This window comes from Piliocolobus tephrosceles, chromosome 9, assembly GCF_002776525.5.
Source record: "Piliocolobus tephrosceles isolate RC106 chromosome 9, ASM277652v3, whole genome shotgun sequence".
Classification (NCBI taxonomy): domain Eukaryota; kingdom Metazoa; phylum Chordata; class Mammalia; order Primates; family Cercopithecidae; genus Piliocolobus; species Piliocolobus tephrosceles.
The window spans coordinates 102,547,869-102,619,957 of NC_045442.1; the positions used below are offsets into that span (position 1 = coordinate 102,547,869).

The 72,089-nt window shown below is 42.1% G+C and overlaps 1 non-coding gene and 1 pseudogene across 1 annotated transcript; one reads left to right on the forward strand and one right to left on the reverse strand.

Annotated features, from left to right (window-relative positions):
• Nucleotides 1–8,761: 8,761 nt before the first annotated feature.
• On the reverse strand, nucleotides 8,762–43,321 carry LOC111528026. Its single transcript, XR_004229142.1, has 5 exons — nucleotides 43,266–43,321; nucleotides 42,464–42,608; nucleotides 41,351–41,487; nucleotides 17,367–17,402; nucleotides 8,762–10,536 (listed from the first exon to the last, which is right to left on the reverse strand). It is a non-coding gene; the product is annotated as an uncharacterized LOC111528026 (transcript).
• LOC111528056 lies at nucleotides 16,130–16,250 on the forward strand (annotated as a pseudogene).
• Nucleotides 43,322–72,089: the final 28,768 nt, after the last annotated feature.

Sequence of the window (72,089 nt, forward strand, 5' to 3'; positions counted from 1 at the left end):
AAAAAAAAAAAAAAACCGACCTGATATAATATCCACATTTACTCAACACTGACCAAAAGAACCTGGATCTTCTTTTATGGCAACTGTTCTCCAATTTCTGACTCAGAAACTTAGGTCACCATAAGTAAAGTGGGGCAGCACTGGCCTTGAATGAGGTGATCTGCTTTCTAGTCCATCCTCAGGAGATTCATTTAATCACATAGTGACATGGTTTGGCTCTGTGTCCCCACCCAAATCTCATCTCCAACCGTAATCCCCACCTGTGGAGGGAAGGATCTGGTGGGGAGTGATTGGATCACGGAGGCACTTTCCCCTGGGCTGTTCTTGTGATACTACGTGAATTCTCATGAGATCTGATGGTTCTATAAGGGGCTCTTCCCACTTCACTCCTGTCTCTCCCGCTACCTTGTGAGGAAGGTGTTTGCTTCCTCACCTTCTGCCATGTTTGTAAGTTTCCTGAGGCCTCCCCAGCCATGTGCAACTGTGAGTCAATTGCACCTCTTTCCTTTATACGTTACCCAGTCTCAGGTAGTATCGTTAGAACAGTGTGAAAATGGACTAATACACACGGGTGTTTTAAATGTATATTAAATGACAGCTGAAAGAATGACCATCTCTCAAATTCTATGGCTCTCTAAAATAAATGACCAAATCTAAGATGCTAGAAAGTATTGTACATGGATTGACAAAGCCCTGAGGAAGAGGGATAAAAGCAAATGAAACTATCTTAATCACAACTGAGGACAAATGGCCAAATTTGCTACTTTATTAGTATTCCTGATCATTAAAGGAGTTAAAGATACCTAAGAAAGTCAAGGGCCTTAACAAGGAGTTCTAGACACCTGGAAGGGTAGGATGTTAACCTCTGCAGTTAACTCAGATCTACCATGTAAAGAAGCCTAGCTTATTCTTTGTAGTGATATAAGAAAAGTGTTTTAAAAACTACTTTAACAAAGGATTCAGCTGGGGGAAAATCGTTCATTGGATGAGAGAGAAAATTTTAGCAAAAGTTGAAAATATGGAGAATTTCTGGTGTGAAGCTATGGAGCTGATACCCATGATTTTCCATGGAAATGTGAACCCAGAGGAAGCCAAAGATCTAAATGTACATTTCAGTGAAATCACAGGTAGAGAAACCACTGATGCTGCTACTGAACTATTCACAAACTGGATGGGGAAGATGAAAAACCAGTTTTCTTAGCATAATGTAAAATATCTACAAGAGGGCCAGGCGTGGTGACTTGAGTCTGTAACACCAGCACTGAGGGAGGCCAAGGCAGCAGATCACTTGAGGTCAGGAGTTTGAGACCAGCCTGGGCAACACAGGGAGACCCCATATCTACAAAAATTACAAATATTTATATATTAGCCGAGCAGAGTGGCAAGCATCTGAAGTCCCAGCTCCTTGTGAGGCTAAGGTGGGAGGACTGCTTAAGTCTGAAAGTTCAAGGCTGCAGTGAGCCATGATCATACCACTGCTCTCTCTCTCTCTATATATATATATAGAGAGAGAGAAGTATATATATATAGAGAGAGAGATGACTGATCATACCACTGCTCTCTCTTTCTCTATATATATATACTCTCTATATATATAGAGAGAGAGATATACGATCTAGATATATGTAGATATATATGATCTAGATATATGATATATATGATATGTATCTAGATATATATGATCACAGAGTGAGACCCTGTCTCTATATATATATGGATCACACCACTATATAGATAGATAGATAGATAGATAGATATAGATATAGATATACCTATATCTATCGCACCACTATAGATAGACCACTAAATATATCTATATATAGTGGTATAATCTATATATAGAGAGAGCTATGTATCTATATAGAGACAGATATAGATATAATGGTATGATCTATCTATATGTGTGTGTATATATATATAAAGAGAGGGAGAGACAGGGTCTCTGTGTGTGTGTGTATGTCTGTGTGTGTGTGTGTCTGTGTGTGTGTGTGTGTGTGTGTATACATCCACAAGAAGCAATAGGATTTTTCTCTCCAGCTAAAATGGTTCACATAGGAGGAAGGTCACTGGCCAGTGTTCAGGGGCGACTAAAACTGGAGTATTAAAGGAAATTTCCTTCCCAGGTCATTTTTATTCTCAAAGCAAAAGAAACCAGTGAGCATTTTATCAAGGAAGAGGGACTTGCCCTCTCTGGGGTGATGTGACCTTACATTGGGCCAGATGCGCTGTATCCTCCAATAACCCCAGGACATTAAGGGGCAAGAAATTTTTTAAAAAATCAAACACCACCTGTACAGGCAATTTTCTTCTTTTTGTTCTGTTTTGTTTGTTTTGTTTTTGAGATGGAGTCTTGCTCTGTCACCCAGGCTGGAGTGCAGTGGTGCAATCTCAGCTCACCACAACCGCCACCCCACTGGATTCAAGTGATTCTCCTGCCTCAGCCTCCTGAGTAGCTGGGATTACAGGTGTGTGCCACCATGTCTGGCTAATTTTTTGCATTTTTAGTAGAGACAGGGTCTCACCGTGTTAGCCAGGATGGTCTTGATCTCCTGACCTTGCGATCGCCTGCCTTGGCCTCCCAAAGTGCTGGGATTACAGGTGTGAGCCAACATACCTGGCTTTGTATCGGCAATTTTCTAAAGTTCTAATTGTGTTTCGCTAATCTTGGAAGTTGAGAACGGGTGAAACAGATATCAGTCAGTTTGTATTACAAAAAATCTAATCACGATGGGACACTAGCAAGACCATTGACTATTATAGGGTACATCCGTAATATAGGATACCATGCAACCATTTTGAAAGAATAAAGCACAATCTTTGCATTAAACTGAAAAAAAATCTCTTAAATAAGTTGTTATACTTTTTAAAAACGTTAGTTACATATTAAAACATATGATATGATATGTTCCATATTTTTCAAATCTCACAGAAGGAAATCATGTTATTTATACACATACCACAAATGCATAAAAACAAAGATCTGGGAATCTCCTAAGAACTTTGGGAGATGACTGATATAAGATAGGGGAGTTAAGGGGGACATCAGCTGCATTTCTATTGCATGAACATTTTTCCAACTAGGATACATTGTGCATTACATATGATAAAAAATTGAGATCAGGAACTTTGATATAAGACTTGCGTTTTCAAATTTCAGTTTCACTGCTTAGTAACTGAGGCAAATGACTTACACTCTTGAAGCTTCACTTTCCTCATCAATAAAATGGAGAAAATAATAGTTCCCAACTCACACAGTTGTTATAAGAGTTAAAGGGCCAATGCACTTACTAGGTACCCACAAAGTTAAAAATTAAAAATTAGAAAAAAGATGACGGGTGTGGTGGCTCACACCTGTAATCCCAGCACTTTGGGAGGCTGAGGCGGCCAGATCATGAGGTCAGAAATTTGAGACCAACCTGGCCAATGTGGTGAAACCCCATCTCTACTGAAAATACAAAAATTAGCCAGACCGGGTGGAGAGCACCTGTAATCCCAGCTGTTAGGGAGGCTGAGGCAGGAGAATTGCTTGAACCAGGGAGGTGGAGGCTGCAGTGAGTTGAGATCACACCACTGCACTCCAGCCTGGGCAACAGAGCAAGACTCCGTCTCGAAAAAAAAAAAATTAAAAATTAGAAAAAAGAATTATATGACCATATGATATGCACTTAATACTATGTCACTTAACACAGATTAAATGCTTAATTAATGTTAGCTAGTATTATTATTGCTATTAGTACTTCTAAGATTATGCTTCACTCAGTACTGACCGGGAGAGCATGTCAACTGTGATCACACCCCCATTTTAGAAACTTACTGAAAATGAGCAAATGGGATATAAGTTCCCACTACTGAATTAACAGTTGCTAGAGGGGTGTCCCCTCTCCCCACAAGGAACAAGCTTACTCTCCATCAAAGCTAGAGGCTATGAGTGGAGAAACACACGGCCAAGAAATCACAAAGAAGGCAGAACCCCAGTCAAAGGGTAGGGCCACTTTGATGCATATCTTGAATGCTCAAATTAATTTCTAGAACCTAACTCACCCCTGAACATTTTTTTTCTTTTTCTTCTTCTTTTTCTTTTTTTTTTTTAAGAGTTGGAGTTGGGGTCTTACTCTGTCACCCAGGCTAGAGTGCAGTGGTACAATCACAGCTTACTGAGGCCTCAAACTCCTGGGCTCAAGGCATCCTCCCACCTCAGCCTCCAAAGTAGCTGGAACTACAGGCATATGCCACCATGCTCAGCTAAGTTGCTGGGATTTTTGTTGGTTTTGTTTTTCTTTTAGAGAAGGGATCCAAACAAAGGATTTAAAATGTGTGCTCGGGACAGACAATTCACAGCGCAAAGGGCACAGACACCTCAAGTGTCAAGTCCCTTCCATCCTGGGAAAGAAATGCTCAGGCCATAAGAATAGGGAGGGCTGGGAGATGGGGGTGAATCAGGATTTTTCCTTCTTTTTTTCTTATACATGGGCCTCACTTCTGTTTTAAGGAACCTGGAGTTCAGCATGCTTCATTAGGTTGCACAAATTAATCTTTAATATCTCAAACAAATCCAGAAGCTGTTACATAACAAAAGTCATTTATTTTAACTCGTTGATACACACACCCACACCGCACACAGAAGAATCACAATTTTTCCTAGCTATCAATTATAGCCATTAGAAACCAGAGAATTCAGAGCTAGTCCTTGATGCAAGCCAAGTGGTTTAAAGTCTATTTGGAGCTGCAATATACACTGTCATTACTTATAAAACAAACTTTTAGATTTTTTTTTTTTTTTTTTTTTTTTTTTTTGAGATAGAGTCTCACTCTGTCACCCAGGCTGGAGTGCAGTGGCACCATCTTGGCTCACTGCAACCTCCGCCTCCTGGGTTCAAGTGATTCTCCTGCCTCAGCCTCCTGAGAAGCTGGGATTACAGGCGCACACCACCACTCCTGGCTAATTTGTTTGTATTTTCAGTAGAGATGGGATTTCACCATGTTGGCCAGGCTGGTCTCCAACTCTTGAACTCAAGTGCCTTGGCATCCCAAAGTTCTGGGATTATAGACATGAGCCACTGTGCCCAGCCAAACTTTTAGGGTTTTTGTTTTTTGTTTTCAAAGCTCATGTGTGGCAGGCAGCACTCTTCCTAACTGGCTCAAGACTGACTTTAACCGGGCACAGTGGCTCACACCTATAATCCCAGCACTCTGGGAGACCAAGGTGGGAGGATTGCCTGGGCCCACAAGTTTGAGACTCGCCTGGGCTACATAGTGAGACCCCGACTCTACAAAACAAAAATACAAAAATCAGCCGAATGTGGTGGCGTGTGCCCATAGTCCCTGCTCCTCAGGAGGCTGAAGCAAGAGGATGGCTTGAGCTCTGGAGATACAGGCTACAGTGAGCCAGGATTGCGCCACTGCACTCCAGCTTGGGCTACAGAGCGAGACTTTGTCTCAAGAAAAAAAAAAAAAAAAAGAGGGAGAGAGAGAGACTGATTTGGTGCTATAGTAATGTTACTAAACTTAGATTATTGAAAGTCTTCAGACAGATCCTTGAGACAACCAGGGACCAAGGGCCTACTTGAGTCAAGGTGTTAAGTGTTAGAAGAGGTTCAAACTAAACACTTATTAACTAAATTGTTAACTTGGGGGATAAGATCCCACTTAAAGAGGCAGTACTTGGACTGTTTGAGCACCAACAAGGAAATGCTGTAATACTTTAGTCATATTTGCTATCTGGGAAAATAATAACTGAATATATGTTTACTGATAGAAGTAAGTTCTCTGAAGAATGACAGAGTGAGTGTCATTTTCTAAATATTAAACTCCTTCAGCCTGGGGGAGTATTTCTCATGACAAAAGACTTGCTGTTTGTTTTGTATTAGTATGTACTAATAATGAGCTTTCAAAGAGTGGAAGGGTTGAGGACTGTTTGACTAAACTCTTTCAGAGAGTTCAGCTTACACAAACTGTTCATTAACAAGAGCAGAAAGATCCCTGGAGGTAAAATTTGGATTTCAGAAATGTGATTTTTATTATATTTGGAGCCAAAGCACAGTAGGAACACATATCAGATTATAATAGAGAGATAAGATTTGAAATTCAATTACTTGCCATAAACAGTTCATGGGTACATGCTCCAAGGATCAATCTAATGAATAAAATGACGACAACTTGGAATCATGCTATTATCAGAACAGGATATCTGAGGAACGTTGCACTCTAACAGAGTGCTTCAATGGAAGATCAATTATTCTGAATATAAGTAATTCTAGAAATAGTGTTTAAAGAAAGCTGGGCCTATGGTGGAAGATGGCTTGTCATTCCCTACCACTCTGAATGTTTCTCAGACTCCCCTTTGTACAACAATGTAGCAAATACTGAAGAAATATGGCCAGGAAGTTTTATAATTTATACTCTCAAGGAGTCTGTGTTTTGTAATGGAAAACACAACAAACAGACATAGAAATGACACACCAATTAGTGATATACACAGAGAGACCTCACTGCCTGGAGCACAGCGAGGATGCCAAAATTATAACAATTCTCAAGAAACTTACAATCATGCTCAGAAAATAAAATATACATAGGCGATAACTAGTTTGCTAATAATCAAAGAACAATATACCAGAATCTCAGCATCTTAGAGGCAGATGAGAAATTAGAGTTGATAGACTAACTGTTTGATAGATGAAGAATAAAGATATGAAAAAATAAGGCAGAAACTAGTAATTAATGAGTGACTATGGGTAAGACAGACCCCAGACTCGTTCCCTTATACATTATCTCACGGAATACTCATGACAACTCTGTGAGGCATGGGGATTACCCTCCTTTGACAAAGGAAAGGACAAAGGATTTGAGAAATGAAGGAAAAATCACATGGCTAAGAAGATGGATCACGGAGCAGACCCGGGTTCATTTGTCTATGTCAGTGGTCTTTCCCCACACAGTGCAGGGGGGACTAAGTACCAGATCTAACACCTGGTAACAACATGAATATGTATGTTTGAACCCAGAGGAGGGAAATCTGGGAAACCTTCACAAGAAAGCTGGAATTGAACTAAGATGTAAAAAGAACATAAACCAGAAATGTCTAAAGAATAAATCAGCTGAGATGGTTTCTACCTCCAGTGCACATCTGTCTCATCCACAAAGGGGAAATCTTCGCCAGGGTTAGGCGTAGGTCTTACTCTTCATGGCATTTTCAGTGCCAACCCTCATATGTGGACCTCAGTACCCTGAACAAGTGTGTGATGAACTACTAAATGCAGAGAGACTTGGGGAGGATAGGGGTAACAGGCTGTGAATTGTGAATTCACAATTGTGAATAGGCTGAGGAACAGAGAGCAGACATTGCCTAAATGAACAGCAAATAAATTGGGAATATGAAAATTTAACAGATTTATCCAATTATGATGTCCCTTCTGCTGCCCTCCTGTCCCCCATGGGTAACTGACCTCTGACCTTGGCTAGAAGTGTTTTGAGAGTCACTGAGCAAGGGTCACATCATTAGCTCCAAAGTTGAGGATGATTTCTCCCTCCTAAGTCCTAAGAAAGTCAGTGTGAAGGTGGACCCAGAGTCTGAGTCCACACTAGCGGGCGGGAGCAGAAAAATACCCCAGACCCACCATTACCAACAAACCTGTCAATTGCAGAACTTTGGCTGGCAACATTCCTGGCTTGGTAAGGAGAGAGTTGGAAGGGACAGACAGAAAGGTGCCAGTGAATCAATTTTAGTGTTGGCAAACACTGGATGGAGACACATCGATAATGATAGGGCAGGAGATTAGTTAAGAAAAAACTTTAGGGCCGGGCGCGGTGGCTCAAGCCTGTAATCCCAGCAGTTTGGGAGGCCGAGACGGGCGGATCACGAGGTCAGGAGATCGAGACCATCCTGGCTAACACGGTGAAACCCCGTCTCTACTAAAAACACAAAAACTAGCCGGGCGAGGTGGCGGGCGCCTGTCGTCCCAGCTACTCTGGAGGCTGAGGCAGGAGAATGGCGTAAACCCGGGAGGCAGAGCTTGCAGTGAGCTGAGATCCGGCCACTGCACTCCAGTCTGGGCGACAGAGCGAGACTCCGCCTCAAAAAAAAAGAAAAAACTTTAAATGGAAAAGATAATCTATTATATCAGATAATCTGTTATAGCAGTGGCATGATCTTAGCTCACTGCAACCTCTGCCTCCCCGGTTCAGGCAATTCTCCTGCCTCAGCCTCCCAAGTAGCTGGGATTACAGGCACGTGCCACCATGCCCAGCTAATTTTTGTATTTTTACTAGAAATATTCATTTAGTGCATAAATGAGTATAAATGAAATGTATCAATAGAACAGTGCTGGATATCATCTAAGTTCCAGATTTTGCCCTTTTCTCTTTTTTTCTTAAACATGTTTAGTTGTGTAATATCACAGCAATTCAGAAAAAAATGAAAACAATGACAATGACCAAGGAGTTCATCCACTAAATCTAAGAAGTGTTACCCTTAACACAATCATTCCTTTAGTTACCTTTTTATTTTTTGAGAAAGAAAATATTTTAGTGTCAGCTAAAGCATCCCCATTTCATTGTTTACTCTCCATCACCAGAGATAGACAGTAATTAACTATATTTTTATATTTTAGAGACAAAACGGTAAGCAATATACAGTAACATTGAACATCTTTAAATGTACAGATGTGGTGAATTACATTAAAAAGATTTCCTAATGTAAACCATCCTGCAACAATAAGATAAACACTAACTGGTCAAAAATGTATTATTTAAATATTTTGATAGATTTGGTTTACTAATATTTTATTTAAGATCATTACACTCATGTTCATAATTAACAATGACCTATAATTTTGCTATACTCTACTTTACTTGTTCAGTTTTATTATCAAGGTTATGCATACAAAATGATGTGGGAAGTTGTCCTTTTCCTATTCTTTGAAAAAGTTTATACAAAGTAGTGCTTATCTGTTCTTTGAAGATTTTGTAAACTTGGTTGTGTCTGGCCTGTTTTTCGGAGGGGGAGGCATCCGGGGAAGGAAGGCTGTAGATTATTAACTTGATTCACTTCTTTTGTTGATTATAAGTATATTCCAGCTTTTTCTTTCATCAGTTTTTGTAATTAATATTTTTCTAGGAGATTGTCTGGTTTCTCTCTTTCCAAATGTACTGTCAGGAACTTGCCCATAGTATTCTCTTACAGGCTTTAAAATCTCCATGAGTGGCTATGCTCTGTTTCTTTTTCGTGCTTTTTCTTCTCTCGTCCTTGGTCAGTTTGCCAGAGATGGCTTTATCACTCTTTTCAAGGAACCGGCTTTTAGTTGGGTTGATTTTCTGCATTATTACTTTGTTTTCTAGCTCATTAATTGCTCTCCTTATCTTTATGGTTTCCTTCCTCCTTCTGCCTTCTTTCTGCTTGCTTTGCTGTTGTTTTTCTATTGTACTATGTCAAGCACCCGTAGCTGGCAAATTTTTCAGTCTTTCTCATTTTCTAATATATGTGACTGAGGCATAAATGATTATTTTAACCAGAAGTGTCCAGTCTTTCGGCTTCCCTGGGCCACATCAGAAGAAGAATTGTCTTGGGCCACATGTAAAATACACTAACACTAATGATAGCTGATGAGTTAAAAAAAACAAACAAACAAAAAAAAAACCTCACAGTGTTTTAAGAAAGTTTACGAATTTGTGTTGGGCCGTATTCAAATATGTCCTGGGCCGCATTGCGGGCTACAAGACATGGGTTGGATAAGCTTGATTTAAAGTATCATTTATTTAGGCTGCATCCTACAAGTTTTTTCTCTGCTTCATTTTAATTACTTCATAATCTGTATTATTATTTCTTTTGCTCTTACAGTTTTTCATTTTTATTATGGAGCATTTCAAACATACAAAAGCAAACACTGCTTCACGTGGAATCCTTCTGGAATGTTCCCAGTTCAACATCACTGCAAGTGAGCTTTCTAATATATGCTTTTGGGTAATAACATTCCCTCGTTATTTTTACTCTAGAAATCCATGTGTGTGTCTTATTTCTTCTCTTTGAAGACAAAACTATACCTTAAATAACCTCATGTCATACAATGCAAGGGCTTTGCAAAATCCAGCTGAATTAAATTTTTTTTAAATCCCACATGACCAGATTAAAAGCAGCCCATTTTGCCAAAATGTAGACTTGCTTCACAGACAGTTAAAAGTAATTTTTAAAACACAGTTCTCATTTTCATCACTACGGTTTCCAAGTTTGAACTTCTACAAAAGTTCAGGATAGTTGAACAAGCACCGTTTCTGGAACTGTAAACAAAGCAGTTGCCTATGGAACCCGGGCCCTGCTTTTTTTGCCTCTTTGCCTGCCACTGATCCTTGCCCTGCTGCTGCCTTTCCAAAGGGCTCAGTGTGTGCACTCCCAGGGAATGAGCCATCCAAGCCGCAATCCTGAGCCCAAGAAAAGCACCACCGAGCCTCCGCAGGAAAAATAAGTTGCTGCCACACGAAGGAAAAGATTCCAGACCCTTCAGACTCCACAGCCACTGGCTCAACTGTTTCTAAGAATAGCGTGAACTGTGGAAAAAAAAAAAAAAATACTGGCAGCAGATATTGGTCTTAATTGTCTCCAGGCATTAAAATAGAAACAAGCTGAAACGGAAGTGCCCCTGGAAACCCTCTCCCAGCCTCACTCAGTGTGGACCAGGAAGCGGGACGTGGATGCGGCTTCCAGAGACACGGACTCCAGAAGGCCAACCCTGCGCATGGCGTCACCACGGAGCATGTTTCCAGGACAGCATGGTCTCTCCCAAAGTCGAGGAAGGCCAGGGGCCAGAAGCAGTCTCCAGGGGCCCAGGCCTCACTCTCTCAGGCTTTCTAAAGATTCTCTCGAGGCCTCTGATTGGAGGCCCATGGGATGTGAGGGGTCCGGTCCCAAGAGCCAAAGTTGTTTATCAGAGTCTTCTCTTTCTGGTTCATTTTCATAATCTTAAACTTAGCTAATTGGTTCCTAAATCAAATTTCGCAAATAGTTTCTTGTCATAAAAAACATCAGCCTTATAACTGGGAGGCCCCTCAACATAAAGGGGTGTGTGCTGCTAGATCCTATATTCACAGGCTGGAGAGCCCCCCACATCCCCTACTCCACAGAGATGGGTAACACCACTCTTCAGTTCAGAAGGCACAAAATTGTGTTTTGTTTTGTTTAATGAAGATGTGACATTCTTCTGACTACTGGGTTTCATAACCTAAACAGATTTCCAAACTTTGAGGATCGATTCCAAATTTAAAAAAAAAAAAAAAAAAAAAGTGCTGCATACAGAAGATCAAGAAACCCACTTCTAGTCTCCACTCATTCAAATTTCTCTTGCCTAGTGCATTAATCATTTAATGAAAATAGATTTTTTCCCTGCAAAGTTTCTAGTATTTATGAAATTGCTCTTAGTTGGAAACATAAGATAAACCAACACTCAAGCTTTTCTCAATTCCTAGACAAACACACTAAATAAAAGAGGTGGTTAGGGCTAAGTTTTCCAGAAATCCAGTGCCAATTCCTGATGGGATTATTTCAGCTCTACTTTTTCTAACGTGGTTAATTGTTGACGAAGTATGGAAAAAAACTGAAAATAAAATGAAGCTCTTTTCTCTTATGTGCATAATATTCCATAATATATGGAAGTCAAAGCCTGCTTCACAGGTGGGGAACAGGGCTGGGGCAAAGGGAGATACACACATCAAGAGAATGCAACTTAATAATGCTGGCAGACCCCACGTGGCTCCAAACTCTACACAGCATGGCCCTCCCAACCCAAACTCCAGTTGAAGACCTCAGAAGGAATTGACAGGATTCTGTTTTAGAAATACATGAAACCAAAAAAATCTAGCGCCAGACGGAGACAGATATAAATGGACACAGCCCAATGAGATGGAACATTTACAACGTAGGTCTCCCAGAAGCCCTGTCTTTGGTTGCAACCATGCAGAAATGTGTCATTCCCCCATTCTACACCTTCCCCCACCACAGTGTTTACTGTGATTCTAATCTACCCAAACCAGATTACTCAAGCCAGAGCAGAGATCGACTCTCCTTGCCCAAGGTTGGCAATCAGCCATCAATTATACTTGCCACATGCTAGGCTGTTCCTAACTCAGAAATCTTAGAGCATTTAGTTGCACATAGAAAGGACTCCATAAATGTTTGTTGAATTGGATGGAATGATTGTGCTCAATTAATTGCCTTTGCTTAACTGTTTCCCAATATCCATTGGTCCTTAATACCAACTCTCATCACTTGGACCTTCTCTTGCCTGTGTTTGCCAACAAGGCTTATATTTCAGGATACCAGCCCAACTCACCTTCTAGACCCTGAACCTACCTATGTTCTCCACCACTACCTCACCCTCGTCTCCCCCTTAACTCAAGATTCACCTGTCTCCACTGTCTGACATCTCTTGATCTATTCACAGGTACCCGTACTCAGCTATAACATTTAGAAGTGGGATCAAGGAGGAGAAGGATGGTGAGGGAAGAGGAAAGAGTTTACATTTGCTTTTCACCCTGCTGTGTGCCAGGCACTGCATATATTATCTCTTGTAATTGTGTTTTTAAAGAATGCTGGAGACTAGGGAGATGATACTTCCACTGTCTGAGCCTTTGGGTCGGGAAACTAACTCAAACACCAAGATCCCAAATGCCTTCTACAATGGAGACATTAAACCTTTTTAAATTAGTGATTTTTAATTTATGACTTTAAATTCTGAGAATTGATGAACACCCATAATGAAATTTTCACCCACCCACTATAAAATGAAGTACTAAAATGTGATTCCCTAAGGCTGAAATATACTATTCAAAGAACTATCCTTTGTTCTGAGTCTATAGGGGAATCCTATCTTAGGAAGGAGTAAAATAATCTCTCATTGCAAAACTTCACATGCTCACACTTACTCTTCAAAATCCTTCAAGGAGGTACCAAAATCAAGTCCAATAAACCATTATTACTTCTCTTTTTTTTTTTGAGATGGAGTTTTGCTCTTGTTGCCTAGACTGGCATGCAATGGTGTGATTTTGGCTCACTGCACCCTTCACCTCCCGGGTTCCAGCAATTCTCCTACCTCAGCCTCCCGAGTAGCTGGGATTACAGGCATGTGCCACCACGCCCAGCTAATTTGGCATTTTTAGTAGAGATAGGGTTTCACTGTGTTGGCCAGGCTGGTCTCAAACTCCTGACCTCAGGTCATCTACCTGCCTCGGCCTCCCAAAGTGCTGGGATTACAGGCATGAGCTACTGTACCCAGCCCCAATAAACCATTATTACTTAACAAATTTAATCACAGCCTATTTTTCTTATAGCATTGGACAGGATCACTAGTTCTACAGCTGAGTGTACCTGGAGAAATATTTGGCTCACTTTAAGTGCCAGACTGTGAGAAAAAAAAAAAAAAACAAGCATAACAAAAACCTCCTCTTAAAGATTAGCATTGCATTTAGCTGAGGAACACGGAACTGTGTGGTAGTCACGTGGCTGTAAGCATACATATAAAAGTCATCACATTTTTTGCCTTAGATTTTTTTCACTTTACTATATTTAAATTTACCTCAGTAAAGTGTTATAAGAAAGTCTTACGGTGATTGTCAAATGACTATGCAGGGAATTCTCAAACAAGAATTCTCCCTTCTCTCACAAATGAATTCTAGTCAATGCACTTAAATCCTTAAGTTTTTGAGTTATAAGCTCCCTCCTTGGGAGGAAGTGTGGTACCTAAGGAACCTTCGTAATTCTTTCATATATTGAGTAAAGATGCCAAAGTCACTGATTAAAGCTCCCTAACCTCTTATTACCACAAAACCACCCTGGGGGCCAGGGATCCTGGGTTTTCACTGCCTTTTTTATGAAACTTTCTTTCATCTTAGCTGAAATAATAACTCAAAATCAGTATGTGAGTCAGTCAAAGCATTGTTAATCCAATAGCAAATGTCTTGACTTTTTAGATTACAGGCAACTAGGGAAATATTTATAATAGTTAAGGTTTTTCTAAAAACAAACAAACAAACAAATCTTCCATGAAGTCTATATGAATTTTTTTTGTTGCTTTACAGAGCAAAAATTGTCTTAAATCTTCTTGATTAAAAAAAAAAAGAAAATCAAAGTGACGCTTCCTTGTTAGCTTGCAAAACCCAGAAAATGATTTTGTAGGAAAACACTAGTCATTTAACTAGCTATTAAATAGACAACTTCCTTTCACATTCTCAATTCATAACTCCCATGGGAGAATTTATTAACCTTAGTGGCTAAGTTCACATTAATTAAGCCTAACTGCCCTTGACCAGTTAAATAACTAATCTGTAAAAATGCAGCTGCTTTTGGATGTGTGCGTGTATATTATTGAGAACTTTTTAATGTATTTTAGTTTTAGCTGCTTTACAAACATGCATCATTAGAGGATAAATCCGTAATGATAAAGTATTTCCATTCACACATGCGATCTTTCGCATCAGCCTTGTAAATGTCAGCATTGCCCCTGAACGGTGGGTATTTCTTCACGTGTTCTCCAAAGCTAAGTCTCTGGAATCCCTGACTTTAAACTGTTGAGTAAGTTCAAGTTGAGTTTCACGCTGGCAAAGAGAGTGCCTAACTACAAAGAAATATCCACTGTGTAATCGTCGTTTCATGTCCGCTTGGACTGCCCGTTCTGTTTCATTATTCCTCTTTCAGCCACCTCCAGGCCGAACACTCAGACAAAATCACTCTGGCAACTTGTGAATGCCTTCTGCTCATGTAGGATGATTGTTTTGCCCCCTGTGCTTTCTTTACTGAGCTGTTTAATAAACAGCACGGTAGCTGGGAATTTCTTGGAAGGAGCCGGGCAGGGAGAGGGCACCGTGGTGCCGACTTTCCAGGCTGACTCGCAGTTGCATTTGCAAACCTGGGACTCCCCAGCCACCCCCACAGAGCTTCTGAATAGGTTGCTAAGGGCTTGGCAATGTTCTGCGCAGCCACTGCTGATACTAAAGAGGCCACAACAGGCTGGATCCCAGAAGAAAGGAAGTACTAACAGCTTGAGTCACCATGAATGCGGGACTCCTTCATTTAATAATCTTAGACAATTCTGTCTGGGTTTAAACGCCCCACAGTCCTGTGACAATGTCCCAGAGATTCAAAGATAAGCCACCTGATGCCTTCAGAACACATTTCCTTTTATTCACAAGATAGTAAAGCTTCTCCCTCATGCATAGTCACTGGGTTTGTTTTGTTTTGTTTTGTTTTGACAAAGTCTCACTCTGTCACTCAGGTTGGAGTACAATGGTACAATCTCGGCTCACTGCACCCTCCACCTCCCAGGTTCAAGTGATTCTCCTGCCTCAGCCTCCCCAGTAGCTGGGACTACAGGCGCCTGCCACCACGCCTTGCTAATTTTTGTATTTTTAGTAGCAACAGGGTTTCGCCATGTTGGCCAGGCTGGTCTGGAACCCCTGACCTCAGGTGATCCTCCTGCCTCAGCCTCCCAAAGTGCTGGGATTACAGGCGTAAGCCACTGTGCCCAGTCACATATTCACTGTTAACCAGCCCTCTTCACTCACGGCATCTGGCCTTAAACAAGGGAATGAAAGTTGGTTTTTTGTTTGTTTGTTTGTTTTGTTTTTTCTTGTTAACATCAAAAAGGGAAGGGAATAGATGAGAAGGAACATTAATATCAGCTTAAGTGACCTGAAACAGCAAGCGCAAAGTTGGGGGGCATACTTTGGTCCAAACGTGTGTGAAGTTTCAGCAGGCAATCTTTCCCACACACACACATCCTCCAAGTAGGGGAAGGGGAGATCGGAAGGAGCCATTGCTCTTATTTTGGTGGTTAACTGGACACAGGTATGTAGTCCTGCCTCGATGACAGTCACAAAGTCCTGGGCAAGGTAACACTGGAGTCCAGAATAGATGCCCATTTTATTTCCATCTGCTATAGAATGCAGAGCACTTAGGAAACGAGAGCTTTTGTAGTAGTATTTATCTCTACCCATCTCATTTTTCTGTCACTCTAGGGTGGTTGAACTGCGGCATTACCGTGTTCTCTATCTCATTCCTACTATGGGATGAAGCAATGATTGACAGAGGAAAATTGGGATTTGGACAAGATCTATTCAATGTCCCTGCACATTGTGTAGAAGCTAGAATCGATGGTGCAAATACTACATCTTGAAGATAATGCACCTGATCTCATCTGAACTCAGAAGCTAAGCAGGTTTGGGCCTGGTTAGTATTTGGATGGGAGACCACCTGGGAATACCAGGTGCAGCAGGCTTGGCCGGGCACAGTGGCTGATATGGTTTGGCTATGTCCCTACCTAAATCTCATCTTAAATTATAGTTCCCATAATCCCCACATGTCATAGGAGGGACCTAGTGGGAGGTAATTGAATAATGGGGATGGGTTTTTCTCATACTGTTCTTGTGGTAATGAACAAGTCTCATGAGATCTGATGGTTTTATAAAGGGGAGTTCCCCTGCACCCCTCTCCTGCCTGCTGCCATGCAAGACATGACTTTGCTCCTCTTTCACCTTCCTGCATGATTGTGAGGCCTCCCAAGCCATGTGAAGTTGTTAGTCCATTAAACGTTTTTTTTGTTTGTTTGTTTGTTTGTTTGTTTGGTAAATTGCCCAGTCTCAGGTATTTCTTCATAGCAGTATGAAAATTGAGTAATACAGTGGCCCATGCCTGTCGTCCCAGCTACTGTCATCTCAGCCTGAGGATCGCTTGAGACGAGGGGATCATTTGAGCCCAGGAGGTCGATGCCAGCCTGCACAACACAGGCAAACTTCCTTTCAAAAAGTAATAATTAACTTAAAATTTAAAATGTGAGACTCTCAAGGACCTAGCCAGTCTCTCCAGTCACCTTGGTTACGTGACAAGCCACAGGCACACCAGTGCAAACTCCCCCAGGGGACAAGGCCACCTCCTTCCTTGGTGACTTCCTAGCACGTACGGGGTGTTAGCTTAAACTATAACCTGTCCTCCGCAGGCCACAGGACCTTTGTCCTGGCCCCTCCCTAAGACTCACCAATCACCTCCCTAGGGAAGCAGAAGAAACACATAGTGGGCAGAGTGCTAGAGGGGAACACACCACAGTCCCAAATAATTCACCCGGGTGGCCAGGGGCTCATCTGTTCCCAATTAAAAATACATCTACAAGCCAGAAATCTTAATTTCAAACAGATCCAAGGGTGCAAAAAGGCACTTTGAGCACATAAGGTATAGTATATAATAAGGAACGTAAAGTTTCGTAAGAATAAGTAAGTGTTAAGTACATATATATGTGTGTGTGTGTGTATATATATATGTACTAGAAAACTTTTTCACTTAATAAAAATATATCATATATCATGCAAATAAACTGTGGCGTATAATAAGTATTTACCGTCATTGAGTTCCAATCATACAATTCTAGGCTTACCTGAAAATGAAAAAAAAAAAATCACAACAATAATTAAACCTTAAATATTAGAGACTAAACATAATTCAAGCTGTGAACTTATCCAGCATAACCTGAAAGTAATAGAAATTTCCATGACACATTCATTGCCTTAAAATATCTTCAAAGCCATCATTCATAATCATAAATAAAAATGATTGTAAATCAAAATTTCTGTGATCTACAGGGAGCAGTATGACAAAATCATGTAGAAGGATTTGTTGTGATATCATCCAGTTAAACCCCAGGAAACAGTGATGCAACAGCTCTTGGGAAAGATCCTGCAGTGTTATCAGTACTTTCTTTCAAATTCTCTTCAAGCTCATACATCTAGAGTATCTTCTGCTAAATGGTAAATAAGCATTGTTTCATAATGCTTATAAGGTATTCACAAAATAAAATGCAGACATTTTTTGACTCTTTTTTCTTATCCACATAATGTGGATTAGTCTCCATGACAACACCAACGGTCCCATCACATTATGACCAACACCTCCCAACAACGGCTATGCTGCTGTGACCCACAGTAACCCACTGTTCGTTTTTATTTTATTTTATTTTTCGAGACAGGGGCTCACTCTATCACTCAGGTTAGAGTGCAGTGGCGCAATCATAGCTCACTGCAGCCTCAAACTCCTGGTCTCGGGCTATCCTCCCACCGCAGCCTCCCATGTAGCGGGGACTACAGGCACATACCACCATGCCTAGCTAATTTTTTTTTTTTTAATCTGTAGTAGAGATGGGGTCTTGCTATGTTACCCAGACTGGTCTCGAACTCCTAGGCTCAAGCAATCCTTCTGCCTCAGCCTCCCAAAGTGCTGAGATTACAGGTGTGAACCAGCACAGCCGGTCCATCATTCCATGTTTAAATAGATGACCATTGATTTAAAAATCTTGGTGAAATCATGTGGCTGTTTGTGTGTGTCCAGTATGTAAAAACCTGGAGAAATGGGTTTCTTCTATATGCCATAATTTAGTGTGGATGAGTGTGATTAGGAGGCTGTGGGCCCTGGAAGTCATTCCTAGTGTCTTGGCGACATCGATTCCACTAGAGCTGGCTCCGTGGGAACTGTTCCACACACAACAGGATTCTCCCAGCCTCCAGAGACCTCACATCCACACAAATTTAGACACATTCATCACAGACAGGACATTCTTGAGGCTGTGTGGCAACGAAAGCTTCATTTGTTAAAGGTTAATCTATGGGGGCAGCAGAAATACTCAATAAGGGGGTTATTAAATGTTCTTATTAAATGTGATCAGGGAGCTTTGATGTCTGGATGTCAAGTTAAAGCCACAACTGGGCAAAACTCTCCTGAAGACAGTCAAGCACAATGTCATGCCCCTAACCATAGATCAACATACTCTGTCACTTGCACTTGAGGGTCTTTTCATCGTAATGAAAAGTATCAAGTGTTGAGTGTGTGTTTTACAGCTTACACAGAGCCATAAGCCAAAGGAGTGGGTTTCAGTATTTCAGAAATTCCCGAGGCTTCAGGTTTGACAGGAGGGAAATAGGCCATTATCCCCCATGTCAGGCAAGCCTGCTATTAGAGAGTACCCTCCCCACCGGCCCTGTACCCTTTAACTAAGGGTCGCATAACACGCAGATACGTTTCAGGATAAATTCACAATAACCACAGACAGTCCACAACATCACAGTTCATCTGTCCAGATAATGTATTTTACAAATAAGGACGCTGACACTCTGAAAAGTGAGAAGAATTCAGAAAAGTGAGAGACTTCAAAAGAAAGCTGAGCTCTAATCAGAAACCAGGTTTCCAAATTTTGGCTTGTTGCAGGAAACAAGGAGGCATTTGGGCACCAAAGGACAAATGTATAATGGAGCTTTTGATCCCTAAACTAGGGCAGTGTCAGCCTCTGACACAGTCCACAGAGGCCTGGACCATGAACACATAAGAGCAGAGCACTGGAAGTTCTGGAACAATCCCAAAGCTGAGGCTGAGTGCAGCATGCAGGTAACAGAAAGGCCGGCTGAGGAATGAGTCAAACTGAGAACCCCCAGAAGGAGGGACCCTAGTGGGCCCCAACTGGCTACTGCTCTTTGGGAATGAGCCATTGATGTCAAAATAAGCCAGAAATCCAGATGATTTAATATAAAATCTCCCAATTTCTTAATGCCAGCAACCTCGTCAAAACATTTTTTAGGCCGGGAGCAGTGGCTCATGCCTATAATCCTAACACTCTGGGAGGCCAACGCAGGCAGATCACTTGAGGTTAGGAATTTGAGACCAGCCTGGCCAACATAGTTAAGCCTCATCTCTATTAAAAACACAAAAATCAGCCAGGTGTGGTGGCAGGGGCCTGTAATCCCAGCTACTCGGGAGGCTGAGGCAGGAGAATCACTTGAACCCAGGAGGTGGAGGTTGCAGTGAACTGAGACTGCACGACTGCACTCCAGGCTGGGAAAAAGAGTGAAAAAAACAAAAAACAAAAAAACATTTTTTAGAAAACTTGCCTGCAGGCATAATTCACTTCCCAAGCCTCCAGCTTTCCATTTCTTTCCTGAAGCAGTTCATACCGATTTTTTTTTCAGACAACAATGCATATACTGCTAGGTTGCCCTATTCATTCCTCCTTCAAATTGTATTGAATGTCTTCTGTATCCAGCTCAAAGGTCAAAGGGTGTGCAACCCAAAGATGCAGAGATATCAGGAACATCCAGTGAGCACCATACTCCTTATGTTTGTAAGGAAGGAACTTGGAAGCATCTTGGAAGGGACTTAACCCACAAGGGGAGAGTGCGGAGGAATAAGACTGTCTTGTAGCAGAGGAGTGAGAAGTCTCATGATAGCACAGTTAGAATGTCTTGGCAAGAATCCATTGAAGATATTATAAGGGGGTAAACAAAGGTAGACTCTCTGGGAATGGAGAGAAAAGATTCAAGAGATATTCAAAAACTAGTTTCAATATGTGATCCATCAAGAGTGACACTGCCTTCACACAACCTGCCTCCACCCTGAGGCCCGAGGCCACAGAGCAAACCTCCCCCTGGGAGCCTCCACACTGCATCAGTCACATGTAGCCAGCAAATACTTACTGTGCCCCTGATATACGCAACACCTCAAAAGTTGATCAGACTAATTTTGACAAAAAATCTTACTGACAAACACACTCATTATACCCAATGGCGTTTAGATTTATTGAAACATATTTTAAGGTATTATTTATTTTAAGGATGTATTTCAACATATTGTGGCATATTTTCAAGGAGTGCATGTACAGAGCTTTCTGAAGAGCAATGTTTCAGGACTTATCAGTATCAGTAGGATGTTTTCAGGTGCGAGTAACAGGAAATCACAACTAAAAGTGACTTTAAAGTAAGGAAATATGTTAGCTCACATCAAAAAAAGCCTAAAGAGAAGGTTTGCCTTAGGCATGATATGTCAGGCTCCAGGTCCACTTCTTGCATTTCTTTCCACGTGGATCTCCATGTGTATTAGCCTCAATCACAGACTGGAGATAAGATGACCGAATCAGCACCAGGCCTCAAAATTAAAAGCATCTAGAGAAAGAAGAGGAGGAATCATCTCTTCTTCAATGGTTTGTAAAGGAATTTAGAACTTTTCCCTGAAGTCTCCCTCAAGCCAGCTCTCCACCTTTGTGTTAGAATTCCTTTCACATCCATCAACTAAAGTGAGGTCCCTCGTGTATTCCGAAACCCATCCTTGGCATGAGTTGCACAGTCACCATGATTGGCTTAGGTTAATCCATTGTAGTGGAGTGAATACTGGGGAGTTGATGACATTAGCCACAATAGTAACAAAAACCTTGGCTCATGCCTGTAACCCTAGCACTTTGAGAGTCATGACAGATGGATCGCTTGAGCCCAGGAGTTCAAGCTCAGCCTGGGCAATGTAGTGAGATCCTGTCTCAAAAAGAAAAGAAAAGACTAGCTGGGCATGGTGGTGTGCACCTGTAGTCCCAACTATTCAGGGAGCTAAGGAGGGAGGATTGGTAAAGCCAAGGCATTCGAGGCTGCAGTGAGCCACGGTCCCACCACTGCACTCTAGCCTGGGTGACAAAGCGAGACCCTGTCTCTAAAAAACAAAACAAAACAAAACCAGAAAAACAGGCTGCAACTTTTTACCATCTTAAAAAAAGAAAAAAGAAAAACTCCCTTAACTCCAAGTCCCTCAAGGCACTTCCCATATTCTGTTTCTTTTTATAATAAAACTTCTCTAAAGAATTATCTATGTTGACCATCTTTCTTTTCTCCTTTCTTATCCTCTCATGAAAATACTTCATTTAGGCAGGGCGCGGTGGTGCTCACGCCTATAATCCCAGCACTTTGGTAGGCCCAGGAAAGAGGATCACTTGAGCCCAGGAGGTGGAGGCTACAGTGGGTTGCGTTTGTGCCACTGCACTACAGTCTGGGTAACAGAGTGAGACCCTGTCTCAAAAACATAAAAATTAAAAAATATATCCTCCATTTAGACTTTCATCTTCACTAATCCACAGAAACTGCCCATGTCAAGATCAAACGACCTCCCTATTGACAAAATGAATGGCCAATGTTGTCTTATTTGTTGCATCCACTGTGCTTGGCACTATTGAACAATCTCCTTTTCCTCAACACTTCCTAAGTTTGGCTTCCAAGGCCATGCGATTTTAAACTTCTGTGCAGCCAGGAAGGGAGCCCTACTCTATACTCTGGCATCACTAGACTATAGTTCTCAGACCTCAGTTTTTCTTTCCCACCCATTTTCACACCCTAGATGACTGATTCAATGCTGGGGACTCCCAAAGTAATATCTTCACCTTACCTTTCTCCCAAACTCCACACTTTGCCTATTAGACGAAACCTCTTTAAATGAGAGACAGTTCCCCAAAAGCCCTTTTACAATAATTTCCATTATTCTAAAAGTTCTTTAAATATCTGCAGTTCTTTAAATATCATTCTCGGTTCTTTGCCAACTTGTTTTCAGTATATGCTCAATAAATGATGGTGAGTGATAAATTATTCATTGATTATAGTAGCAACTTAGGAGTCCCTTCAGATGGAAATATGATGCAGATGAAAAGAACCAGGCAATTCCACAGATAGGACACAAAAGGGCACCTAGATTTTATATATTAAAATGAAGAATTAGGGCCAGGCATGGTGGCTCACTCCTGTAATCTCAGAGCCTTGGGAGGCCATGGCAGGAGGATTGTTTGAGATCAAACACTCAAGACCAGCCTGGGCAACATAGCAAGGTCCTGAATCTACAAAAAAATATAAAAATTAGCCAGGCATGGTGGTGCACACCAATAGTCCCAGCTACTCGGCAGGTCAAGGTCAAGGATCACTTAAGCCCAGGAGGTGGAGGCTGCAGTGAACTATGATTGCACCACTGCAATCCAGCCTGGGCAACAAAGCAAGACCCTGTCTGTCTGTAAAAACAGTTGTAATTAAAAATAATAATAAAGTTAAATGAAGATTTATAGTGCATTCATTCACTACAGAATAGCAAGGAGTGATAATGCACTTTTTTAGCCTAAAACTAGGCCAAGAATATATACATTATTTATTTTTTTTCCTGAGATGGAGTCTCACTCTGTCACCCAGGCTGGAGCACAATGGCGTGATCTTGGCTCACTGCAACCTCCATCTCCCAGGTTCACGCCATTCTCCTGCCTCAGCCTCCTGAGTGGCTGGGACTACAGGTGCCTGCCATCACGCCTGACTAATTTTTGTATTTTTAGTAGAGACAGGGTTTCACCGTGTTAGCCAGGATTGTCTCGATCTCCTGACCTCGTGATCCACCCACCTCGACCTCCCAAAGTGTTGGGATTACAGGCGTGAGCCAGGCCAAGAATATTTTTAAAGTTTCAGGTCTCATTCAAGAGCAACCCAGAAGCAAAAGCATCTTCCTCGATCACCAAAACACAGTGGGCACTGATCCAGAGAAAGGAAGAGCTGCCTACTCACTCCAGCAGTTCTCAGCTTTAGACAAGCCTAAAGCTTACATTTCTTAAATCTGCAAAAAGGAAATATGTCTGCTCTGCAAGTCTTTATAGGGTCCTGTGTTGGTAAAACTAAGTATCTGGAATAATAGTCCTTTGAAGATTAGTTAAAGTGACACTACATTTATTCTTATTGTACAACCCAGGGCCATATTTAATAACCAATTATTTAAGGAGCACCATATTAACAATTTATCACAGAAACCTGTAAAAAGGAATGTTTAAATTTAGACTGTCTCATGTTTGAGGTTACAATTTTCCCCATGATCATTACAAGAACGATTTTTTAATAAACCCATGTCCGTGATCGTAAGACCGCCAAGAAATAACTTGAACTTGCTCGTTTTAACATCATTCCAACATGTCTTCCTTCTGCCAACATATTATGTCATCATCAGCGGTAACATTTTAATTCTAAAGATTCTCTTAAAGGAAAGTCCAATTTGACAAAGTTTTTTCCTGCTCTACTCCCACCAAACCGTTACAAATATTACTTACTTGTCAAATTTTTGTGTAAACTAAGGTTTTCATTAAATTTTTAAATAATCGTTCAAAATCACATTTTTTAAGATGTAGTGAAAACTTCAATTACACTCATTTTTGGACCCCTTTAACCCAAGTGCTACCTTCTTCCTGCCAGATTCCATGGCAGTTCCCATTTTCGGATTCTAGATCTGTAGCTAACGTTACGCACCAATTCTGGGTCATAGCACATATTCTTAAAATTAACTGTTTGACTTTGCTGTCTAATGATTAGTTGCTTCTTCGGGAACACATTGGAGTTTAACCACATTAAAGAAATAGCTGAATTTTTTAATGGGAAAAATAAAACATGTCCCTAAAAATGTCATGGAAACTCAGTATTTGTTAATTCATACCTCCAAAGAATCCTAACATTGAACATTGTTTCACAGTGAAAAGTGGGGATTAGGCAGAATAATGAACCTATTACTTCAACTATGTTCAAAGTCGCCCCATTAACTGGAGCTTTGATTTTACAATGGAGACAACTGAATGCTTTTGTGTCCGATCTGTCTTCATTGTGGTTCCACAGGGAGTCCCTATATTTCAAACATGTCTGGCTTAATGAATTTTTTTTCTTATTATTGCTGCAATCTGTTTTGTTGTCAGATTTACTCCAGCTTGGAGGGCTTCGTTGTTCTCTTTTCAGGCATCAGATCCTTTCAGTTTCTGGATACGTTGACTGAGGATACAAAACAACTGGTCTGAGTGGACCTGCAACGCCACCATGGTAGAAACCAGACGAAACCTTCAAAACAACTCCCTCCTCCTTTTGATCAGTGAAGCAACCGCAGCCTAATATTTTGAAGTACCTTTCTGTTATCTTTAGGCCAGCTCAAATGCATGCGGTCATGAGAACAGACCTCCCTAGAACCTCTGAGGTCCACAGCAGCTTGGCTCTCATCATTTTATTTATGTTGAGGTCATCGTTCATCGTTAGATGCCATGTTTTCATAATTTATAAGGATACTAATCCACTAAGAAATGATTTCAGCAAGGAATTTCTCAAAGGTCTGCTCAAAGAGTATGAAAATCTCAGTGACCCCTCAAGACAATATCATCTATATCATTTTACCACAAGCAAAGGGCAAACTGATGTCCAGGTAAGGTACAGTCACATACGCACAGCTATATAATTTCTCCATTCCCTGATTTCTGTTTTAAAAATCGACATGCCACACTCAGGAAAATAGGAAAGTGTCATATGACAACACAATGCCCCGTCCTGTGATGGGGGTGTCTGCCTTTTGTGTGGCCATCGGGCTTGCTCTGCTAGAGTCTGATGCTGGCCCTACTGAGGACTTGGGGTAAGAGTGGTCAAAGTTCAGGGTGGGAGTTAGCCCCTCCCTACGGGGAGTGGACATCCCAGCATTGGAGAGGAGGAAGGATCTTGGAAGCAAAATGGAACCCTGAAGATGTCCCGAGATAGGAATGAGAGGGGGCATGGTATGGTGGCTCACGCCTGTAATCCCAACACTTTGGGAGGTCCAGGTGGGAGGATCACTTGAGGTCAGGAGTTCAAGACCAGCCTGGGCAATATAGTGAGACTCCCATCTCTACAACAAATTTAAAAATAAGCCAGACATCATGATGCATGCCTGTGGTCCCAGCTACTCTGAGAGATCAAGGTGAGAGGATTGCTCGAGCCTGGGTGTTTGAGGCTGCAGTAAGCAGTGACTGCACCACTGTACTCTGGTCTGGACAACAAAGTCCAAAAAAAAAAAAAAAAGTGAAATAAGAAGGAACATCTCTGTCTTTATGGGCCTCTGTGTTTTGCTTCTCTTGCAGTCCCTCCCAGGAGGCAGAATCAAACATGCCCATGTCCTGTGAACATAGGGTTTGTAAAGCCATGTGGGAAGGTGACCATGAAGAGACAGTAATTGGAAAATGCAGTGATATGATTTTATAAGCCAGATTATTTAACATCATGTTCCTCTGTAGAATTATATCCTTACAATTGTCCCTTTCCATTTGTTGAACTCGAGTTTAAGTGTTTAGCTTGAACACAATAGTGTCAAAGACTCAACGAGCAAGACTATAAGTCCTACCATTTTTGCCCACAGGAAGAATCTCCCTTTTTAGAAACCCTGGCATATCTGGGTTTTATATTATTCACAGTGGGGCCGGGCACAGTGGCTCATGCCTGTAATCTCAGCACTTTGGGAGGCTGAGGTGGGCAGATCACTTGAGGCCAGGAGTTTGAGACCAGTCTGGGCAACATGGTGAAACCTCATCTCTCCTAAAAATACAAAAATTAGCTGAGCATGGTGGCACGTGCCTGTAGTCCCAGCTGCTTGGGAGGCTGAGGCATAAGAATCACTTGAACCTGAGACATAGAAGTCGCAGTGAGCCAAGATCACACCGTTACACTCCAGCCTGCGCAACAGAGCCAGACTGTCTCATATATATATATATCTCACAGTTTAGTGAATAATGCTCTCACTTTTGATTGGGTAAAGATGGAGAGGAAGGTAAACAGCACACTATTTGGATTCAATTTAACCCCTGTAGGTGAGGAAGAGGTATAGATAATATTAATATTACTGCCCAAACCTGCAAGGTCAAGCCTTTGAAGACCCCTTAGCTCTGGACAAACCATGAGAGTTGGTCACTATCCAGGATAGATTCACAAACACAATGAAGTGGCTAAAAGGCCAAGTTCTATCATGAAGGCTGACCACAGCCCCTAAATCAACCTTGGTCTTCTGGAGCGATAGACCCATGATGAATACTCAAGATCAAGTACTAGAGCACAGAGGGTGGCTGCCTCTGGACAAGGAGATTCTCCCACATTCTGATAGTTTCAGCCTTGCTGTCTACACAGCGTATATTACTTTTGAAATTAAAAAAACAAAAAAGAAGGAAGAAGGAAGAAAGGAAAGATGGAAGGAAGGAAAGACTCATTCTTCATCCCAAATTGCTTTCCTTAGCTTAGGCTCAACCTCTGTTGGTATCACAGGTTGGTTCATTCTCTAATCTTGGCCACTACTGAAGAAAAGCTGCCTTGAAAACACAGTCTCATTGCAAGTATACACCCACACACACACACACATACACACACACATATACATATATACACACACACACACACACATATATGTATGTAGGCCGAGCATGGAGGTTCACACCTATAATCCCAACACTTTGGGAGGCCAAAGTGGGCGGATCACTGACTCCAGGAGTTCGAGACCAGCCTGGGCAACATGGCAAAACCTGGTCTCTACCAAAAATACAAAAAATTAGCCAAGCCTGGTGGCGCATACCTGTAGTCCCAGATACCCTGGAGGCCAAGGCAAGAGGATTACTTGAGCCCAGGAGGTGGAGGTTGCAGTGAGTTGTGATCTCACCACCACACTCCAGCTTTGGCAACAGAGTGAGACCCCGTCTAAAAAACTATATATATATATCTATATCTATCTATCTATATATATATATTCCATCTGTGCTCCCTTTCTCACACTCTTCTCCACCCCAGTTAATAAAATGATTGTGAACAAGGTTCATCCCACAAAAGAAGAAAACTCAAATCTGATATCATCAGTGTTTCCCCAGTTGTGTTTTTTGTTTTGATTCATTCAGACTTGAATTCCAGGTGACCAACTCTCCTGTTTGCCCATAACTAAGGGGTTTTCCAGAGCTTGAGACTTTCCCTTTTAAACCCGGAATGGTCCCCAGCAAACTGGAACCATTGCTCTCCCTAAGTCAGCTGGGCGAGGCTGGATCCTGGTGCTCCTGAGGCTCTCGGCAACTTCTGTACCAAAGTTTATGTGAGTATATCATTTCAAATGCAATAATCCCACATCACTGCTTCATCAAGTCAGGTTCTTGGTCACAAGAGGACAAATTAGCAATCTTGTCAGCACTCCCTTGGCCCCAGCTACCATTTTCAATTATAGCCAAAGGAAGTAAACTCCTTCAAACTAGATTCCAACTTAATTCTACATCTAACCAGACCTGATTGAAACTCCTCAAAAGACAACAATTAAAACTAAGAAACAGACAAACCCTTAGGCTAAGGATTAAAGACAAGAGAAGTAAACATTCCCAGTTATTGTCTGGGCTATCAGGACCAAAAAGGGACTTTGGACATATTACAGCAGGTGGCTTAAGACTGGACCACGAACCATCTCCTTTATGCTAAGTCCTTCGGGATTGTCTCCTGTTTTCAATTAAATGTGAAATTATTCCTGTAGATCCTATAGTTTTTGTGTTTTAAATGTCAACCATTAGAACTCAATGACTGCCCGTGTGGGAGCAGAAAGTCCCTTTGACTGGAAAAAAATACACGGTTGACCCTTGAACTGCAAGTTTCCACTTACATGTGGATTTTCTTCCACCCCTGCCACACCCGAGACAGCAAAACCAACTTCTCTTCTCTCTCCTCCTCCCCAGCCTACTCAACACAGAGAAAACTAGAATGAAGACCTTTATGACGATCCACTCCCACTTAATGAATAATAAATACATTTTCTCTTCCTTATAATTTTCTTAATAACATTTCCTTATCTTTAGCTGACTTTATTGTAAAAATACGGTACAGAATACATAGAACATACAAAATATGTGTTAATCATAGGTTTATCTTACGGGTAAGGTTTCCCGTCAATAGTGGGCTATGAGTCGTTAAGTTTTTGGGAAGGCAAAAGTTATACACAGATTTTGGAGTATTCAGGAGTATGCATAGCGCCCCTAACCTTCAAGCTGCTCAAGGGTTAATTGTACCTCAAAACATAAAATGGCAATGCTCTGAACACGGGGTGTGACTCTTATTTTCAGCCACTAGCTACCCTTGTTAAAACGGAACTGTATCATCTAGTGAGGTGGTCCTAGGAAGGAAATTACAGTTGCCCATGTTCCTCTTAGATATTTAAAGATGTCTCAGTACAAAGCTCTCAGGAAATCCTCAGAATGTTCTATCATTTTAAACTCTCTGACTTAGAAGAGAAGCTGTATGAGTAAAGAAGAGGGGAGAAAGCTATGAATCCCCCACATACTAGTAGGGTTTATTTCATGACGATGCCATCTTGTTTTTAGCTTCTGCCAGCTGGGTGGTTCTCGGGCATTGGAAACTCTAAAGCTTGCCACGGGAGCATGGGAAAATTCTGAACTGTGGAAGAGCACTATATGAGGATCATCTCAGCACGGAGAGAAAACAAAAGGAAGGGATATGAGTCTTGGTGAGATCTGCATGAACTTCATCATGATTACAAAAGGGTTGACTAGAGTAGAAAAAGAAGCTGAGTTGGAGAGAGATTAGAGATTGCAAGCAGCTTCCCTGCAACACTGCCTGCATTGGGAAGGCTCCATTCAAAAACATCTAAATACCCATTATGGAAAAATAGACTTGCATTGTAGAATAAGGGGAAAAGGTCACTGCTTGGTGGTCTTAGCTTTTTATACTTTCCAATTCTTCTGCACCCTCAAAATGATAGCCACATTCAGGGCATGTGGAGTAAATGAATGCTCTTTACCCAGGCTGCCCCCCACAAAGGACGAGGGCAGTTGCCCAGAGAGAGGCCTCTGCTGGGGCTGCTGCTCCCGGTGTAGGGGCTAATTAGGACACACAAGGTCCCCAACGCTTCTGTGGTGTGGGTTGGCCCGTGGATGGATTTTCCATTCGATCTTTAATTTTTTTCCCCTCACATTTTCCACACGGCACTAAAATTACTCTTCAGAAAAGCATTTATCTTCCTATTGCTGCTTCACAGCCTGTCACCAGTAGAGGATTTTCAGGAAGGACTAGCTGGTACCTGTAAAAATATCCACTGACTTTTACGAGTGGAACATCACCAAAAAATCCTATTTCCTTTCCCGCCTGTTCCCTCCCAACCCATCCTTTCCCTGCTACCCACTCAACTCATAAACTCAGTAAAAAGATTTCAACATTTCTCATTCTTTTTCTCTTTTTTCTTCAATTTTTTTGTTGTTTTTGGAAAATTTATTTTGAGAAGAAGCTTCATTTCCAGTACCTGTAGCTGACTTCCAGAAACACATGAGAAAATGCACAATGAGATATCCCAGTGTGTCTTGTTTTATTAATATCAAAGTGTAATGTGTGTTTGCACTGCTCAACAGGGATTTTTGTTTTCATTTGTTTTTATTTTATTGTGTGTGTGTGTGTAAGAACTAAAGAACTACTTCCTCCGGGTTTTTTGTTTTTTTAACTTTTTTATCATAAAAAAGCTAACTTTTATAATTCATGCTGGAATATTTGGAAATATGAAAATAGAGAAGAAAAAAAACTTCCAACAAACTAAAAGCCAGGAATGCTAATATTAATATTTTAGCATATTTTTCCATTCTATTTCCTGAAGTTATTGTTTTTATGTGATGGTTTAGATTTACAGGGAAGGTCATCAACCCAATTTAGGTGTTCTTTCCCTGAGAAGCCTTTCCTTGGCTTCCCCTCATGTTCACCCCATCACAATGAATTGTAAATATTCTCTGTGTACACATTTGTGTCACTTACTTGACTAACAGCTCCTGTTTGGTGGAAGCTTTCTTTAGTTCATCTTAGTTACTCTAGGATCTAACGTGTGGCAATAAATTCAACAATCAAAACAAATATTGATTTGCACAGCCTCTGCACTGGGGCAGTTACCAGAGACTGAGTATTAATCAGTGAAACAGACAGATGTGAGGAGGGCCGGCCACGGGTTGTGAAAAGAGGAGGGGCAGAGACATGGTGAGAGAAGGAGGGCTTATAGAAAGGCAGGGGCCAAACCAAGTAGGGCCATATAAGCTGGGCAATAGGGAGCCATTGAAAGATTTATACAGGCATCACACTTTCCCTGGATGCTGTGTAGGAAGAGAGCGAAGCCTTCCATAAGTGGAATCAAGTAAACCACTTAAGAAGCTTATGGTGAGCTGGGCACAGTGGCTGACACCTGTAATCTCAGCATTTTCGGTGGCCTAGGCAAGATGATCACTTAAGGACAGTAGTGTGAGACCAGCCTGGGCAACATAGCAAGACCTTGTCTCTACAAAAAAATATGTTTATGTTTAAAGATTAACTGAGCATCATGGTGTGGCCTGTAGTCCTAGCTGCCTGGGAGACTGAGGTGGGAGGATCGCTTGAGCCCAGGAAGTGGAGGCTACGGTAAGCTATGATTGTACCACTGCACTCAAGCCTGGGGGACAACAGAGCAAACTGCACTCAAGCCTGGGGGACAACAGAGCAAAACCATGCCCCCAATCCTGCTCCCCAAATAAAAGAAGAAGAAGAAGAAAAAACTGGTGGTGGTTTGGACTATAGTGAGAGAAGAGGTAACAGGTGGACTGATTCAAGATGTATTTTAGAGGTAGAATAGTCCGGAATTTCTGACAAATCAGCTATGAAGATAAGTATAGGGGAAGAGACACGTAGGCCATCTCTTCCCCTATATTTCCAGATTTCCGAATGGCCATCCAGGTTTCGGAATGGAGCCACAGGTGGATGAAGGAGTGATTTATTGAGACAGGGAAGACAGGAGAGAAATAGACTGAAGTGGCAGGAATCAAGGGTTCATTCTGGGACATATTAACTTTGGGATGCTTGTGAAATTGCTACATGGGAGTGGAGAGTGGGCAGTTGGATACACAAGTCTGAAGTTCAGAAGAGCAGTGGTCTAAGCTGAGGCTATAAATTCAGGAATCACCAGCAAATAAATGCTATTTAAAGCCGTGGGTCAAGTTGGGACCACCCACAGAGAGTGTGGTAAGAGCAGTGGAGGGCTCAGGAACACAGTCACATAGCTGTGTTAGGAGGGAAGGAGGAGCTAGCAACGGAACTGGAAAAGACAAAGAAACCCAGGGGAGGTGGTGACTGCCCTTGAGCAAGGAGCAAGATGAAGGCAGAAAGCTGAGGCCGGGCACAGTGGCTCACACCTGTAATCCCAGCACTTTGGGAGGCCAAGACGGGCAGATGACTTGAGGGCAGGAGTTCGAGACCAGCCTGGCCAAAATGGCAAAACCCCAACTCTACTAAAAATACAAAAATTAGCAGGCATGGTGGCACATGCCTATAATCCCAGCTACTTGGGAGGCTGAGGCAGAAGGATCACTTGAACTCAGAAGGTGGAGCTTGCAGTGAGCCGAGATCACGCCATTGCGCTCCAGCTTGGGCAACAGAGTGAAACTCTGTCTCAAAAAACAAAAAAAAAAAAAAGAAAGAAAGAAAGAAAAGAAAAGAAAACAGAAAACTGAGCCCTGAGTGTGGCAAGGAGGAGGACACTGCTCACCTGGAGCAGTAGTCACCATCAAGCAGCAGAAGCGGGAGCCCAACAGGCATGAAGAAGGGGTGAGGTGGTGACATGGCATGCCCAGCTGACTCTTCCATGAATTTTAGGCATAAAAAGCAGACAAATGGAAGAACAACTGAACATCCTCTAAAGGATCAAGGAAAAACATTCAGAATGTTTGCATGCTGATGGGAATAATCCAGGAGAAAGGGGAAGCTTCTCAGCACAGTCTAGGCACACAACCTTGGGTTAGTGATTTTTTTCCAGCAAAGTGAAGCTACCCAGGGTAGAACTGCAGTTTACTCTGGCCTTCCTCTGCAGCAGGGAGCTGGCCAGTAGCACTCACAGTACCTGGTGACTGTGCAACTGGGTCACACATCATAGTAAAACCTCAGTGATACCTTGCACTAGTGTGGAAGGCTATGTGTCACAACATGCTGTCATCTGTATCATTTGATCCTGTCTGACCCTGAGAGGTGAGCAGAACAGAATTAATCATCTCAGTGTTACAGATCACAACACTGGTAGCCCAGAGAGGCTAAGTGAATCCCCTGAGGTCCCAAAGCCAAGAAAAAAGGAAAAGGTCAGAACGTCTTGCCCCATACATCACAAGGAGCAAGTTTCTTCCTTTGATTATTATTTTTATGTTTTTGAGAGAAGGTCTTGCTCTGTTGCCCAGGTTAGAGTGCAGTGGCACAAACACAGCTCACTGCAGCCTCAACCTCCTGGGCTCAAACCATCCTCCTGCCTCAGCCTCTCATGTAGCTGGGACTACAGGCATGCGCCATCATATCTGGCTAATTGTTTTACTTTTTGTAAAGACAGGGGTCTCATTTTACTGCACAGACTGGTCTCGAATTCCTGGACTCAAGTGATCCTCCCGCCTCAGCCTCCCAAAGTGCTAGGATTACAGGCATGAACCACTGCACCAGGCCATTTTTCATTCTAGAGCCATACCTTTTAATGTCTTCCTTTACGGTGACAAGATGTGACTGTGTGGACTCTCAGAACATGTGTTCCTAATTAAGAACTCTTGAACTCTACAGCTGGAAAGGCCTCAAAACATCAGTGCAGTGGCTCCTGGCTGCACCCACATCATCAGAAAGCATTTATTCAGTATCTTCTTAGGCCCTTTTGCTATCGTCCAACGGAAAGAATTAATTTTCAACGGATAAATTGATTATTTTCCCCAACTTGCCCAATCTAGTGGGCAAGTCAGGGAATGATTCTATAATTTGCATCTATGGCCTACAATTCCAGCATCACTTAAGCAAATAGCTCACCCAAGAAGAAATCACAAGTCCTGCCTCCTGCCTTCCCCTTAAGGTTTGGCTCATGGGCTCACTCAACTCCAGGCCTCAAAAGATCTTTTCTTTCACCTTGATTCTGTTATGCTTGCATTAGAAAGTAATTGTTTTGGGCCCCTCTTTCTCCTCCTATTTTCTTGTTTCTTCTTCCCACTTCTCAATCTGAGTGTTGGTGAAGAAAATTTAGAAGGATTCAGAATTGAGAAGACAGTGATTCAAAGAGGTGAGTGGGCCAGGTGCAGTGGCTCACCCCTGTCACCTCAGCACTTTGGGAAGCTGAGGTGGAAGGATCATTTGAGGCCAAGAGTTGGAGACCAGCCTGGCCGACATAGTGAAACTTTACCTCTAGCAAACATTTAAAAATTAGCCTGGCCTGGTAGTGCATGTCTGTGGTCCCAGCTAGTCAGGAGGCTGAGGTGGGAGGATCACCTGAGCCTAGGAGTTCAAGGCTGCAGTGAGCTATGATGGCACCACTGCACTCCAGCTCATGTGATAGAGCAAGACCTTGTCTCAAAAAAGAGGTGAAGAAGCAAAGGATAGCCATAAGCTGGAGGAGGGTCTAGAAAAAGGGGCCAGAGTAAGACAAGGAGCACAGAGAGGGGTCAAGCCTAAAAACAGCCCATGAGAAACGAATACCATACAGGGGTTTTTAAAATTAAAATTATCCTAAAATGTATTAGAGAAAATTGTGTTTTATTAAATGTTATTTTTTCAAGGGGAAGGGCTTACCAAGACTAAAATCACCACTGTAGTAGTTCAAGGGTAGAGAATTTATTCTAGAGAATCACAGAGGTGCAATGCCAGGTAGAAGGATAAGGAGGAAGATGGGGAACCCCAGCCCAGGACTGCATGTCGGAGAGCACAGAGCAAGCCAGCCTGGAGGGCCAGGGTGGGAGGGAGTTCGGGTCGCATGACCAGGACCAGAGCAGAGCAACCCAGAGCAGGATGAGGCAGAGACAAGACCAGGAATTGGTGAAGGCGTGTGGGAGTGGAGCAGCGGCCCTGAAAACCATGTCAGTCTTACAGGTACGGGATCCCGGCACCAGCCTTCACTGACTTTACCCCATTGCCTAAACTGGGTTAAATGCCACCCTGTTACATATGCATGCAGCAATGAGCGCTTTGTATAATTTCTACCAAAAAATTTATTTTAAGCCATAAACCATGGAAAAAGACACTACACACACACATATGCGCGCGCGCACAAACACACACACACATTAGTGCTTACCAAACATTGAGAAAAAATAAAAGGAATGTCCTTAATATTCCATTTAATTTTCTAGCCCTCCCATTTATTCTCAGTTTATTTTCTTTCTGCATATTTGGAGTTTAAATGTCCCTTTCTTTCTGAAGTAGTAGTGATAGTTTTCCCACCTGCTCATCTCTCATTGAACTTCTCGTTGTTCAAGTCACTTTAGATGTATCTCTGCGCACTCTATTTAAGTACATTTCCCCCACAACAATCCCATTGTTTTATAATTGCACCCTGTGGGTTTGCTTTATCAGACTCAAGAAAACTTTCTGATGACCATGGTTGCTCATGCCTGCAATTGCAGTATTTTGGGAGGCAAAAGCAGGAGGACTGCTTGAGACCATGAATTTGAAACCAGTCTGGGCAACATAGTAAGATCCGTCTTCACAAAACTTTTTTTTAATTAGCTGTGTGTGGCAGTACATGCCTGTAGTCCCAACTACTGGGGAGGTTGAGGTAGGAAGATCGCTTGAGCCCAGGAGTATTAGGCTGCAGTGAGTTTTGATCACCCCACTGCACTCCAGCCTGAGTGCAGAGCAAGACCCCATCTCAAGAAGGGAGCGAGAGAGAAATTGTTCAGCTTCACAGAACACAAGACTGCTGCTCAAAGTGACATAAAGCACCAGCAATGTGTACTAGATCATAGAGCACACTGTCCCCTTTCAGGACACCTCCAAAATTGATTCATTCAAAAGCACAGTGGCCTCAAGGACACACTCCCCTTCCATTTTCTGACTCTGCTGTCCACAGCATGTTAGTCTCTCTCACCTGGATCCCTTCCTTGTTCAAAATGGCTGCCTCCAAGGTCGCAGGGTCACCTGCTGACACAATGACCTCCAGTACAAGAGAAACTGTGTCTTCCTCCTCTGTGAGTCTTTTCAAGAACCATTCCTCAAAGCCCCCTATATCAGTCAAGGTTTGAGCATGGAAGAGCTTGCATTCTCAGAGAATTTAATAGAAGTGAATGTAATGGAGGGGCTGTTTAAAGACTGCAAGCGAGCAAAGTTAAGAGAACCAAGGAGGAAAGGTGAAATGCCAAGGGTTACAGCAGAGAGTCCTCCTGCTTCTGGTCCTGAAGGAGAAAGAAGAAAGGAAGTTTCCACCCTTCATAAAGAGAGCTGTAGCTGAGGAACAGAGCTTGCCGGACACGGGAGCTGTGCCTTACAGGAATGTAATGCCTTACAAGAATGTGGCTACTGTCTGGATCGCAGCCAGGAGGAAGGGAGTCTGAGGTCGAATTATGAATACTCTGCCCTCCTAGCAATGCCTCCATTAGCCAAATCCAGTGGAATGCCAGAGGACAAGGAAGACTTCACAGCGCAAGCCTTAGAGGTCAACCTCCTGGGGCACAAAGCAGAAAAAGACAGATGAGTTCTGGATGGAGCGGGACAAATGGAAACAGACCAGCATAAACCCCTAACAGACCTTCCCGTGTACATAGCAGTCCAGAAAAGGATCTCATGCCTCCCCTTAAGCCAATCGCTTTCAAGGATATTGACTTAGAGGCTTCGACTTGTCAAGATTAAATTTTAACTCATATGGGAGAGGGATAAACTCCCACACGAAATTGAAGTTTTGCCAAAAAGGAAGGAGAGAGGAATATCTGCCACAGTAAATATTTCTAGAAAAAAAACATATATATCTTTGACAATCTTTTTTTAAGAACTATTTTTACCTGAGAAAATAAAAATGTTAAAAACTTTAAGCAAGGCTTCAAAAGTGTCTTTTGGAAATTTACTAGTCAATGAAAGCTAAAAAGCTTTGGAATAGCTTCTACATACTTAAAGAAACAAAAGACTATTTAGCCTTGTTAGGATTTAGCAGTTGAGACTGAAAAAAAAAAAAGATCTGGAGCCTAAAAGCTGCAAAACACACAGGTCCATAATCTAGAGGGTGAGGAGGCAGATGGCCAGTTAAAACAGTTCTCTGGGGGACACTCTCCAGTGCTCTGTCTACTGGAGTTTTAAGTGGCTTACAGAGGTGATCCTGGGGAAGACCAACACATTTCCTCTCCTGTTCTGAAGCAGATCACAACGCACATATCACATGTAATCTGTACCCAATGCAACAATTATTACAAGAGACACAAAGGCAAAGGTAACCGTTTATTACTTAGCCTAAAAGTCACTCCCATTGTGACCTCTTTATTGAAAGAAGAACAAGCTAGGAGATGAATTGTGTGAAGTGCAGACATACATCCCTGAACTGTATCATGATGAGTAGTTGATCATTTTGTTTAATTGCAATTGGCAAAACATTTAAAACATTTGCCTTCTGTTCCCGAAATGCAGATGTTAGAACTATGAGGAATATACTGTGATCTCGATTTCCTTTATCTCTGTTAAACTTCCAGTTGCCTTCCAGACAATTCTGGCATGAAGAACTGAAGTATTAAATGAAACAAAGGCTAAGAATTAAAATCAAGAAATAAACATTTATCAAATGTCAACAGTACCAAGACCTAGAAACAAAAAGGCAACAAAGATGTCAGATGTCTGGCTCAATGGATGACAAGCAAAGAGGTATACATAAATAGCTTGGTGCCAGTTACATTTTGAGAGATGTCCTCCTATGTGTTCTCATAGGTATGTTCTAACTCAAGGGGGAACCAGCTCATATCAGGAAAACTATTGGCACGTCTTTGGCTAAGCATTTTTGTTACTTATAGCATAGTTATTTGTTAACTCAAGTAAAATCCTTAGCTCTGACAGCAAACAACTTATAAAAATCACAGGTGGGGAGCAGTGGTTCACGCCTGTAATCCTAGCACTTTGGGAGGCCGAGGTGGACAAATCACGAGGTCAGGAGATGAAGACCATCCTGGCTAACACAGTGAAACTCCGTCTCTACTAAAAATACAAAAAATTAGCCAGGCGTAGTGGCGGGCGCCTGTAGTCCCAGCTACTCAGGAGGCTGAGGCAGGAGAATCGTTTGAACCCAGGAGGTGGAGGTTGCAGTGAGCCGAGATTGCACCACTGTACTCCAGCCTAGGGGACAGAGTGAGACTCCATCCCAAAATAATAATAATAATAATAAAACAATTACAAAGTAGCCAAATTAGTCCCTCAATCCTCAGATTTCAGATGGTGATTTCTCCTTTACTCTTTTTTTTTTTGAGACGAGGTTTAGCTGTCACCCAGGCTGGGGTGCAGCAATGCAATGAGGACTCACTGAAGCCTCTACCTCCTGGGCTCAGATGGTCCTCCCACTTCAGCCTCCTGAGTAGCTGGGACAACAGGCATGCACCACCATGCCAGGCTAATTTTTAGTATTTTTTGTAGAGACAGGGTTTCACCATGTTGCCCAGACTGGTCTCAAACTCCTGGGCTCAAGGAATCCTCCCACCACAGCCTCCCAAAATGCCAAGATTACAGGCATGCTTGGCCTCTCCTTCATTCTCACACATTTGTGATTGTAATGAAGGTGGAGTAGTGTAACCACAGTTCTATAAGTCAGAAGAAATTGGCAAATAAGCCCGTTGTATCTTTCAAGCACAGGCATTCTGCCAGTCACCATTTATCTTTACACTTGTACAAACAAGCTCATGGCTAAGGAAGCATTAAGACAATGAAGAAGAAGAAGAAATCCTTTGGAGGCAGTTAGAATAGACCTTTAGAAGGAAATGGTTCTTAAGAAGGAATCTCAAGATTGAAGGAGATATTGATAAAATGAGAATGGCTGGAAAACGGTCTAGTAATAGTCAACATCCGAAGAAGATGTTGAAGGTGTTGGCTTGGCTGGAATCTAAGTTCTGAGAAGACTGGTTATTAAAGGGAGGAGATTTGTGGATAAAGATGCAACAAATCTCAAAGTCCATGGGCTTCAAGCTTTAAAAGAGAAAAAAGGAAAAGACTGGATGACGGAAACCCAAATAAAGATTCTTAGGTAAAAGATTATGTTCTTTGTATAAAAGCTATTTTGAGGAGCTGGTTTTGTTTACTAAGTGCCTAGATGAAGAAATGGAAAGACTTTCCCACTCCCACCCTTGTCTTAGCCGTTGTGAGAAGCCATGTGACCTCTTCCTAAGTCTGAGGAATTGAGCTGTTGTCAAGGATCTCAAATATTTTTTTTAAAGTGTCAGCCAAGATGGTGGTGTTGTCTAAACCTAGTAAACATATATGATTGCGGTGCCACAAATAGCACTAGGAAATAAGAAAGGCAAGAGAGTGTTGAAACAGAAGGCAAAGAGTGGATCCACCACTGTCCTCAATTTTGGGTGACTATCAAACATTCAAGAGGAAGTGGCTCAGCCATTGAAGGTGCTTAATCTAAATGTGAGACCAGTTTGGTTTTGTTGCCCAGAATTTAGCTGCTTCCAAAATACAAAAAGCAAATTCCATACCAAGCAAGAAATGTCTGTGTGCAATTCACAGAACCCCAGCCTAACTCTGGTGGAAGGGAGTAGGGTAGATGCTTACATTTAAAACAAAAATTTTGCATCTGTAATTAACGTAGATTTATCTTCAATGTAGTTTTCCTACTTAACTTCCAGAATATTTTAACTGTACGAGACCCTGCATTAAAATACTGTAATGAGAAAATCTGGTACTACTTTGTGAATTAACTTTTTAAATGGGTATAAACATTTCCATGTGTTAGCCAGCCTCTGCAAAGTCATTTACTGTACCCGACTGCCTTATCTGTGGCTAAGCAGACTGCAACTGAGCAGACCAGAGCATCATGTCAGTTGCATCCTAAGGAAAGCAGACAATGAGGTTGAGTTAGAAGTGCAGGCCGGGCGCGGTGGCTCAAGCCTGTAATCCCAGCACTTTGGGAGGCCGAGACGGGCGGATCACGAGGTCAGGAGATCGAGACCATCCTGGCTAACACGGTGAAAACCCGTCTCTACTAAAAAATACAAAAACGAGCGGGGTGAGGTGGCGGGCGCCTGTAGTCCCAGCTACTCGGGAGGCTGAAGCAGGAGAATGGCGTAAACCCGGGAGGCGGAGCTTGCAGTGAGCTGAGATCCGGCCACTGCACTCCTGCCTGGGCGACAGAGCGAGACTCTGTCTGGGGGGCGGGGGGGGGGGGGGGGGGGGGGGGGGGCGGGAAGAAAGGCAAGAGATTTGGGGTGGGGGGGTAATGTTTGTAAAAAGTGTAAGAGGAAATACGAAGATTGCCCAAGCATGGAAAGCCTTCAGATCACGATGTAGATTTGACACTTACAAAAGGAAAAAGGGTAGAAAACAAGATAGACAAGAGAGAGTCTCAAATTTTGGTGGGTCGGGCACAAATTTGACCAATGTGATGGGAAGCTCTGGAGCAAAAAGGATTCCTGTGTTGGACAGACATAGCCTTGGTACCGCCATGGTGCGGGTATTGGCTGGGAGCTGCCTAGAAAAAGTGTGGTCTTGGTTCAAAAGCTGAAGCAGATCCTCCAGGTACTGCAGCTAGAAGCTGTCAGCTGCCCACACTCCTTGCAGCTGCCAGGTAACTCCTTTCTCCAGTGAAGATCTGAGTCATTGCACACCTCATGCCTACCTCCATCCATCCCTACAGGGCATCCAGTAATCTTCAAAACATCTGGGAGTTTTTCCCCAGAGTACAGTCACTTGAATAAACGTCCTTTGGGGAAGGACAAAAGGAATGATACCATCATAGACTTGGTGTGGTGTTGCTGGGTCCTTCATCCTGGGAACGTGGCCACCCTTTCTATTGGGGGATTCCAGGTCTGAAAACTGCCTCAGGTTCTAGGTACTAGACAAGGGATTACAAATGTTTGATAGAGCAAAACCCCTCAGCCTCCTGGGCATCCTTGTTGGTGCTTCTTTTTTTTTTTTTTTTTTTTTTTTTTTTTTTTTTTTTTCTGATACAGGATCTCATTCTGTCGCCCAAGCTGGAGTGAAGTGGCACAATCTCAGCTCACTGCAACCTCTACCTTCCGGGTTCAAGTGATTCTCCTGCCTCAGCCTTCCAAGTAGCTGGGACCACAGGTGTACACCACCACGCCCAGCTAATTTTTTGTATTTTTAGTGGAGACAGGGTTTCACCATGTTGGCCAGGCTAGTCTTGAATTCCTGACCTCAAGTGATCCACCCACTTCGGCCTCCCAAAGTGCTGGGATTACAGGTGGGAGCCACCATGCCCGGCCTGTGTTGGCTTTCTTTTAATTAGATGTATTAAGAAGTATCCTCACAAGATTCCCATCTGTTTCACCCCATCGTCACTGCTCTCTGTGGATTCAACTCCACAACAGCCTTTCATGCCACCAGTTGTGGCCTGCAGAGGAAAGTCTCCAACTAATTTCCCAACGGCTTGGTGAATGCTGTGCTCTCCAGACCTCCTTGTGCTTCGTAATCCTCTGGTGGGTCTTCTAATCACCATAATATACCCTCTCCAGCATGCTCACTTACCTGAGCCTTTAAAAATGTATTTCAGCTCCACTCAGCATGGACCTATCTCCAGGCTTGAACCACCCAAGCAGCACGTTTGCACTATCCTCTAGGGTCTTTGCCAAGCATTAAGTCCCACATCCTGAGAAAATGCCCTCAAGTTCCTTTATTTACCTTTATCCTGCTCCTTGATCAAGCACCTTTGAAATCCAGTTCCTTCCTTCTAGTATGGGGGCTAATTACTCACAGTTTGGGGGAGGTACAGTCTCCTTCTAGCTCATCAATGTTGCCATAATATTCTTGGCTTGGTGATGTTGTGACTTACCTCTAGTGATTGGTCTGACAACCAGGCAAGGAGTTGAGGATCCTGAGAAGCCCTCTTGGCCCATGGAAACAGAACTCTGTGGTGGGAGTTCCAGATGATAACAGGGAAGGGTGAGCCACCTCTGCAGGCTCTGAGGGCTTAGAAGAGTTTGAGACCTCAAAATATTTGGAGGCATCCACCCAAATGTCCCCATTCCGTGCACAAGAGCTCCATGTTTTCCCAACCAGTGCTCTGATCTTTGTGTAATGATAATCATCTTTGAAGCTAGGCAAGCCTATTAAATCCATAGTTTGGTCTTCTGCTTTTTCTACACTGAATTGAGTGAATATGGGCCTCTCTCCTGGAGGCCCTCAGGCCTTCACACTTGGCTTTCAATTGCTCCCTACCTGCCTACAGCTTTTCATTATCCTACTGTAGAGCCTCAATGCAATTGAGCAACAACCAGCTAATTCCATTGTCCTTGGATACCTTGCTTCTCTCTAACCTCTCAAATGCCTCAACCTACTCTCCATCCAGGGTTTTCCTGTCCACCAGAACATTCTTCCAAGTCACTGACATTAAAAGTTTTAGGCAGGGCTCAGTGGCCCATGCCTGTAATCCCAACACTTTGGGAGGACAAGGCAAGAGGATCACTAAAGGCCAGGAGTTAAAGACCAGCCTGAGCCTTGCTCAGTTGCCCAGGCTGCAGTGCAGTGGCATGATCATAGCTCACTGCAGCCTCGAGCTCCTCGAGCCTCAAGCAATCCTCCCGCCTCAACCTCCTGAGTAGTTGGGACTCCAGGTATGAGCCACTGTGCCTGGCCCCTACATTCAGATAGATTTTTAAACTACTTGAGCCAAGTTAACTTCCTCATAGACTGGATGTGCCCTGTGAGAGCAAAAGAAGAGTCAAGGATGACCCAGGGGTTTGCCTTGAGCACCTGGGAAGGTGGAGCAAGCAATATTCCTTGGTGCTTCCAGGGCACACGGCTTCTGAATGGTGCCTATGGGCTTATAAATCCATCTCCTCCAGGAGACAACACATTTGTTTTGTCCCTGGACCTTATGAAAGTTGCCAGAATCAAAATAGAATCACTAGTGTTTTTTAAGAAAAACAACAAACAAGCAAAAAACCTGAACTGGATGCAGTGGTTCATGGCTGTAGTCACAACTCAGAAGGCTGAGGTAGAAGGACTACTTGAGCTCAAGAGGTTGAGGCTGCAGTGAGCTATAATCACACCACTGCACTCCAGCCTAGGCGACAGAAGGAGGCCCATCTCTAAAAAACAAACATAAAAAGACTTCACTCTTGTCACTCTTGAGATTAAGGATTTACCTAAGTAGTAAAATACGTCAGATCAGATTCTGGGCACAGGAACTCTGAATCTGGGATGTGAGAAAAGGTTTCTGGAGAAGCATTCTGTTTCTCGTATCATTAACCACAGGAAGATATTATTTGGTATACAAGAGGGTATTGCTTAAAGAGATAAGAAACAGAAACTCTCTCTCCCTTATATTTCTCCAAATACCTTGCAAAGTTGTGAGTTAAAGAAAAAAGAACCATGTTCACTCAAAGGGGAGATGGAAAAATAAAAAGATAAAACCTTTTCCCTTACCCTAAGGAGATAATATGTGCATTAAAAAAAAATGTTCTAATACTGTTCTTGCAAGTCAATATATAAGCATTACTGAAAAGTCCAATCTTGCCTGCATTTTACAGCTCTCAGCTCCTTTCAGGAAGCAACTAAATCAGAAAACAGTGTTCTCTCTTCCTTGGACTAGCACAGGTTTTGATAACATCAATTGAATGCCAAGCCTAAGTACAGATTGGAAGTTAGAAGTATTGCTATTGACCCTTTTCTAATATATCCTTCAGCTCAATAATTAATCGATTTGTGATAAAATGAATAGAAGCTGAGGTCTTCTAAGAGCTTACAATGTGGCAGACACGAACTCAGTGCTGCACACTAGCATTCATGCTCTTCATTCTTGTCTCCTAAGCCACTTGTCTCACCCACACTCTCTGGGCCAGGAGGTGCTGCACAACCCACAGTGGGAAACTTTCTCCCACCCATTCCTGACTCCTGAAACCTGTCCACGGTGCCATCAGCCTGATCCACTAATAGCAAAACTCTTCACATCCCAAATCTAACTTCCAAATAGTCCCTCCTTGCTCTGACAAAAACTGACTCTTCCCTGAGGACGATGCTCACCTCTTCTCTTATGCGCTGGCTGTTTTTCTTTTTCTTTTTCTTCTTTTTTTGAGATGGAGTCTCCCTCTGTTACCAGGCTGGAGTGCAGTGGTGTGGTCTCAGCTCACTGCAACCTCCACCTCCTGGGTTCAAATGGTTCTCCTACCTCAGCCTCCCGAGTAGCTGGGATTACAGGCACACGCCACCACACCCAGCTATTTTTTGTATTTTTAGTAGAGACGGGGTTTCCCCATGTTGACCAGGATGGTCTCAATCTCTTGACCTTGTGATCTGCCCATCTTGGCCTCCCAAAGTGCTGGGATTACAGGCGTGAGCCACTGCACCCGGCCGCAAGCTGTTTTTCATTCCAGGCCCTCCTGCCACCTCCTGCAGACCTGGAAGTGATGGAGGGGCCCTGCTGGTCCTCTTTTCCTCTTCCAGAGCCTTCTCCTTCCCTTCTACTGCAAATCTCTCTCTTTTTTTTTTTTTTTTTGAGACAGAGTCTTGCTCTGTTGCCCAGGTTGGAGTGCAGTGGCTGGATCTCAGCTCACTGCAAGCTCCGCCTCCCGGGTTCATGCCATTCTCCTGCCTCAGCCTCCCGAGTAGCTGGGACTGCAGGTGCCCATCACCTCACCCGGCTAGTTTTTTGTATTTTTTAGTAGAGACGGGGTTTCACCGTGTTAGCCAGGATGGTCTCGATCTGCTGACCTCATGATCCGCCCGTCTCAGCCTCCCAAAGTGCTGGGATTACAGGCTTGAGCCACCGCGCCCGGCATCTACTGCAAATCTCATACCATCATCATCTATCACCCCTGAAACTGTCCCTATAAACTTTATAAAATTAATCAGAAGAGAAGAGAGGAAGAGAAACAAAAATAAGCCAAGTTTGCACATACTCAGTGACAGTCATGGGGTCAGCTGTTCTCTGATCCTTCCTCATAGTATTTTGCTACCTATTGCTCCAGAATCACACAGACCCTGTCACAAGATTAGAGTTCCCCTTCACTGCTCTACAGAAAACAACTGAACATTGTGAAATGTTGTTTTCCATTTGAGATATTCTTGTAAGTCCTGCATACTGATGAAACTACTGATGCCAGCTGGTCTGAAGGACCCCATGAGAAGCTGACTCACTGAAGAATGCAGTTTCTACATCCTGATGATTTCATCCCCCTTTCCCCAACCAATCAATGACTACAATTTTTCATCCCCTCACCCTCCACAATCCCCTTGAAAACCTCAGCCGAGAACTCTTCAGAAAGATGGATTTGAGGGTCTTCTCCCATTTGCTCACTTGGCCTCCCTGCTGTCATCAAACCCCCTCTCTGCTGCAAAGCCTGCTGTCTTGGTGTATTGATCTGTTTCTGCACGACAGGCATATGCATGCATTGGTCCTGTAATACCCCTGCCCAACACTGTTCCCCACCTTTTCCAACAACATCAGCCCCTTGGCGTCCTCTCCAATACTTCTCCTCTCTTTTCTGAAAATGTTCAATGCATAGATAATAATGCTTCCAAAACTCCACCATTCCAGGTCATTAAACTTCTCTCCTCCTTCAGTCATCTTGACCTCTACCCTCACAGAAACAGCCACTCACTTTGATGGCAATACATGGATCTTGTCATGCACATTCGCTGCAGTCCTTTGCCCCTCTTAACTTCTAATTACTCCAGGGCTCAGTCATTGTTCTTGTTTTCATCTCTGTCTCTACTTACTCCCTTGGAGATCTCATCTGGTTCCATGGTTTTAAATACTACACACACTGATAACTCCCAAATGAATATCTCCAGTCCAGTCCTATGTCCTAAACTCCAAACCTGCATATCCAATAGCATACTCATCATTTTCAAGTGAATATCTAATATACTTCTCTAACTCACACGTCTACTACTGAATTGATTTTCCCTACCTATCCCACTGCACCCCAACCTTCCCCATGTTAGTTAGTTGATGGCAATTTCATCCTTCTGGCCTAAAATGGAACACTTCTTGGATTCATCCTTGACTCGTCTCTTTCTCTGCTACCCTATATCCAATCCATATTTGTATTGCTGCAGCTGTTTGTGGTTGAGACCCGTTCTTGTCTCTATCAATAGATTCAAAGAGACAAGAATATCCCTTGTCTCTTTCTTCAAAACGCATCCAGATTCTGATAACTTCTCACTGCCTTTGCTGCTCTTATTCTGATCCCAATACCATCTGGAGAACTGCTCTGGCCTCCTGAAAGGCCCCCCTGCTCCTACCTTGCCCCTTATCGTCTTTTCCATGTGATTCAGGCTTCTGTGACCTCCCTAGTCTCAGCTCCTACCATCCCAGCTCCAGCACAGCAATTCCCTTCTGCTCCTCAATCAACCTCCAGCCTCCTTCCTTTCCTCGGCCTGAACACCATGCCCTCAAAGATCCATATGGCTCACTTCCTCTCCCTGTCTAAGACTTTACTCAAATCTCATGATCTTACATTGTCATAAGCCAGTTCTCATCATCCTATTTAAACACACAACTTCAGCTCCTTCCTCAAACACGCTATTCCCTTATCCTGCCCTACACTTTTCCTTTTCTTTTTTCTTTCTTTCATTTTTGGAGAGCATAGCATTTATTATCTTCTAACAGTCCATGTAATTTACTTTATTACTATGTTTATTGTTGATTATATTTATAGTGAATTCCTTTCATCCTCTTCTCTGTAGAGATAGAGTCATTGAGCATGAAAATACAGAAGCTATTGTGTTGCAGATTACCATGGCAATAATAACAACAAAAAAAATACAGTGTTTTTTTTTTTTTAGGCTCCAATTTGAAGACTGCAAGAATCTATTGATAGAGACAAGAACAGGTCTCAACCACAAGGAGCTGCAGCAATATGAAGGAAGGAAAGATGGGGAAGGAGAAAAAGGGCAGAAATGGAGGAGAGAAGGGGCTTTTGAATGTCAGTTCAAAGTGGGCTTTGTTCAGAATAAAATATGATCTAATTAGAATGGAGAAGCAGCATTTGGACTCTCTGGACCCCAGCCACTGAGGAAGATGGGCCTCTTTCTGTTAATGCAACCTTTCCAATGTGATAAGAAATCGAAACAGGGTGACCCTCTTTTAAAATTACTAATAAGGAAGAAAGTCTACTAGTATGAGGTAATCATTTTTAATGCATTTTTTGATTCAACAGAATTTGTCAAGAGCCCACTATGTGCAAAGTATTGTTGTTATACTATGGAAGATTTTAAGTGGAATGAGAAATTATGTCATCCTGAAGATGTTATAATACAGTAGAGGAAGGTCAGGCACAGTGGCTCAGGCCAGTAATCCCAGCACTTTGGGAGGCTGAGGAGGGCAGATCACTTGAGGTCAGGAGTTGGAGACAAGCCTGGCCAACACGGTGAAACTCTGTCTCTACTAAAAATACAAAAATTAGCCAGATGTGGTGGCGGGCGCCTGTAATCCCAGCTATTCAGGAGGTTGAAGCAGAAGAATTGTTTGAATCCAGGAGGTGGAGGTTGCAGTGAGCTGAGATCTCATGACTGCACTCCAGCCTGGGCAACAGAGAGAGACTCTGTCAAAAAAAAAAAATATATATATATATATACACACACACGCGCACATATATACACACACACATATATATCTATATACATACATATATACACACATATCTATATATATACATATATACACATATATATCTATATATATACACATATAGAGAGAGAGAGTGGGGGAGAAGGCAAATAAACAAATTACTATAAATATAAAGTAGAAATTTTCATTATTGAGGCACAAGCAAATGTATTAAGAAAACAAAGGAAGGGATTATATATTCTGCATGAGGCTAAATCAGCACTCTGGCTACCAAACTGCAAATAAAGAAGGGACATTTTCTTTCCTAACAGCAGTTTATGCTGATTGGAATCAAAAACCCTTTCTCTAGCACTCTAGAGAAACAAAATCCACAAAGTGATAGGCATAAGATAGAGACTGTGAGTCCTGTGCTGGAGATCTGATGAGTAAACCAAAGCCATGACTCAGTAATAGGAATTTGTCTATGGTTTGTTTCAGTATGAAGATCTCTAAGGAAATCCCTTCTGTTGCTTGGCATGGAAACACTGTGAACAACTAGGGACAAATTCCTAGGGAAAAAGGAACTCTAGGGATTAGAACAGGGGTTCTTGAGTTCAGCGACGCCTCCAAAAATCAAGAGTACCCCTCTGCTGCCCACTGTGGAGAATGTGAACTTGCTTTTATTGGCAGAGCCTTGGACCTAGAATGATTTTGTCTTCTACAATATGGCACAGAGTGTTGTCATTAATAATTGATATGGAGGGCACAACATTGGTAAAACTTTTTAAACTTTTCTTTCCAAATAGTGAAGCCAACTGTTAGCAAGAAACTGTTTATCTCTTTATAGGCAGGGTCTCACTTTGTCACCCAGGCTGACCTGCAGTGGTACAATCATAGCTCACAGCAGACTCAACCTCCCTGGCTCAAGCGATCCTCCTTGCCTTAGCCTCCTGAGTGTCTGGAATCAGAGGCATACACAACCTTGCACGGCTAATTTATTTATTTCTTGTAGAGACAAGTTCAGTGTTGCCTAGGCTAGTCTCATAGCCCTGGGTTCAAGCAATCCTCCCCACCCCCAGGTCTCCCAAAGTACAGATTACAGGCATAAGCCACAGCACCTGGCCCATAACAATCTATTTATGTGATTTCTGGAGTAGTTGGTGATTGGCCTTTCTTTTAATGTGGATCAGATTTCTCTCCATCCCTAAAACATAAACAATTCATTCTGGAAAGATGGCTATTATGCTACCGAGCCAAAATGCACTTTTTAGAATGGGAAAAAAATCAGTGTGATTTCTAAGTTTTTATCTAATATCATCTCTAGAAAACAGTTTGCTAATGTCTTATATAGCTTTGTCTTATAATTAGATTCACATACACAGTGAAAATTTAGCATATACAATTTATTTGAAGCCAGATATTTCTGTTTCACGCTGCCCCATACTTTCCCTAATGGACAAACAAAACGAATGCTTATTTTAGAATATTTAAGTTTAACAAACACAAAGCACAGTTAGTTTCACACAACAGTGCCTTCTTGTAGCAACAACCCTACAAGGCACTTAAGTTGAGCCAGGGGGAGGACCTCCACCCCACATCTTTCAGGATAAAGTGGTAAATGGGAGGTAGTACAAAAGTCCTATAATTCCTCTTAAGTTTTAAGAAATTCCCTCCATTAATATTGGTAGCTAGTTTTCCTTAAGGCTTTGGTCTGAAGGAATGTATTACTGGCAATCTTGACAAAAGATGTTTTAGTTTATATGCAGTCGTCTCAAGATTGTACGGATATTTGCTTTGACTAACCTCAGAAATTCAAGCAAAGCCATATTACAGTAGGCATATAAACAAGCAGGTCACAGGGTTAATGTTTGATGATAACATTGACTTTTTTCTACCACTCAAAAGCACGCAGGAGCAGTAAAATGTGCTACCCAGAAGCAACAAAAGATAAACACTTAACTATGCACAGTCAACCAGCTTGGAGCTTTCAGGCGATGAAAAGTTATTTAATTATTAAGGCAAAAAGCACACAGGCATACGACTGAGGATACCAGAGAGGTTGATGCTTTCCAAATTTTGAATAAAAGAATAACTTTAAAACTGATTTTATGGAATAAAAATAATCTCTTAATGGATCTGTAAGAATGTATTTAAAAATCGATCTGAAAATGATATTTCTTAATCCATTAATCATTAGCAAAAAAAGAACTCCATGCAAGCATCATACATGATATGGAAAAGGTATTGAATATTGATATTGGCAGGGTGGGAACACATTTCCAAACGTGTTTCTGGACTAGAGATCTATGTATCTGTATTGCTTATCCCACCTCAAGACTGAGCTCCGCTTCAGATGGCTCACACCTATAATCCCAGTGCTTTGGAGGCAAAGGCAGGAGGACCGTTTGAGGCCCTGGGCAATATAGCAAGATCCTATCTCTACGAAAATAATTTTAAAATTAGCTGAGTGTGGTGGCGTGTGCCTATAGTCCTAGCTATTTGGGAGGCTGAGTACTCAAGGAGGATCGGTTGAACCCAGGACAGGAGTTCAAGGCTGCAGTGAGCTATGGTTGTACCACTGCACTCCAGCCTGGGCAACAGAGCAAGACTCCGCCTCAAAGGAAAAAGGAAACACTGAGCTCCCCAATGGTCCAAGGGCACTCTTTGAAATCCCACACTTGGAAGGGCTCAGAAAGTCTTGTGTTGAATTTCAATAAAACAGACAAGATCGCATCCCAGCACTTATCAACAATAATTGTAAACTCTGTTGACTTGATCCTCTCAAACTTCAATTCAAAATTCCCCCTCTAGAGAATGGGAAAAGTAATTTTACGCAGCAGAGTTATGGTTCCAAAGCTTTCCACAAACTTAAAAGGCAGTACCACTCCATCTAAACCCAGATATTAATAGTTAAGGTACTTTCATTCCAGAGCACAGGAGACCAGCTTTCCCATTCCTTCAGGAAGAGAAACAGAATGTGCACCAAAAAAAAAATGTTTGCAGGGACGAGTAGCTGCAGACTGGCTGATAAACAAGCTCTAGATTTAGTAGACGTGGTTTACAAGGGTCCCAAGTTCCGGCAGTAAGTCATTCCACATTTATCTGAGACGCTCTTCTCACAGATAAATGCAGCCCTTATCAAGAGGCTACGTATGTGCCCAGCACCGTTTATTTTGGCAGTGGCTCAGTTTCTGCCTCTATAATTAACTGAGGCTGATGAGTCGACAGCAGCTCCGAGGGAGATCAGAGGAAACTCGACTTCATCTCCCCGCCTTTTATTTTCTCCGCTCTCCACTGCCTGGCCTCCCTTGTGTCTTTTTTTTTTTTTTTTTTTTTTTTTTTCATTAATACACGACAGCAAATTCAACCCACATCCTGGCCCAGCAGGGTAGCTCAGGAACAACATAAAATTCCAAATATGTGTTTTGATCCTCATTGCCCCTCTGCCAGAAACAGTAACTTCACTTCTCATCAGACACTAGCAACAGCTTCTTAATTATCCCCACAAAGAATAAAAGACACTGTCCGATCTTTACTGCAATGTGAAATAGCCCTTAACTCTGTATTGTACTAACAAGGACTCTAGAACATTAAGGTAAATGCTCACTAATGGGCTAGTGCTTGAATTCATCATAGAAAATGCTCTCAAGTGAGTGCATGGAATAGCTGTGAAAACAAAGGCAATCAACAAGTCCATAGCTGACTACCAATTCTAAATTCATAAACCTTCCTGTTGACTGATAGGCAGAAGAACATGTGTAATATCATGGGCCACTATTTTACTCATAGGCTGATATCTCTGCAGGGGGTGAGTGTGTGTGTGTGTGTATGCACTTGCACACGTCCACACAATACAAATGTTGGTTCAGGCCAGACACAGTGACTCACGCCTATAATCCCAGTGCTTTGGGAGGCTAAGGCAGGAGGGTCACTTGAGGTCAGGAGTTTGAGACCAGCCTGGGCAACAAAGCAAGATCCCTCTCTACAAAAAAATTTTTTAAATTAGCCAGGCATGGTGGCACATATCTGTAGTTCTAGCTACTCAGGAGGCTGAGATGGGAGGATCACTTGAGCTCAGGAGTCTGAGGCTGCAGTAAACTACAAGTGCACCACTGTACTCCAGCCTGGCAACAGAGGGAGACCCAAACAATGTTGGTTTCTTCCTACCACCCAGATCTTGTTTCAGATATTCTAATTCAAAAAGCAACCTCTGTATTCTTCTTTTTTGTTTTTGTTTTATCCAAGGGTTGATATTTTATTTTTTATTTAATTTTTTATTTATAATTGACACAAAATCATTTATATATTTATAGGGTACAGTGTGGTGTTTAGATGCGGGTATACATAGTATAATGATTGAATCAGGGTAATTACCATATCCATCACTTTAAACATTTATCATTTCTTTGTGGTGACAACATTCAAAATCTTCTATCTTGAAATACTGTATACACTACATTGTTATTTGCTGTAGTCACCCTACCCTGTAACAGAACTCCAAAACTTATTCTTCCTGTCTAACTACAATTTCGTATTCTTCTTTATTGTAGCTCTAGACACAACTACAGGCACACTGCATGAGACTCAGTTGCTGTGCCATGCTTAACTAAGAAGAATAGATTCCCCAAACCCTCTTAAGAGAGTAGCAAATGAGTTAAACATAGCTGGTGTCAGATTTTGACCCGAAGTAGCAGAATGTGAGGTTACCCATGACACATTTCCATGCATTCCTTCATAAATACCCATCAGAAAATAGGCATTATCTCAGCTGGAAGTGTGCCATCTTCTCCCTGATGAAGAAAAATCATTTCTACTATTATAAAATAATCTGATAAAAGCAAACCACATTAACAGCTTCCCGTATTAACAGCATTTCATATCTGGTCATGTACAGTGTCCTAACATACATTGTCTCCTCTAGACAGACTCCATCGTGTCCTCCTGAGTGCTCCTAAACTGTGATTATCATCCTTTAAGTGTCTGCCTCCCCTGTGCAGCTATGTTCAAGAGCAATTCTTGTCTCATTCTTTCTTGCTTGCTTGCTTTATCTTTCTCTTTTTCCTTTTTTCTTTCTCTCTTTTCTTGTTTCTTTCTCTCTCTTTCCTTCTTTCTTTCTCTTTCTTTTCCTTCCTTTCTCCCTTTATTATTCCTTCTTTCTCTTTGTGTTTTCTTCTGTCTTCTTTCTTTCTCTCCCTTTCTTTTTCTCTCCTTTCTTTCTTTCTTTTTTTTTTTTTTTTTTTTTTTTTTTTTTTGAGATGGAGTCTCGCTCTGTCGCCCAGGCTGGAGTGCAGTGGCCGGATCTCAGCTCACTGCAAGCTCCGCCTCCCGGGTTCACACCATTCTCCTGCCTCAGCCTCCTGAGTAGCTGGGACCACAGGCGCCTGCCACCTCGCCCGGCTAATTTTTTGTATTTTTAGTAGAGACGGGGTTTCACCGTGTGAGCCAGGATGGTCTCGATCTCCTGACCTCGTGATCCGCCCGTCTCGGCCTCCCAAAGTGCTGGGATTACAGGCTTGAGCCACTGCGCCCAGCCTCTTTCCTTTCTTTCTTTCTTGCTTTCTCGCGTTCTTCTTTTTCTTTCCCTCCCTCCCTCCTTTCTTTCTCTCCCTCTCTCATTTCTTTTCCTCCCTCCCTCATTTCTTTTCCTCCCTCCCTCCTTTTTTTCCTTTCTTTTCCTTTTCTTTTTTGACAAGGTCTCACTCTATTGCTGAGACCAGAGTGCAGTGTCAGGATCATGGCTCACTGCAAGCTCAACCTCCCAGCCTCAAGAAATCCTCACACCTCAGCCTCCCAAGTTTCTGGGACTACAAGCATGCAGCACCGTGCCCTGCTAATTTTTCATTTTTTGTAGAGAAAGAGTTTTGCCATGTTGTCCAAGCTGGTCTCAAACTCCCAGGCTCAAGCGATCCTCCCACCTCAGCCTCCCAAAGTGCTGAGATTACAGGCATGAGTCACCATGCCTGGTGTATTCATCTTTCTAACTCCAGCACTGTGCAAACTCCCTAGTGCATCTGAATCTCAACAAAACCATTTATTGAAATAGAATAAATTATCTCCTTTGATCCTTGCAACAGTTCCGGGAGCTAACGCCGAGAGGAGTTAGATGTGGATGGTTGAACACATGACCAGTGATAGAGGAAAAAACAAAGGCATTTGGTGCCAGGTCTAACCTTATGCCACCCCATCAGGTACCTGCGTTAATTGAATACTTACTTAGTGAATCATTCTGCAGTTTCAACATTTATTTTCACATTAGTGTGTTTTACGTACCCACAGGGATTATTATTTCTTTGAAGGCAGAAGATTTAAAATTAATAAAACATTGTACATTTGCATCGCTCTCAGCACAGTTTGAATTCCTTCCTCATTGTAAGGGTATAAAAAATAACATTTAGGCTGGGTTCAGTGGCTCGTACCTGTAATCCCAGCACTTGAGACTCAATGCTCCCTGTGACTCCCCAGTACTAGGTAAAGAAGTGCCAAGCTCAGATGGATTCATCCCAGCGTGAGATTTTACAGTCATTTAAGAACCAGGCACCTGGAAACTGGGAAATACTGTTACTTTCTCTGCCGCACTTGGAGCTTCTTATAGGATATCACGTAAAGTTCAATCAGTAACTCCAATCATCAGAATGAACCTTTGATTAAACAAAGGATTTATTCCCAAGTCAACACCTGAACTTCTAGACTTCATTCAGTATCATCCTTGTAGTATTTTGTCTTACTCCCCATGCTACATGCTTTCCTTCAACTAAATTCCTATCATGAGCCACTTGATTGACTTAAATTTTTCAACCTAGCACCCATAGCATTTACGTACGTAACTGAGTATGCACATGGAGTTTTCTAATGATTATGTTTTTGTGTATTTTCACATGTACTCATTCTGTCTTTTCCCACTAAGTAGTAAATAACTTGAAGTTGGAGGCCATGTCTTTATATTTTTGTATCTCCTTACAACATCCAACTCAGAACTCTGTAGAACGAGTATTCAATAAAGTTGTTTGCTCCTTAAGTAGGTAATTTTAGGGCCGGGCGCGGTGGCTCAAGCCTGTAATCCCAGCACTTTGGGAGGCTAAGACAGGCGGATCACGAGGTCAGGAGATCAAGACCATCCTGGCTAACACGGTGAAACCCCGTCTCTACTAAAAAATACAAAAAACTAGCCGGGCGAGGTGGCGGGCGCCTGTAGTCCCAGCTACTCGGGAGGCTGAGGCAGGAGAATGGCGTAAACCCGGGAGGCAGAGCTTGCAGTGAGCTGAGATCTGGCCACTGCACTCCAGCGTGGGCGACAGAGCGAGACTCCGTCTCAAAAAAAAAAAAAAAAAAAAAAAAGTAGGTAATTTTATATAATATGATAGAAATTTAACAAAGATGTGATTGTGCCTTACACATGTTGTAAAATGGAACAGAAGAGAGATATTCCTCTTTAGAGACTGAGCTCTGTGAGAGTAAACATCCATCCAAATTCTATAGCTGTTCCAAGCCTTCATTTTTTTAGAAGCGTAGAGGTAAAGTCTACACAGAGCAACTATCTTGCAAGTAGTCACCAGACTGTATCAGTAAAGATTTACAAGGGCCAGATGCAGTAGCTCGTGCCTGTTATCCCAGTGCTTTGGGAGGCTGAGGCAGGAGGATCACTTTATGCCAGGAGTTCAAGACCAGCCTGGGCAACATGGTGCGACCCCCCCCCTCCATCTCTAAAAAAATAAAATAAAATAAAAAAGTAGCTAGGCATGGTGGCATGCATCTATAGTCTCAGCTACTTAAGAGGCTGAGGTGGGAGGCTCGCTGAGCCCAAGAGTTCATGGTTACAGTGAGCTATGATCATGCCACTCACTCCAGACTGGGCAACAGAGTGAGACCCTCTCTCTAAAAAATAAATAAATAAATAAATAAATAAATAAATAATAAAAAAAGATTTACCTGAAATAATAAAAGAAATTAAGATTCCAGCCATTATGTTCTGAGTAGTTCCAAGGTGTAGGATAAGCAGATAAGAATGATTCATTAGGGGCTAATGCAGCCAGTACTTATTTTGGAGAATTTAAAATCATGCACTAACCCCACTCAGAAAGGTCTGAGAACTAGCCTAATAGCCATTGAAATGTAAGCTCTCATTTCCACAGTGGAGCCCTTCCAGGCTATATTTTGTCTCAAATAAGATGGATGCCTGAGACTGGGTCAGGCCGGGGTCCTGCACCCATACATTTTTTTCTATGAATTTCATGCCATCAAAAAACCATTGAAAACAGAAGTCCGCACTTTACCCATTATTATATCAATGAGATGAAAATGTGTAACCAATTCTGTCCATTCTGTTTCCATGCTGAGATGGCTTAAATCCTTCTGCTGCATGATTGTTTTGTTGGCCCACATCTCAAAACTAGAAACATTAGAAACTTGTCATTTAAGTGTTCAACTTTAACTATTTATAGTTTGCTGAGTTTTTGGTGTGGGATACAGGCAGCATTGCATGGCTATAAAGGATTATTCACTAGATTAAATATGATATATAATTATTATCTAATATATAAATATATAATATATTATAGATTATATTAGATATATAATATATCTATTATATAATATATTATATTATAAATTATATATTATATATTATTCACTAGAGTAAATATAATATATAATTATTATATAATATGTTAATATATATTATACATGATTCTATCATCTTAACTGGTAGGAAGAGGAAATTGATTTTAATCTTGTTTTATAATTGTCCTTTATAGCTATTCAAGTGGTCACCTGATTCCTATTGGAATCAGGTGGGTTTGAGCAACCCACAGAAAGTCGGCCGCAGAACCTAGAACCAAAACAATAGAAGCATTAACACTTGCTTAGTCCTGTTCCATGGAAACTGTAGAGGTTGGTTTTTTCCTCTATTCTACAGCCATTTTTCGTAAGTTTATTTCAGCCTGTCTACTGACAAACAACCGATTTTGGAGCATTTAACGATTTTGGTTGGGAAAACGCTGGTGTTTTAAATAATTAATAGTGTTTTGATAATTGTTTTTATGACATGTTTGGGCATACCACATAATTTACTTAAATAAACATCCCAATGTGAAGTCAATTAAGTTCTGAAGAAAGTTAACAAAACTCTCAAGAAATAGATTACTTAAAAAACTGCAACCAACTTGGTTCCTGGCTGTCACAACTTAGATTCAGACTGCTATAAGTATACTTCATCGTGCTTACTGCCAAATACTGTATTTCTGTGTTTGTTCATAAAAATTTAATTTGAAATGCATGTAAGGATGATACAGTCTTTTTATAAAAGGAAGTTATTATCTGTGATAAAAGCAGTTGTTGACATTAGAAATGCAGACGCAAGGATCCAGACGGGAAATGTAATAAAAAGAAAACAAATGTAGCAGGGGAGGGGGGGTTAAAAATATGGCAAAACAAAGCCAGATGTGGTTGCAAAAATCTGCCCACAGGCAAAGCTGAAACTCCTACCTTTCAGATGGGCCGTCGTTGGCCATTAGAAGTAAAATATCCATCCTGGCTAACATGGTGAAACCCCGTCTCTACTAAAAATACAAAAAATTAGCCAGGTGTGGTGGCAGGTGCTTGTAGTCCCAGCTACTTGGGAAGCTGAGGCAGGAGAATCGCTTGAACCCGGGAGGCAGAGGTTGCAATGAGCTGAGATCACGCCACTCCACTCTAGTCTAGGAGACAAAGTGAGACTCTGTCTCAAAAAAAAAAAAAGAAAAAGTAAACCATGACCCTAGATCTAGAAAGCAAAGCGGATGATTCAATTCACAGCTGCCTGCTGAACGCAACCTCTGTAAGTAGAGATACACATTTGTTCACTCCTAAGCACTGCTTCTATTTTTTTCTAAACACGGCTTCTTTTTTCTTTTTGAAGACAAGGTCTCATTCTGTCACCCAGGCTGGAGTCCAGTGGTGCGATCACGGCTCACTGCAGCCTTGACCTTCCGGGCTCAAGCAGATCCTCCCACCTCAGCCTCCTGAATAGCTTGGACTACAGGCGTGTGCCATCACACCTGGCTAATTTTTTCATCTTTCTGTAAAAATAAGAAAAGGGGTCTCACTATGTTGTCAGGCTGGTCTTGAACTCCTGGGCCCAAATGATCCTCCCACCTTGGCCTCTCACTGCTTCTTTTAGTGTCTCGGGATAATTAACTGTGGATTTCCACACTGCTGAGCCTTCTTGTTTCCATTTTTTCTTCATCAGACGTTCTCCAGTGGGGCTCCCATACAGCAGTTTAGTGAACAGGCTTTAATACTATTCCCCATAGAGCTGCAAAGACATGAGGCTGTATGGCAAAAACTGGTATTTCAACACATTTTACTTAGGCTCAGATAATCTGTTAAATGTTAAATTCTTTAAACAAAACCCAGGGCAGGTTCTCCCCTCCCCACATCCATACAGTTGTCATCCTGGAAATTATTTTCACAAATCACCAGGATCCTGTAAGACTCCCCAAGTTCACCTTGATGTTCACCAAAGCAAGTTGTTAATGATGTACTCAGCGGCGGATGTCAGTGCTTGGGTTTGGCTAATGTTTTTAATCTTTCCTGTAAGACAAATGTGTTTTTAACTTATGTTTTACCCGCCCCCACTCCCCGCCCCTTCCCTAGGCTGTCTAGGGTAGCTCCTTAATGTTCAAAATAATTCCATGCTTATGCAAATAACAGAAAACTCACAGATCTCCCAAAAAGGGTTTCTTAGGGCCCGGCACAGCAGCTCATGCCTGTAATCCCAGCACTTTGGGAGGCTGAGGCAGGGAGATCACTTGAGGCCAGGAGTTCCAGACCAGCCTGATCAACATAGTGAAATCCTGTCTCCACTAAAAATGCAAAACTTAGCCAGGATTGGTGGCAGATACCTGTAATACTAGCTACTTGGGAGGCTGAGGTGGGAGAATTGCTTGAATCCAGAAGGCGGGGAGGTTGCAGTGAGCCGAGATTACACCACTGCACTCCAGCCTGGGTGACAAGGCAAGACTCCGTCTCAAAAAAAAAAAAATTACTATCACTCAAGACAACCCACAATCTTGAATATCATGAAGCCCCTGCCTTTTCCTTCTCCTCCTCCTAAGTGAATTGCTGGAAGACTCAAATTTTAATGAAACTAAAAAGCATGAAAACTGTGGGAGGTGTAGAAATAAATACTTGGTCCTGCCTCAAACCCACAAAAATTCCAGAAGGGAGGCAGCACCCAAGGGTGTGCACAGGACAGTGTAGGAGAAAGACTGACCTCGAGACCCAGAATAATTTGCTAAATTTCCCGCATCTGTGTCTTCAATAGCACAGAAATGTTTCTAGTAACTTGGTTCACAACAAGAACCAAACATTTCTTCAAGTCTTGCCATGAATATTTTCGAAAACTACAATGGCCACATTAATAGAAATCAGACCTGGAAATACATCCCCAGGTTGTTATAAGGATATCCAGATTAGAGAGTTTAAGAAAGTTCAGACCCTTAAGCCAAGTTTCCTGCGTGATATTAGGAATTGGCAATTGAGTCCCACAGCCGGTGAGTCTTGTGTTGAAACTCTCAGTCGCAGAGCCTCTGTGTGGAAATCCGAGCCTATCACTGTCTTCCCAGCCCTCCTTCTCTGCTGATGTGGGTGGACACACACACATACACATGGACCAGCCAGTTAGATTCTGGCCAAATAATGACCTTGAAATGGGCACTTTCAAATCTGGGTGTGAACACATAATCATTTCTTCTTGTTTTTTTTTCCCTTTGGGACAGGGTCTCACTCTGTCACCCAGGCTGGAGTGCAGTGGGGGTGATCTCTACTAAAAATACAAAAAGTAGCCGGGCATGGTGGTATGTGCCTGTAATCCCAGCTATGCAAGAGGCTGAGGCAGGAAAACCGCTTGAACCCGTGAGGCAGAGGTTGCAATGAGCCAAGATTGTACCACTGCACTCCAGTCTGGGTGACAGAGTGAGACTCTGTCTCAAACTAACAAACAAACAAAAAAGAAGATTGGTAAGAAAGCAGATTCTGGCCGGGCATGGGGGCTCATGCCTGTAATCCCAGCACTTTGGGTGCTGGGAGGCTGAGGCGGACAGATCACGAGGTCAGGAGTTCGAGACCATCCTGGCTAACATGGTGAAACCCCGCCTCTACTAAAAAATACAAAAAACTAGCCGGGCGAGGTGGCGGGCGCCTGTAGTCCCAGCTACTCAGGAGGCTGAGGCAGGAGAATGGCATAAACCTGGGAGGCGGAACTTGCAGTGAGCTGAGATCCGGCCACAGCACTCCAGCCTGGGTGACAGAGCGAGACTCCGTCTCAAAAACAACAAAAAAAAAAATTAGCCGGCCGTGGTGGTGGGCACCTGTAGTCCCAGCTACTCGGGAGGCTGAAGCAGGAGAATGGCGTGAACCCAGGAGGCGGAGCTTGCAGTGAGCCAAGATCATGCCACTGTACTCCAGTCTGGGCAACAGAACGGGACTCTGTCTCAAAAAAAAAAAAAAGGAAGCAGATCCTAAATGTCAACCTCAACTTCAAAGACATTCAATAACCTCCTATGTGATAATGTTGTGATATAAAACTAGATAGTACTACGTCAATACTAGTTTCAATTTTAATTCTATTTATTTGAATCTTTTCTTATTGCAACTGGAATACATGAACATAATATAAACTTTAAGGAAATACATATATGCATAAAAAGAAGAAAATTATTGTCATACCTAATCTTAGGACAGAGAGGTAACCATTGTTAGCGTGTTGGTGTGGTGTATCTTTCATTCCTCCATTCATTTACTATTCATTCACTTATTTATTTAGCACCAATTATGGGCCCAGGGACTGTATATTCTTTCTGTTCTTTATACATAAATATGCTTCTTTTTAAAACATGGAATTATTTTATACCTAGGATTTTAGCCTAATTTTTTGTTGTTGTTATTGTTATTGAGACGGAGTCTCGCTCTGTCGCCCAGGCTGGAGTGCAGTGGTATGATCTCGGCTCACTGCAACCTCTGGCTCCCGGGTTCAAGCGATTCTCCTGCCTCAGCCTCCCTAGTAGCTGGGATTATAGGCGCATGGCCACCACACCTGGCTAATTTTTTGTATTTTTAGTAGAGACGGGGTTTCACCATGTTAGCCAGGATGGTCTCAATCTCCTGACCTTGTGATCCGCCCGCCTCGGCTTCCCAAAGTGCCGGGATTAAAGGCGTGAACCACTACGCCCAGCCACCTAATTTTTAAAAGTTAATTAGAAAGTGTTTATTATAAAACATTTAAAAATCAGGTTTTAAAATGGCATAAAATAGATGGAATAAAAGTGTTTTATTTCATCATCTATTTTGCACCCTTTTAATAGTTCTGTATTATTTCATTCTATGTATGGATGTACCTCCGCTTACTTAACCAAACCATCATTGCCAAACACACATCTTTTACACAGTTTTACAAGGTGCTATGCGAAATGTAAATTTTTACACACATCTATGACATGTCTGCTTACATGATAAAAGCAGACCCACTAGATCAAAGAACACAAAGGTTTGAGGACTTTTGAAATTTATTTGTAAATTAGCCACCACTTTATGTTTTACATTCCCAGCAACAATATGTGATTTCTCACCCTTCCAAACACTAATCACTTTTTAAATTTTACCAACGTGTTAGGTTAAAAACCATACCTTGTTTTAATTTGTAGTGTGTTTCATTATTAAGGAAATTGAACCTCTTGTCATTTGGTTAGTTGGTTGCTTGGGTCAATAATAAGATATTTATTGAGTGCCTACTATGTTACCAGTTCTAAACTGAGGAAGACAAATGCTTTGCAAATGGTTTACATGTAAAGAACAATAAAATACCAGGAGATATAACAAGAAGAAAACAAGACTTAGAAAGGACAATTGTTTAGGAGCTGAGCTCTAGAAAGGAAGCTAGACTGATGCATTTTTTTCTCCTTATAATCTATTCTATTTTTGCTGCTGTTGTTATTTTGTCTTGTTTTTGTTCTTTGTTTTTTGAGACAACAGTCTCTCTCTGTCGCCCAGGCTGGAGTGCAGCGGCACGATCTTAGCTCACTGAAATCTCTGCCTCCTAGATTCATGCAATTCTCCTGCCTCAGCCTCCCAAGTAGTTCGGATTACAGGCATGGCCAATACACCTGGCTAATTTTTGTATTTTTTGTAGAGATGGGGTTTCACCATGTTGCCCAGGCTGGTCTCAAACTGCTGGCCTCAAGTGCTCAAGTGATCCTCCAGCCTTAGCCTCCCAAAGTGCTGAGATTACAGGCGTTAGCCACCATGCTTGGCCAATCTACTCTGTTTTAAAACTTGGTTTGTATATACACTATACACCAAAAAACACATATATATGTACATCTTAAAGAATTATAGAAATAAAAAAATGAAATTAAAGAAATGAAACATACAACCATGTACTGGTCTCCCAGCTTAAGAAAGAAAGGTAACTGATTATTCTGCAGCCTTATAAATGCCTCCCAGAAACAGGTTCTCCACTTTTTTTCTAAGAGGTAACTGCTGAGCTTTATATAAACCCCCTCCTGAATTTTCTTTAGAGATTGTAACATATGTGAACATATCTCTGATTAACATATTGTGGAGTTTGGCCTGTTGTTGAATCATATATAAGTTCCGCAGTTTAGGGCTTTTTTTGTTTTGCTTGGTTCTCTTTTTTCATACACTATGTTCTTGACCTGTATCGAGTATAGGTTTTTCATTTTCAGTGATATAAAGTCTTCCATTACTTGATATACATCAATATACTTATCCAGCTTGCCATCACTGGACGTTTGAGTTTAGGTTGTTTTCTTTTGAGAATTATCACAGGCAATATTGCTATGAAGAATCTTATGCCTGTCTCCAGATCAAACATGCAAGACTGTCTTTAGGGTATATTATACCCTATATATTAGGTTGAACCACATGAAATTGTCATTTTTGTATGTCACAGACAGTCTAATTACTCGCTTACAGGGTATGCATATGTTTGACTTAATTCCTAATAAATTGTTTTGTAAGATGGTTTTATCAACTTGCACAAACACAAACACAGCAATGTTTGAAAGCTCCCTTTGTTCCACATTCCTGCCAATACTTGGCTTTGCAAGACATTGTGATTTGGGCCACCGTAGAGGGTGTGTAGTGATGTCTCATAGCAGTTATCATCATCCTGATAACCAGTGAGGTCAAGCATTTTTCATTTGTGTATTAGTTATTTATGCCTTCCTCTGGGTCGTACCTGTTCATATTTTCTGCCTTTTTTTAAATTGGAGTGTTTATCTTTTCCTTATTAATTTATAAACATTTATATAAACAGACGAGTATTCTGTATATATATTTTTATATAAAAAGATGAGTATTCTGTGTGTATAATATACAGAATATAGTTTATATTACAGAATACTCATCCTTTGTTTGTTACGTGCTCAAATATCTCAGATTATGACTTGTCTTTTCAGTCTCTCATTGATGTCTTTTGAAGGATAGGACATCTTGATTTTATTGTGATGGAATTTATTGATATTTTCCTTTATGATTTGTGCTCTCTGTGCTTGTTAAAGAAATTCTGCTCTATCCCTAGGGTCATAAAGATATTCATCCTATGTTTTCCCCCAAGTACTTTAAAATTTTACCTTTCACATTTCGGACTGTAATCCACCTTGCCCTCTGACTTCAGCATTGTCATCTGAAAATGGACTGTGAGACGGCTTTCGTGATTTTTCCCGTACACATGACCAACTGTCCTGGTGCCACTTGTTGAATAATCTGCCATTTGTACACTGATCTGCAATTGTCAGCTCAGTCGTGGATCAAGCTGCTATATTTGGCAGGCCTTTCCTTGGGCTCTCTGTTCCATTCCTGTTGTCTCTCTGGGATAACAGGCACTATCTTGATTGCTAAAACTCTATAGTAAGTCTTGATATCTTGTAGACATCAAGTATCTTGTAGATAATCTTGATATCTTGTACATGTCCCATCTGGTTCTTTTTAAGATAGTCCTGGTTATTCCTATCAACTTACTCTTCTATTTAAATTTTAGCGCCATTGCGGTGGCTCACACCTATAATCCCAGCACTTTGGGAGGCCAAGGCAGGCAGATCACCTGAGATCAGGAAACCAGCCTGGCCAACGTGAGGAAACCTCGTCTCTAATAAAAATACAAAAATTAGCCAGGTGTGGTGGCACACACCTGTAATCCCAGCTACTCAGAAGGCTGAGACGGGAGAATCATTTGAACCCGGGAGGCAGAGGTTGCAGTGAGCCGAGATTGTGCCACTGCACTTCAGCCTGGGTGACACAGCAAGACTCTGTCTCAAAAAAACAAATAAATAAAGTTTAGAATTTGCTTATCAAGTTCTACACAAAATATCCTTTTGGCATTCTTATTAAAATTGCATTAAATCTCTCATCATTTTGGGTAGAATTGACATTTTTATTATGTCTTTCTACTATGAATATGGTTCTCTCTCCATTTATTTAGCATTTTTGTTATAACTGAATACAATTGTGTAATTTTCTGCATGACGGACCTGCACAGAATTTGTCAGATGAGTGCTGGGTTATCCTGCCTTTGACTTCCAAGTGTACCCTCCATCCTTCCCACCATGTCGTGTGCCCAGGAGACTGACTCTGTGGAGGGCACCAACAGGCTCTCTGGATCCTGACTCCCTGGAGTATTGGAAGTAGAAAGCAATGGGTGGGAGATCAGAAGGCATAAGAGTGAATTGGAGGTTAGGCACGGTAGCTCACGCCTATAATCCCAGCACTTTGGGAGGCCGAGCCCGGCAGACCACCTGAGGTCTGCGGTTCAAGACCAGCCTGGACAACATGGTGAAACCCCGTCTCTATTAAAAATACAAAAATCAACCAGGTGTGGTGGTGCACGTCTGTAATCCCAGCTACTTGGGAGGCTGAGGCACGAGAATCGCTTGAACCCAGGAAGCAGAGATTGCAGTGAGTCAAGATTGCACCACTGCGCTCCAGCCTGGGCCACAGAGCCAGACTCCATCTCAAAAACAAAAAACAGAACAAAAAAATAGAAAAGCCATGCATAGTGGCTCACGCTTGTAATCCCAGCACTTTGGGAGGCTGAGGCGGATGGATCACCTGAGGTCAGGAGTTCGAGACAAGCCTGAACAACATGGTGAAACCCTGTCTCTACTACAAATACAAAAATTACACGGGCGTGGTGGCGGGCGCCTGTAGTCCCAGCCACGCGGGAGGCTGAGGCTGATTCCGCCTCCTGGTTGAGAATCACTTTCAACCCAGGAGGCGGAGGTTGCAGTGAGCTAAGTTTGCACCGCTGAACTCCAGCCTGGGTGAAAGAGTGAGAGACAAAGTCTCAAAAAATAAAGGAATAAATAAAAAGAGTGAATTGGGTCTTAACGTCCCAGCACCTTCTCTTCCAGGTAGGCGGTAGGCAGTGACTGTGCTCTTCCCCTGAAACAAACACCTCCCTCCTGCAGCTCCAGCTAAAGCTGAAATTCGCTCCAGCTTCTGCTTCCCATTCTTGCCTCCCCAGGCCTGAGAGTTCCTGGCTGTTACTTGCCAGCGGTTTGATCATCTTCACTGGTATCCCTTCGCCCTGCCCAGACCTTTGCAGTCATTAAACTGCATTGGAGTTGCCACCTACTTCCTGTAGAGATCCTGCCTGATACAACTGTGAGTGTATGAAATTTGTCATGCTTTGTAAATTCTTTCGAGTTTTCTACGTAGAAAATCATATCATCTGCAAATAGTAATATTTTATTTTTTTCCTTTCTGATTCTTACACTTTCTGCTTTCCTTACACTGACTTGTGCTCTAGAGCACTGCTTGGTCCGCAGCGGCAAGAGCGACCACCCCTGTTTCATGCCTGATTTTAAAGAGATGGCTTTTCCTAATTCTCTACTCGTAAGATGTTTGCTGTCGGTATAGGGATTTCCATCCTAAACCTTGCTTGCTAAGATTTTATCATGAATGGTTTATGAATTTCCTCAAATGCTTTTTCTGAATCTTTTATGATCACAGGATTTTTCTCCTTAAGACTATTAATATGAGGTATGACATAGTACATTTTATAATGCTTTATCAATCATTCTAGAAATAAAGACTACTTGTTCATTGCTTGCTCTGGAATGCGATTTAGGATTCCTGCCTTTAGATTGGTCTGGGGATCTTTTTTTCTCCGAAACGTCCTTGTTTGCTATTGGCATCTGGATTACATTTGTCTCATAAAATACGTGGAAAATGTTCTGTCTCTTTCTATTCTTTGAAAGAGTTCGTGTAAGCTTGAAACTACCTGTTCCTTGAATATACAGTAGAAACTACTTATAAAAACATCTGGGATTGGTGTTTATTTTGTGGGAAGATTTTTAACTACTGACTCAAATTCTTTAAAAATTATCGGGCCTTTCAGGTGTTTATTACTTAAATCAGTTTTAAAATTTATACGTTTCTAGGAGTTTTTCCATTTAACCTAAGTTATTAAGTATTTGACATTAAGTTGATCATAGTATTCCCGTAAAATGTAATCTCTGCTGCATTAGCAGTTATGAACTTCATCCATTCAGATATTATTTGTCATTTCTTTTTTTATTGATCTGTCTTGCTAAAAGTTTGTCATTTTAAGCAGCTTTGGGTTTGATAATTTTGCATCTTTGTTTCTTATTTTATTTCTTATTTCTATCTTATTATTTCTTTGTTCTTATCTTCTTTAGATACATAGCCTTTCTTTTTTTTCCAGTTAAGCATTTAAGGTTAGAAATTACACTCTAAAATACGACTTTAGCTATGTTTGCCAAGTTTCAACATATAATATTCCTGTTTTATTCAATTTTAACTATTTTCTAATTTCCACAATGGTTTTCTCTTTGAGCCATGGGTCCCTTGTTATGTTTTATTTATTTATATTTAGAGACGGAGTTTCGCTTTTATTGCCCAGGCTGGAGTGCAATGGCACGATCTCGGCTCACTGCAACCTCTGCCTCCCGGGTTCAAGCCATTCACCTGCCTCAGCCTCTTGAGTAGCTGGAATTACAGGCACCCACCACCACACCCAGCTAATTTTTGTATTTTTAGTAGAGACGGGGTTTCACATGTTGGCCAGACTGGTCTTGAACTCCTGACCTCAGGTGATCTGCCCGCCTCAGCCTCCCAAAGTGCTGGGATTACAGGCATGAGCCACCACGCCCAGCCCATGGGTCTTTTTTAACATTACATAATAAGAGATTTATTTTATCTTTTAAACACTAATTTCTGGTGTATTTGTATTGTGCTAGGGACTTTGAGATTTGTAAGCTTGCTTTATGACCTGTTAAGTATAGGTGTCCCTTAGGGGCATTGGTTCCAGGACCCCTGTGGATTCCAAAACCCAAAGATGCTAGTTCCTCATATAAAATGGGAGTAGTGTTTGATTATAACCTATACACATTCTCGTATATACTTTAAATCATCTCTAGATTACTTATAGTATCTAATATAATGTAAATACTAGGTAAATAGTTGTTATAATGTATTGTTTTTATTCAGTAGTTTTTCATCGTTTTTGTTTGGTTTTTATTTTATATTGTTTTGTTTTCATTGTTTTATTGTTACTGTGGTTTTTTTTTTTTTTTTTTTTCCAAATATTTTCAACCCGAGGTTGATTGAATCTAAAGTTGTGGAACCACAGATACAGAGGGCCAACTGTCATCAATTTATCAATTGGCCTATGCATACTTAAAAAGAATGTGTATTGACCAGAAACTGGGCACATTTTACACACACACACACACATACATATATATGTATGTACATTTCTCAGTAGATTCATATTGATAATTGTGCTGTTCAAATCATCTGTCTCCAATGATTTTTTAGTGAATCTATCACTAATTCCAAAAGAGATATGTTTTAAAACCTCAATTTATCCTTAAAACTGTTAATTTAGGATTTATATGTGATTCAGTGCCTATAAATTTAGAATTGTAACTTTCTGTTTATTTGAAACTTCTACCATTATATTGAAACTGTAATAAATTACTTTTACCCTTAGGCTAATGTGTCTTGACATGGTCACATCTGCCAAGTCACTGAAGGCATCAGCTCCCTGTGCTAGTTAAGCAATAACTGGAAATCTGGAATACAGAACCTGACCTTTAGTAGTCACTAAATAAATTATTGTTGAAATAGTGAATGAATGGATGGATGAATACACCCAGCTGACTGCCTGAATAGACAGTAAAAATAGCTTTCAGCTGAACAGAGAAATTATATTCCCACCATTTGTTTTTCATCCTCAAGCAAAAACCACAACACTGCAGCCAACACGAGAGTCTGTCCAATCAGTCCATTTCACCAGAGAAGCAATCTCCCCCTCCCTTGCAAAATGGTGATTTTAAGGAAAAACCTTAACACTCTTTCTTAAGGAAAGTGCTTGGATAGATCGGAAATTGGGTAAAGCTGTCAGTGACTCCACGGGGGGTGGGGGGGGGGAATAAGTTTTATTTGCTGCCCCTGGTTGAACATCAAAACAAACTTTTGATCAATCAAATCAAATACTTTTATGCTCTGGAAAATGTGTGCTTGAGAAGATGCAGAGGTGTCCGGCAATTAAAAGGATATGAAAACATTTCATTTCTCTTGCATCAAATTAGTTTGCTGTCTGCAGATTTCAAAGATAAAATCACTTGGGTTTTCAGATGCTGTGTCTTATTGTAACAGATTTCAGGGGTGCGTGGTGGAGAAAGAGAAACAAAGACTAATGGAGAAGATAAAAATAGAAGGAGTCAGACACAGAGAGAGGGAGAGAAAGAGGAACACAGAGAAAGAGAGAGAGAAAGTTAGAGGCAGAGGAAGAGAGAATCCGATGGTGTAGGCGGACTAAGAAACCTGCTCCCAACCGGCAAAGGGAGGAAAGGAGAAAGAAACGCTCCACCACTGAAATTTGTTTGCCTCACTTCTTTAGCTCTGGAAAGAATAGATAAGGAGGAAATGGGGGACTGGACGGGGAGAGAGCAAAGGGAGGTTGTAAAACACTTGAATACGTTAAGCTGAGGGAGGATTCCAGTGCTGTCGTTGAGGTTTCTTGCATTGATTAAGACCAGCGCCGGCTAAAAGGGACAACGGCATGACCCCACATCCTCTCCTTTCCCTCTACGACTCCCTGTCCATCTTTCACCAGCTCTGTCAGCCTGCGTGTAAAGAGGCCTTCATCATATCTCAGAGTCCCAGCCCGGGAACCAGAATCAAGAGTTCATTGCTCCTCTGCCTCACAGGCCTGGCATTTCAGCAGTATTGGGAAGCAGATGGAGATAATCCTTGCTTCCAGCAGAGAAGAGCGGAACCTGCAGATTTACATGCAGAGACCTATCTCATCCAACAGTCATGGTGGGGATTCCAGAACACTTCACTTCTACCGAAAGAGAGCCCTCCTTTCAGTCCTGCTCTGCTTAAAGTAGGGCTCATTGTGCACTTGTCTTTGAAACCCCAGCCTCTCCCCTCTGCTGGACCTATGGGGCATTGCCTGATTCATTCGTTTCAGGCTCCCCTGAAGCCTGACCAACCAGAGTCTTGTTCATAGAGGAAGGACTCCGTAAATTTAGAATCGAATTGAAACTGGGGCCAAGCAAGGGGTTGCATAGCGCCCTAGAAGTAAAGTTTAGATCTTCTGGGGTCTCACTCCAGGGCTCTTTCAACCTGACCACGCCCCTATTGCTCAAAAAGGCAGCTAACTTCTCCTTCTTCCAGACAGCAAGTGTCCACTAGCCTGGCACCAATAACAATCTATTATTCAAATGACTCCCTTTATTCCTGTTTCCCTAGTTGTTCATTCTGGTCTCTTTCTTCCTACTTCATACTTTGCAATGTCTAGAAACTATTACTAAGTATATGATACATAGAGGAGATCCTCTCCTGACTGATCAGGCTTGAATGTGTGCATGGATAAGACACACAGATCATCTTTATTGAGGGGGTTTGACTTTAAGAATACACAGGAAACTGAGACAGCCCAAAAGCAGGCTCAAGCAGCAGTGTAGATGGCCAATTGTGGTGCTTCCAAGTTCACGATGTACATCAGGCCCTGGGGAGAGCTGAAACAGTACTGGCTTAATGCTGCTCAGAATCCAACCTGAGCTGTAGACCCATTTCACGTGATTTTCCTGGCCCAAGAAGTCAGGTCAGTTTGCCTCTGTCCAGTAAGGAGTCATCCTGTTGGGCAGGATGTTTTAGCTGTTAGGTCTCCCTTTTATTTATTTATTTATTTATTTATTTATTTATTTATTTATTTTTAGATACAGAGTCACTCTGTTGCCCAGGCTGGAGTGCAGTGGCACAATCATAGCTCATCGCAGCATTGAACTCCTGGGCTCAAACAATCCTCCCACCTTGGACTTCAGAGTAGCTGAGACTACAGGCATGTGCCACCACTCTTGGTTAATTTATTATTATTATTTTTTTTGTAAAGATAAGGGCTTGCTGTGTTGCGCAAACTGATCGTAAACTCCTGGCCTCAAGCGATCCTCCTGCGTCAGCCTCTCAAAGTGCTGGGATTACAGGCATGAGCCACTGTGCCCAGCCAATCTCCCTCATTTAGATCCTCAGATGCTAAACCCGTATGAGTGTCTTGAGTCCTGGACAATCACTTGGTACCCGGGAAGGAAGGCTGGCACTTGGAGTGCCTCACTCCTCTCCAGGACATCTCTCCTAACAAGTAGAAACTATTTTTCAACTTTCCCATAAGCAGTATTAATCTATTTTCTTCCCAGTCTCTTTCAAGTAGTTATTCAACTCTTCTTTCCTCAAGCTACTCTGTCATTTACTCCTCAATGAAGTCACTCAATTTACTTGCTCTCTATTCTGCTAATCAATTTCTAAAAGGTCCTTCATCCCATCACAACAAAGCCAGTACCCAGAAGCTCTGGTCCCTGCTGACTTCAGGAATCTCTCATGTCATGTCAATGCCCTCTTCCCATCATGCCAACCCCATGTTAGAGATCTGCAGATCTGAGTACACATGGCATAAAGATGGCAACAGCAGACACTGGGGACTACTAGAGGGAGGAAGAAGAGACGGGGAATGGGTTGGGAAACTATACCTATTGGGGACTGTGCTTAATACCTGGGTGACAGCCTCAATCACTCCCCAAACCTCAGCATCACGCAACATATTCATGTAACAAACCTGCACGTACACCTCCTGACTCTAAAATAGAAGTTGTTTGCCAGGTTCCATGGCTCACACCTGTGATCCCAACACCTTGGATCACTTCAGCCCGGAAGTTTGAGACCAGCCTAGGCAACAATAGGGAGACCCTGTCTCTACAAAAAAATTAAAAATTAGCTGAGCCTAGTGACACACGCCTGTAGTCCCAGCTACCTGGGAGGCTGAGGTGGGAGGATTGCTTGAGCCCAGGAGTTCGAGGCTGCAGTAAGCTGTGATCACACCACAGCACTCTAGCCTGGATGACAGGCAAGATCCTGTCTGAAAATAAAAAAACAGATAAAATTAAATTTACTAGTTGAAATTATTTTTTTAAAAAATCACTAGTCATATGTTTTATATCCTTTTAATCTTAACTTCTAAGGTAATTACTAAATAATTACATTATAATCTAATTAAATGATTGGTTTCACAATTATATTTTTATTAGAAATTAAGAATACTTAAATTATATATATAAAGAAGTCTGCTCGGCCGGGCGCGGTGGCTCAAGCCTGTAATCCCAGCACTTTGGGAGGCCGAGACAGGCGGATCACGAGGTCAGGAGATCGAGACCATCCTGGCTAACAAGGTGAAATCCCGTCACTACTGAAAAATACAAAAAACTAGCCGGGCGAGGTGGCGGGCGCCTGTAGTCCCAGCTGCTTGGGAGGCTGAGGCAGGAGAATGGCGTAAACCCGGGAGGCGGAGCTTGCAGTGAGCTGAGATCCAGCCACTGCACTCCAGCCTGGGCAACAGAGCGAGACTCTGTCTCAAAAAAAAAAAAAAAAAAGAAGAAGTCTGCAGGTCGTTGCTGGTGTAAAATTCTCAACGAAGGGTTCATGTTTCAGTTGGCACGTTTGTTACCCCACCCCCTATCTAATCTGGAACATACTCATCCTTCTACACAGGCAAACATATTAGTAACCTGCTGAATATTACTTGTTCTCCATGTCAAAGCTGTCATGTTCAGCTAACCACCTAGGATAGCTTCCTCCTCTCTGCACTGTCCTTCAATAGCCTGCCCAACAGGAGAACCACACCAACTGGATCCCAGGAACACCCCATCATTGCAACAGCAAAGCTGCAAAAGCTGCAAAAGACTGGCATTGTGGATACCGAGTTCCACTAAACCATGCCAAAAGCCATCTTCTCCCCATCATCTCTGTCCAAGTCATCAGCAGCTCTTTTACCTGGAGAAAGATTAAAAGGAGGATGAATGAGAAGACCCCAAAATAGGGTGACTCAGGAAGGTGACTTCTGATTAAAGACTTAAAGACTTAAAAGAAAGGGAACATGGCCACATGGAAATGTGGAGGCCAACATTCCAGGCAGAGGGAGCAAGGTGCAGAGGTCCTGAGGTCAGAGATACCTGATGTAATAGAGAAATGGGAGGAGACCACGGGGCCAGAACAGAGGGAACAGGAAAGAGAGGAGATAACAAAGGCCTTGTAAGTCACTGACGAGTCTGAGCAATGCATTGACAGGACCTGATACTATTACAAGCCCCTTCTGACGGTGGAAGAGGCCATAGAAGAAGACAGGGAGGGCAGCTGGGACAGTTGCAATAAGACAGTGAGAGGGGCTGGGGTTTGGGATCGGGGTGCTCCACTGGTGGTTATGGGATGTGGTAGAACTCTGGGTACATTTTAGAGGGAGAGCCAGCGGAAGTTTTTTGGATTACATGTGAAGTGTGAGGGAAAGGCTGAAAACAGTGGGACGCCAAGGCCCTGTGATTCTAGATGGAGTTGCCATCACTAAAATGGGGAGATGGCCCCCCTTTCTCATAGGGTGCAGCACAGCTTTAGCCTGGGAAGGCTGTGCATGACGCAGCATCACTTTAGCATTTCCTAGACTGTAGTA